Consider the following 72089-nt stretch of genomic DNA (forward strand, 5'->3'; position numbering starts at 1 on the left):
AAGATTTGGCTCAAGGAATTTGATGTGCACGAGCCATCCATGTGAATCTATAAGCATTTTTTGTACATTTAGATTTGGCTCAAGTGCATGAGCCATCCTTGTAAATCAATGAAGTTTTATGTTCAAGAGCCATCTTTGTTAGAAGTTACTCCTTAACTTTTCTCTTCTTGCATAGTAAAACTTCCTCTACTTTGTTGAATTGATGCAAAACCTAGGATCAATTATTGTGATAAAAAAAATCCTATATAGAATATTAGTAATCAGATTCCTAAAACTTCAACAAATCCTTCCTACCAACCCTATAATTCACATAGAATTATGAGCTCAGATAATTGGGATAGCTTCAATTGATTAAAAATGCCACAAGCATGAACTTGATAAGTTACAAATCAGTTAGCAATGAAATTGATAAAATGCCACAAAGGGTTACCTTGATAAGTTAAATCGATCCTCCATTAAACAAGATGGTTAAAGAACCCTCTTAAAGATTAACCACAATAACATAAGGTAAGTCAAACTTATGTTTTATTAATTTGACAAAATTGATGGATTAATGACAACTGAAGAGTGGTGGCATTTATATAGGCATTCACCATACATATTTAAATAAAACTCAAACATTAGAATCCTAATTAAAAAATTTAACATAATCTAGGAAAGTATTAAAATAATAATTAAAATAAGCAACTTAATTAAAACATAAACTCTCATATCTTGAGATAGAAGAGTGTTGTGACTTAGTTCATCATGCTTTTTTTTTACTTGGATTTGATCTTCAATATTTAATTAATTCTTGTGGTAGAAGATGAATTTTTGGATGCTTAGAAAGCTTCCACATTGAAGTGAAAAACTATTCCTCTACCATGAGAAAATCAACAAGAAAATCCAATAGAAAATCTAGGAGAAAATCTAGGAAATAATCCAAGAGAAAATCTAAGAGGAAATATAGGAAAAAATCTACCAAACAATCCAAGAGAAAATATAGGAGAAAATCTAAGGAAACAAAATCTAGGAATTAATCCAACATTATCAATGAGAAAATTAAGGATGAGAATTTGGGTACGAATCTTTTGGCTGAATTAACCTTGAATTCTTGTTGCTTCTTTGCTTGATGATTTGTCATTCCTTTTGAAGTAGAATTCTTATGCATGTAATTTACTAATTTAGTTGAAACTCTATTTAAAAAGGAATCCAGTTTACCTTTAATTTGGTCACTAAAAGGAAGAGAAGTGAGAATTTTCCCTAGAGTAGGATTCTTGTGCAGGTGAGAATTCTTTCCCCTCTATAACTCTTTTTGCGAGTTTCTTTCTTTATAAGATCCATTTTTGGTCCTCTTCTAGCACTATTCTTCTTAGCCACAACCAGGTTTCTCCTTAGCATGGAATAATCTATAAAATTCAAAATAAGAATCTATTTTGGGCATGAACTCTTAATGGGGAAGAGATATCTCGTGCAGGCGAGTCTCTTTCTTCCCTCCTACTTCATCAAGAGCCAAGAGTTTAATTTAGGAGGAGGAGGCCCATTTTTGTGATGAAGTGGAGAAAAGATGATTCAATCAACAGAAAAATAAAGCCCCCAAAGACAGGAAAAGTGATGCCATTGTAAAAGTAAACAATAATGCCACGAGAGAAAAGGAACATGATTCCCTTGGTGGAAGAAAGAAAAGAGACTCTATCTAATCCTAAACTTTCTTTCTCTAGTGGTGTTGTTTCTTTCTTGCAAGAAGCAAAGTCAGTTAAGCCATTACAGGAGAATGTCCCCAATTTGAGAAAAAATCATTTTAAAGATGGGGGTTGATGCGAGAAAAGAAGGGGGGGACAACTCACACTAAGATCCCATGGAAAAGATGAATATAAGCAAATGGTCAAAAAAGTCATTCTAATCATGGACTCTCAAGTATTTCACAAGAGGGAGTCATCTACTCTTATTGGGAGAGTCATAACTGCACACTCATCTCTTTTAAGGCACATTAATCATATAAATAATAAGAGTCCTAATGCTTTTGGACACTTGATTATTCATTCTTACGTAATAGAGCATAACTCTCCTCATGAATAGCTTTCAACTTTAAGTAAATCTCATAAGAATTCAAGAATCCTTATCCTACCAAGTAAGGCGAGGTTTCAAGAGATTTACATCATCAATACTGATATTCTTTATCAATTTAGATTCCTTGTTGTAATAAAAGAAGAAGAAACCTATTATTACAAGTTTTGGTTTGGATTACACTATTGACGCAATACCGGCCGATGACAAACATAAACTAGTGGAAAGCAAGAAGTAGCCTAGTACTGACGAACTTCCAGGACACTAAAGGACACAACTGTGAAGTAACAACACTCCAGGCAACTTTATCCCTGATCAAGTATCAAATAGCAAGGTTCAATCCATAAAATAGAATAAAGAACACTAGAAGGTTCCAAAAATCCAAAGGTTAACGAACCTCATGGCTAAGGAACGACTCAGTCCAAAAATCCTACCCCAAAAAAGAAGCCCAACTGTATTCTGGGTATGGGTACCTATACGGTACACATGTGTCGTCATGCACATACAGGATACTTGACTCCCATGTCCACTAGTGTTCCAAGGCCCCATGATTAACCAATCAAATCGACCTTATACCCTATAGGAAAACCAGAAGCAGGAAAATTCCTCGACACATGGACACAGAGTTCAACGTACGAACAAGGCAACCTGTACATGCACCAAACGTGCGACCCAAACCACACAGTCCACGCACGCGCACACCCATGCGTGCCCATGCAGACCACCCACACTAGCGCACGGAAGCTCCCATGCTTGCAACCCAGTGCGTAGAGGCCCAAGGGGCCAAATGCGTGCACCCCTTATTAACAGGCTTGGAATTGGCCCAGTGCAAGACCCGCGACTCGTGGAGATTAGTTGCTCAAACTCGACTAGCCCGTCCTCTACCTTTTAATTAATTAATGTTTAATTTTTTAAACTATTTTGGGACTACTTTTTAATTCCTCATGTTTTTAATTTAATTCCCATGTGCCTAAATTAAATTTCTCATGTGTTTTACATAGAAATCACATGGAATAAGTCTTATCTTATTTTAATTATTATTTTATTATAAATTCTATCCCTAAAATTTTTTAATTAATTTTTTTTTGTATTTAGATGGAATAGAATAAATACTTTATTATGTAATTATCATATAATTAGACAAAATTTTATTTAGGATATTATTTTATTAATTAAGTCAAGAGTTTTTACTTATATAGATCACCTCTGAAGAGGCTATAAATAAATTTTTACCCATAGGTTGTAAACACATCAATTGCAATTAATTTAAGAGAATTCTAGAAAGTTTAGGCTTATCTTCAATTAGCTTTTAGCTAATTTGTAGCTTCTTCAAGTTCTTTAAGGAGTAAGAATCTTTAAAAGTCTTGATGAGCTAAGGAGCAGGGATCAACTTATCGGTAAGTCCATGGCTTTTTCTTTTCCTTATTTTATTTTCTCTAGTCTTTATTTTTTCATTCTTTTTAGGATTGAAGATTCAATTAGAGGAAGGGGTTTATCTAGATGGTTAAAGTTTCGATATTGCATAATATTGAGTGGGTTATAAGGGTTGATTCGATCCTCCCCATACCCTCCAGCGTCATTTGGTATTAGAGCTTAGGCTCCTAGGACCCAAATCTATCTTTGTTGCTTTTTGGATTTTTTTTCTTCAATTAACAATTCAAATTAATTTTTTGATTTGTTAATTCGCATTGCATCCTGCCTAAATTCATATCTATCTATTCAATTCAAGTGGTTCGTGTTTATTATTAAAAAAATTATACATATAAAAAATACAAAAATATCCAAATCGCACCCCATAAGGCAATTGGCACATTGTTTGCATCTTCCATGATAAAAGTAGAATGGCCGCCTAATTGGTGATTGGAATTCCTTTGAGAAACCAAAGGCAAAGTACCTCACCTAACTGGTGCGAGCGAAAACTTTTGTTTTTATTTTGCACATTATCCATGTTTAATTTTGAATTGGAATTCTATAATCTTTCATCAACGTTGCATGAGTAAACTTGATGGGTCGTAGAACGTAACTGACAAATTAGGGGTAGTATAAATAGATACATTTGCCGATTATATCCATAAGGATTGATTGGATCCCTACGCGTTAGTCTGTATTGTCAATCTTTGTGATCTACATTTCTATTTTTTATTTTACATTTGTTCCATGATAAAATTAAGTTACTAATTGATACTAGTTGCTTAACACATGAAAGACACACCATTCCTTTTTCTACGTGCTTGTTTCTAAGCTTCCATAGAAACCCATATCCTTTAGGGTTCCTTGCTATGTTATAAGGACTAACATGCAAACCTAATTCAAGTGATTCCAATTTGAATGCTCAACTCAATAAACAAATCAATCATTTGAGAGATTATGAGGTAAATACGAGCGAATGTGAGGGAGAGATATTGCTTTCACTAACTCTTGTCTTTGCAGGAACTCTGCAATGTCTCACCAAAGTGCCAACAGCTGACCAGTCACTATGGAAGAAAGTGTCCTAGACATGTTCACCCACTTACGTGTCTAATTATGAAACATGACTGCCCCTATGGATCACCATAAGCGAGGCAAACACCAGAGTCATGCGCATCATCAAATAGTGCAAGATGAAACAAGATCTTGTGTCGATGATGTTGGTGACAGATAGGGAGGTTGTCATGAAGAGGCTGACGGGAATCTCAATGCATTCAAGTTCTAGATACTAGCCTTTCAAGGGAAGAATGACCTTAAAGCCTACCTTGAGTGAGAATAAAAGATCGATCACATTTTCTGTAGCACCCCAAAAACCTTTGTGCTTAATTTCTATTGTGAACCCTTAATTATTTGGGCCCCTGAGGCCATTTGAACTCTTTAAAATTTCATGTTTTAATTTTTGGATGAAATTTAATGTTTGAGTTTCTGTATTTTATTGGTTATTTAGTTTAAATAATTATTAAAATTTATTTTTATAGATTTGTTAAAATTTTATTTTTAAAAAAAATTACTTTAAAAGGTTTTAGAGAGAAAGTGGCAGAAAAAGCTCATGGGAATGACCCCTCGTCCACGTGCGGTAGGCAAGCTAAGGTAGCGTGCACTGCCTCGGGCAGAGGGCCATTGCCAGCCGGGCGGCATTCTACCACCATTTGGGTGGCGTGCCTCCTATTTTTGCACCACTGTCAAGTTGTCATCATCACATCGTCCATCCATCAGTCACGTTCGTCAGTTGTCACATTGTATCAAGTCACTTTTACTTTCCTCTCTCTTCATAAAATTTTGTCACTTGACGCAAATCTAATGGTCCCCATTTTCTATAAATCGGGGCCCTCTTCACCATTTCCTCACAGCTACCACTTCATTCTTCCATACATCAATGAGTTTTAGAGAGATAGAGAGTGAGATAGAGAGAGAAGCAGAAGAAATAGAAGAAAAAAAAAAGACATAGGAAACTCCAAGATTTCAGTAAGGAATTTGGTATTTACTTTTAACATGCTAAGGAGTGTTTTCATATTAAATTAATGAAATTTTTATTGATTGGTTGTATGTTTAATTTTATATGCATGAATAAATTATTACATGTTAGTGCATGTTTATATGAACATATAAAAACTGACTAATTGCATGTCTAACTAAAAGGATTAATTTACATGTAATAAATGTTGATGGTACGAAGATGAAGCAACAAGCATAATGTTATATCTTAAGCATGAGATATGTATCGGTATTGGCATGTATAATTCATAAAATATTTCGATAAGCTTTTAATCTCTGAGGGGTTTCTGTTTCTCCCCCATCTAGTTTGAAAAAAAGTGAGAGGATTGCTCCCTGTGGATGATAGCACACCCTCTACGGACTGATGACGCAATATGATTGTAGGGGTCCCATTTGGCAAAGTACAACTGTGACTATAGTTTACATGTAAGATCACTGTGGTTGGCACGATCATGGTCATAGATCGTGTCATGGTTTGGCAAGCTGTAAATGCATTGTTGGTTTGGCAATCTACAAATTATTGATATAAAATGAAATGAATTGGTCATTCCACATGGGTAGTCAAGAATCCATATTGCCCTCAATAAATGGAAGTTAGAATGACTTCGCGCGAAAGATAAAATAAAATAAAGAGCATGTCATGATTTGTTTGATTTTCTCTACTTCAGCATAATGGATTTGATTGGCATGATATGACTAAGAAATTATAGATTTGATGTTTTCTTTAATAAAGTAAATTATTTTCATAATTAATAAATGGACCATTAACACGATTCCTAATGGTGAGTAATGATGGTACTTTATTTCAGTTTTAATTACCTTTAAAATCTTAGTAATGTTATTTAAATTTGCTTTCCTTACTGAGTATGTGGGACTTACCCCTTTCCATGTCCCCCTCTAGATGAGAAAGATAGTGAGGAGCCGATTGTTGATCTACCCCTTGAAACTTTTGAAGATCGCGTGGATTCGTGAACTGTTATGACTGCATAGTTATCCCACACGCTAATGAGTCCATCTTTTGTATAGCTTTGTAATTAATTTTGTTTCTACCTCAGTATTATATGGAACTCTATTATTTTTTTTAAGGGATTGTAATTATTTTATTCCACTACATACACTTATCTTATATGCACTCATATCTATTTCGATATATGGAACCCTTATGCTTTAATTAGAATTTGGGATGTCACAAATGGTGAGCAGTTATGTGTAATAATCTTTTACAACTGAGGTTGTAGTTAGGAAAACCACTTTAGAATACTTAGGATATGTTTTCTTTCAAAAACTAGACTATCAACTCGTGTCTTCCTTTTCTTTTATAGGAATGACGTAAGGAAGATCTTTGGTAGAGTGAACTGAGAGACTTGAGGCCCAGGATCATCTAACTAGGACGAGTTACCGAGCTCTTCGGAGCCATCCAGGGTCTAACCGCAATTGTAGGCCAAAACTAAGCAAATCATTGCCAACACCCTCCTGCCCCTAACTATCACCCAGGTGAAAGATCTATCTCCCACAATATAGCAGAGTTTAGGAAACTCAACCACCCACTTAGAAGGAGGCCTCGACCCCTTAGTAACCAAAGCTTAGATCCTACAGATGGAGAAGTTTTTCTCTTTCTTAAACTTAACCGAGGAGAAAAAGGTTCCCCTAGTAGCCTTCATTCTAACTGGTGAAGTCGATCATTGATGGCAGCTTAAGAAGGAAGTCTTAAGTACCCCCACCACTTGGGAGATTTTCATGAATGCTTTTTTTGAAACCTTCTTCTTTGTCTATGTCTAGGAAAAGAAGGAGGAGGAATTTTAGGACCTCCATCAAGGAAATTTGATGGTTGCCTAATATCTAGCCTAATTTATCCAACTTTTTAAGTTTGCCCCACTAATGGTCACCCGTGAGAGTCGTAAGGGTAGGAAGTTTTTAAAGGGCCTTTGTGACAATATCTATGACTGGGTCGTGATGCTGAGACCTAGCTCATATGTCGAGGTACTAAAACATGCCGAGTTTATCAAAGATCTTAGTTTGGCCCAACACTAATGCATTGCCTAAATTTGTACTCAACAACGACAACACCAAACCTAACAACCAAGAAAGAAGGCTGCCTGACCCGGTTAGTAGCCATCCTGATAAACGACCCCGCGTTGTTCCTCCCCCTACTTTACCTCCAACTACTGGACACCCTTCTCAACCTACTCAACCATGTCAGCATTGTGGATGCTTGCATGGTGATTAGCCCTGTCGGCTTTTGAACAATGCCTGCTATAAGTGCGGAAGCACTCAACACTTTGTGAAAGACTGCCCCCAGCAACCGAAGGACATTACCAGACCAGAGGCCTAGGGTCGTGCGTACCACCTTGATGAACCCGGTGCCCTCACTACTCCTGCTATTATCCAAGGTATATTTTCAATTTATGACACTTCTGCTCCAGCTCTGATTAACATAGGTGCTACCCACTCTTTTATTTCTTGTTCTTTTGCTTGTAAATTATATATTAGGCCTGAACCTTTAAACGAAGTATTAGTAGTAGAGACTCCCTCTAGAAGTCTTTTAGAGGCTCATTGTATATATAAAAATCATAAAATAAAAGCTTTAGGAGTAGAATTATTAGTGGACCTTATACTCTTGGATTTTTCAGGATTCGATGTTATCTTAGATTTGGATTGGTTAGAGAAGTATAGGGCAATCATTAACTGTGAAAGTAAGATTGTAACTCTACATTCACCAAAAATAAAAAAAATCTTATGAATTTTGGTTTACTATTTTCTAAGATTTGAATAAATATGGATATTTTCTAACTATTTGTAACTTTCTGGATGTCTTTTGGAGGAACTACCTAGTTTACCTCCCCCATGGGATATAGAATTTTCTATTGACCTGCTTCTAAAGACACAACCTATCTTAAAGACTGCTTATCATATGAGTTGCACTGAACTCACTGAACTTGAACACCAGCTCTCCGAGCTCCTTACGTAAAGATTTATTCGCCCTAGTTATTCCCCTTGGGGTGCCTCAGTGTTATTCATGAAGAAGAAGGATGGTTCCTTCTAATTGTATATAATCTATAGAGAGCTCAACTGAGTAACAGTGAAAAGCAAGTATTCTTTACCTCGTATTGATGATCTATTCCATTAGTTGCTAGGTGCTATGGTTTTTTCAAAGATCGATCTCAGATCAAGGTTCTACCAATTGAGAGTAAAGGAAGAAAACATCCTAAAAATGACCTTTTGATGTTGGTACAGTCAGTACGTGTTCAAGGTTATGCATTTTAGACTGACTAATGTCCTTGCTGACTTCATGGATCCTATGAACAAATTTTTTTGGCATGCACTGGATCAATATATCATCGTGTTTATTGATGAGATACTAGTGTGCTCTAAGAGCCATAAAGAACACGCAGCTCACTTATCTAGGGTATTAAAAATCCTCTGTCAGAACCATTTGTATACTAGTTTAGCAAATGCTCTTTTTGGTTGGATCAAGTCTCGTTCCTTGGTCATGTCATATTTGGCAAAGGAGTTTTATAGATCCATCCAAGGTTTAAACTTTGATAAATTGGAACCCGTCAATGAATGTTGATGAGCTACATAGTTTTCTTAGTTTAGTAGGTTATTATCAGCAATTCATTGATGGGTTCTCCAAGATTGCAACTCCGTTGACCCATCTCACCAGGAAAGGTGCACTTTTTGTTTGGATTACGAATATGAAAAAAGTTTTGCAAAATTAAAGTATTGCCATACCTTTGGTCCAGTGTTGATCCTTCTAAAAAATACTAGATAATTTCACGTTTATTGTGATTCATCTCATGTGGGTTTAGGATGTGTTTTGATGCAACCCAATTGGGTAGTTTCTTATGGATCCAGACAATTGAAGTCCTATGAGCGTAACTACCCCACTCATGACCTGGAGTTGGTGGCCATAGTCTCTGCCTCGAAGATATGGTGCCATTATCTGTATCGTCAGACATTTAAAATCTATACTGACCATAAAAGTTTGAAGTATATATTTTTGCAGAGGGAACTGAATATGAGACAGAGAAGTTGGATAGACCTCCTAAAGGATTATGACTCTAAGATTATCTACCACCCCGGTAGAGGTAATGTGGTTGCTGATGCTCTGAGCCAAAAGGAGACTACTATGTTCGCCCAGACAATGGCCTCTAGTTGGAAGCTTGTTGATGCAATACAGGCACTCCACCTTAACCATTATGGCAACGGTGCCTACCTTGCCTAGATCCAAGCTTTGCTTGATCTTTTTATGAAGATTTGGGAAGCTCAATCCACTAACCTAAAGGTAACAAAAAATCTAAGTAAGTTTTCTTCTGATGAATTTCTTGATTTTGGGCTCATAAATGATGGATTGTGTAGATTTTAGGATCGTATTTGGGTCCCTACTGCTGTCAGGATGGATCTTCTCAAGGTTGTTCATGCCTCCAAATTATCCATCCACCCCAGAAGCACCAAGATATACTGGGACCTGAGGCGTGAATATTGGTGGCCTGGAATAAAGAAAGACATTATCAACTATGTCTCCCAATGCCTTATTTACTAGTGAATTAAGGTGGAACATCAGAGACTCGACGGTTTGTTACATGGTCTCTCTATTCCAGAGTGAAAGTGGGAGCATGTGACCATAGACTTTATCACCAGTTTGCCCAGAATATGTTTCAGTCACAATGCAATATGGATCATTATTAATAAATTGACCAAGACTACCGATTTTTTACCAATCAGAACAACAGATTCCACAAGTAGGTTAGCCCGCCTGTATCTCGAGGAGATTGTTTGACTCCATGTCATTCCTTCATCCATTATATCAGACAAAGATCCTCGATTCACCTTCTATTTTTGGGACAATGTTTAAGAAACACTTGGTTCGGGATTATACTTCAGTGTTGTTTATCATCCTCATACTGATGGCCAGTTTCAACGTACCATCTAGACACTCGAAGATATGTTATGCGTTTGTGTCCTCGACTTTGGTGATAACTAATTTGAGTACCTTCCCTTATGTGAATTTGTTATAATAATAGTTACCATTCCAGCATCAGCATGGCTCCGTATGAAGCCCTGTACAGTAGGCCCTGCCGTTCTCCTTCTTGCTGGAACCAAGTTTGGAACCAACCTCACTTAGGACCAGATTATATTCAAGAGACTATTGAGAAAGTCACAATTATCTAAAGGAACCTAGCCATCGCTCAAGATCCCTAGAAAAGCTATGCCTACAATCGTAAAAAACCCCTAGAGTTTGCTATTGGCGATCAAGTTTTCTTTAAGATCTTCCCTTACAAGGGAAAAATGCAGTTCCGTAAGAAGGATAAGTTGAGCCCCCATTATGTGGGACCTTTTTAGATTGTGGAACATGTCGGAACCATGGTGTATTGCCTCACTCTACCCCCAGAGTTTGCGGTTCTACATGATATTTTCCATGTCTCCATGCTCAAAAGGTACTACCCTGACCCTCATCACATCATTCCTCACCAAGAAATGCAGGTTCAAATAGACATAACTTATGAGGAGCTCCCCGTAGAAATTCTTAATTGGACTGATAAAGTTTTACACAACAAAAAGATCTAGATAAAGTTTTACCAGTGGCAATATCACATTCCGAAGGAGGCAGCTTGAGAATTGAAGAGTGAAATGCGAGAGAAGTTTCCAAACTTATTCATGACAAATTTAGGGGACACTATTTTTTAAAGGTGGGGAAAATGTAACACCCCAAAAACCTTCCTGCTTAATTTATATTGTGAACCCCTAATTATTGGGGCCCTTTAGGCCATTTAAACTCTTTAAAATTTCATGTTTTAATTTTTGGATGAAATTTAATTTTTGATTTTCGTATTTTATTGGTTATTTAGTTTAGATAATTATTAACATTTATTTTTTAAAAAAATTAATTAACAAGGTTTCAAGGAAAAAATAAAGGAGAAAACGACGAAACAATCCCATGAAAAATACCCGCGAGAAAGACTCCTACCTGCATGCACGCCTGCGCGCATGTCCCTTCCGTGCGGGTTGTGAGTCGTGCGGTCTGTGCACAGTAGCCCTGCGTGCGGTGGGCTAGTGCATAGTAGACCTGCGTGTAGTAGGCTTTGGTGCATAATAGGTTGGGGCAGCATGTGCTATGTCGGACAATTTGTAACGACCCGTCGCCTTTTAGTAGCAATCCTCTGTCGTTTGGGTGTCATGCCTCTAATTTTTGCACCGCCATCACATCACTGTCGTCACATCCGTCAGTCGTCAAGTCGCATCAAGACATTTTTACTTTTCTCTCTCTTCTCGCCACTTGGTGTAAATCTAACAGTCCCCATTTTTTATAAATAAAGACTCCTCTTCACTATTTCCTCGTTACTCCCACTTCATTCTTCCATCCACCAAAGAGTTTTAGAGAAAGAGAGAGTTAGCTAGAGAGAGAATGGGAAGGAATAGAAGAAAGAAAGACGTAGGAAACTCCAAGGTTTCGGTGAGGAATTTGATATTTACTTTTAACATACTAAGCAGTATTTCTAGATTAAATTAATGAAATTTTAATTAATTGATTGTATGCTTAATTTTATATGCTTTAATAAATTGTTACATGTTAATGCATGTTTATATGAACGTATATAAACTAATTAGCTGCATGTCTAACTAAAAGGATTAATTTGAATGTAAGAAACATTTATTGTATGAAGATGAAGTAACGAGCATAATATTATATTTTAAGCATGAGAATATGTATCGGTATTGGCATGCATAATTCATAAAATATTTTGTTAGGCTTTTTATCTCTAAGGAGTTTCTGTTTCTCCCCTATCTAGTCTGAAAGGACGTGAGAGACCCACTCTTTGTAGATGACGGCTTACCCTCTAATGAGAGTGTGATGCAATATGATTGTAGGGATCACTATTGGCGAAGTACAGCCATGACCATAGTTTACATGTAGGACCATTGTGGTTGGCAAGACCGTGGTCATGGATCGTGTCATGGTTTGGCAAGCCATAAATGTGCTATTGGTTTGGTAAGCCGTAAATTGCTAATATAATATGAAATGAATTGGTCATTCCACATGGGTAGTTGAGAATCCGTATTGACCTCAATAGATGGAAGTCGAAATGACTTCGCACGAAGGATAAAATGAAATAAAGAGCATGTCATGATTTGTTTAATTTTCTCTACTTTCAGCATGATGGATTTGATTGACATGATATGACTATGACCTGATGGATTTGATGTTTTCTATAATAAAGTAAATTTCTGTCATAATTAATAAATGGTCCCTTGACACGATTCCCAATGGTGAGTAATAATGATGCTTTATTTCAGTTTTAATTACCTTGATATCTTAGTGATGTTATTTAAATACTACTTTTCTTAATGAGTGTGTGAAACTCACCCCTTTCCATGTCCCCCTCCAGATGAGGAAGATAGTGAGGAACTGATTATTGATCTACCCCTTGAAGTTTTCGAGGAGCTCGTGGATCCGTGAACTATTATGACTGCATAGTTTTCCTACACTCTAATGAGTCCATCTTTTACAGATGCCTGTAATTAATTTTGTTCCTGCCTTAGTATTATATCGAACTCTATTATTATTTTATAAGGAATTGTAATTAATTTATTCCAGTGCATAAACTTATCTTATATGCACTCGTATATGTTTTTATATATTGCACCCTTATGCTTTAATTAGCATTTGGGATGTCACATTTTCAGCTACTGCAACTATACTGAAGAGAAAAAGCTTAAGTTGGCCACCGTTGAGTTTATTGACTATGCCTCACTATGGTGCGATCAATTAGCCCTTCTTTGAGAACGGGAAAGGGACTTGCCAATTACAACACTTAGAGAATTAAGATCCATTATGAGGAAGTGGTTTGTACCAGCTCATTTCAATAAGAACATGAATTTAAAATTTTCGTAATCCAAGGGTCTATGTCAGTGGAGGAGTACTACAAAGAGATGGAGATAACCATGATTATTAGAGCATGAGTTGATGAAAGGCTTGAAGCCACCTTAGCTTATTTTTTAGAGGGCCTAAATAAGGATATCGCCAATATCCTTGAACTCCAAAACTATGTCCACTTGGATGAAATGGTGCACAAAGCAACCAAGATTAAAAGGCAACTGAAAATTAGAGGAAGTAGTTGGGGTTATGTTAGTAACGCTCCCTAGGGAAATCAAAGAGGGCTCAAAGGGATGTCTTTCTCTGCATATCTTTTAACGAGCACATGATATGACTTTTTGATTTTAAGTTGGTCTTCATAAGTGTCTCTCCTTGACAAAGGTGTTAAGACATGGGTAAGGTTGTCCATTCAAATAAAGTACTGATTCCTTTCATCGGCATGGCAAACATCTCGATCATATTGCCATGGCCTACCTAACAGCAGGTATCCTACTTGTATGGGAACTACATCACACAATATCTTATCTGTGTAGTCACCAATAGAAAATAGAACACATACCTGCTATGTGACATCGACTTTGTTGTCATCCAACCAGTGTAATTTGTAGTGGTTAGGGTGTTGTTCACAAGTCAACCCTACCCAATCCACTAGGACGGTACTAGTAACGTTAACGTAGCTGCCTCTATCAATTATCACACCATAGACCTTTACTTGACCAGGCATCTAGAGTAAAAAATAGTTTCTCTCTAACCGTTGTCTTCAGGCTTAACTTGTATGTTTAGTGCTTGTTGAACCACAAACACATCTCCCTATACTAGTTGAGTTATACTTTCTCATCTTGCATCCGCTAACAACAGATCTTCCTACTCGTTATTGCTTTTGTGGTCATTAACGATATCTCCATCATCTCAGATAATCATGGCATGCTGATTGGGACATTGGGATGCAATATACCCCACTCCTAAGCACTTGAAATACTTAACAATGCTCTAGCGAGTGGTTGGCACCCAAGCCAAATAAAAAGTTTTTTTTCTCGTTCAAGAACAACTCGAGCACCCTGTCAGTTCTATGGTAAATCCTCTATCCTCATTGACCTTAGATGAAAAGTTCATAATCTCTATAGATTCAACGACGAATCCCCTAAAAAGAGGGTGGATGATGTGATACTCGCTAAGGACAAACCTAAACCAGTAGAAGGCAAGAAGTGGGCTAGTACTAACGAACTTTCGAGAAGTGAAAGGAAATAATTACGAAGTAACAGTACTCCAGGATACTGTATCCCCGATCAAGTATTAAACAGCGAGGCCCAATCCACTAAACAGAAGAGATGACACCAAAAGATGCTAGAAACCCGAAGGGTAACGAGCCTCACCGCTAAGGAATGACTCGGTCAAAAAATCCTAGCCCAAAAAGGAAGGCCAACTATAGTCTGGGTATGGATGCCTATAGGGTACACATGTCTCGCCATGCACATACAGGATATTTGGCTCCCATGTCCATCGGTGATGAAAATAAGGAATATACGAGAACATTGATTCAATTCAGATAGTGAGGTTGAAGAAATTCAAGGACGCATTAAACAGGATGATTTAAGGCTTGTGGAATGACATTGACCAAATTCAAGAATGCAACAAGGAAACATGTATCGAGCTTGGGCCAAATAACATAAATAAAAGCTTGGTCATATTAACACAAGTGGAAGTTACACCAGCCCATTCTGAAGTTGAATCAGTTTGCTTGGAAAGGCCATAACTTGAGGATTTGAATTTCTAAATTAGGTGATTAAAAAGCCTGAACTTATCCACACATTTGGGTCCACACATTTGGGGCTACAACTTTCATGAAGAAACCTAGTCCAAATTCGAATTTTATAAGATAGATAATTGGCTTGAAAGTTTCAAAATGAATACTAACTTAGATATGTCAAATCTAGTTATCTTCATTTATTATATTTAAACTTTTGATTTTCTTATTAGATACAAATATATACTTAGTAATATGAAGAGTTGTGACTCCTAAAAGTCTTAAAACTTATCTTAGAGGGTTGTTCTAAGTATAAATAGGTAGTATTCTCTTTTGTAAAGATAGATAAGTTGATATATGAATTTACTTAATTCAAGGTTTCTTAAGAGAGGTTTTTCTCTAGTTCTGATTCTTATTTGAATCAGGGTTCCTACGAGTAAAACTAATTACCTTGTGAGTAGTTTATTCCAAGGTTCTCCTCAAGGGTTGAAGTTGGGCTGTAGACTTATTCCAAAGTTCTCTTTCACGTATTAAACTGGGTTAAGGACTTAGTAAATTTGATTTAGCTTTCCAAGAAGTTGCTTCCAAATGTAAAGATATTGGGTCTTGAGTTTATTATAGCCCTAGTTTGTATCAATTTGGTATCAGAGCTTAGGCTCTAAATCAGGTTATATCCTTTGTATTTCATCTCTTTACTTTTATTTCATTATTTCAAGTCTTTGATTTCATTTCCATCCTCTATATCCATTTGTTATTGTTTAGCATCTAGCATATTACTTTAGTGTCCTTTCATTTTCTATTCATTTCAACTTATTTATCCATTTATTATTGTGTCATCATTTGTTGTTCTCCATCTCCTTGTGATATGTTTTTCTTCTAAAAGTTAGTCCATTTAAGTTTATTTCTGTTATGTTAAATATAAAAAAATAAATTAAAAGAAGGTGAAAAGAAAAGTTAAAAAAAGGAAGATCAAGAGGCAAAAGAAAAAAAAGAGATTGAAAAAAAAAGAGGATTAAAAAAGAAGTTAAAACAAAATTCAGGTTGTTTTCCTAGATTGAAATTTCTTTTAAGTCGTATTTCTTTTTGAGAATACGGGTTTATCTTTTATTTCCATCTACTTTTGTTGAGTTTCATTCATATTATCTTTTATTTCCTTCTAAGTTGGTTTATTCTATTTCTTATTATAATTCAGCACGTTTGTATAAGTTTTAATTCTTTACAATAAATCTTAGCAAGAGAATTGGAGTGGTAAAAGACTGAGTGTGAGTTCATATAGAGAAAAGCCAAAAATTAAACATGAGTAAAATTGAGCGATACCATCATTTGAGTGAAACACGTGAGGGAGTGAAGTGAGGAACTATTCTTTTGCTTTACTAACTTTGTTTTGCAGCTTAATATAAGATGAATGGATAAGCAAATAATCCCCAAAATGAGATAGATAGGTTTCAAACCTTAATGGAACTGATGCAAGCTATGGATAAAATATATGGTGAGATTATTGATCGAATAGAGAGGCTAGAAGTTTTGGTTACAAGGGAGTAGCCACCTAATGCTCCTAGTCCAGCCATGCGTGGTAGGAGATTTCCAAATAGAGTTCAAGAGGGTAATGACTTTAAAGATGATGAATCACGTAGTGATAATGAAGAAAAAGAGGAGGTGCAACTGAGAGCAAGAAATAATAGTAATAGTAGCTTTAGTGGTGTTAAATTAAAGATTCCATCATTTCATGGAAGAATGGTCCTAAAGCTTACTTGGATAGGGAAAAGAATATTGAACTAGTATTTGATTGCAATAACTACACTAAATCCAAGAAGTTACAACTTGGTGTTACTATTTTTGAAGACTATGCTATTACTTGTTGGGATGATACAAAGAAGAAGCGGAGAAGAAATAGGGAAAGACCCATTGAAGAATGGAGAGATTTGAAGTCTATAATGAGAAAAAGATTTATACCAAGCTATTACTATAAAAAATTGTACAATCAACTTCAAAATCTTATGCAAGGTTCCAAGAGTGTTGAGGAGTACTATAAAGAAATGGAAATGGCCATGATTAAAGCAAATGTCGAGGAAGATAGTGAGGCTACAATGGCTAGATTTCTTAATGGTTTGAATAAAGAGATTTCTAATGTGGTCGAAGTACAGCCTCATATGGAGTTAGAAGATTTACTTCACCTTGCTTTGAAGGTTGAGAAGCAATTAAAGAGAAAATGGAACGCAAGTCATTTTTCTTCCAAAACTTCAACATTCAAATCAAACTGGAGGAAAGGTGATAAAGCTTCATCATCCAAGCTAAGGAAGAAGTGAAATAGGTTCCTAAAGCATTTATTTCTAGCAAAGATAAAGGTAAGCTTAACTCTATTACTAATGCAAGAAATATTAAATGTTTCAAATGTCAAGGTTAGGTCATTACAAGCGGGAATGTCCAAATCAAAGAACTATGTTTATGCTTGATGAAGACTATTATTTGGCTAGTGAAGAAGAGAATGAAGGAGAAATGCCATCCTATGAAGATGCAATTGATGAGGAAGACGAAGAATTTACCATGGTAGAAAGTGGAAGGGTTTTTGTAGCAAGAAGAGCTTGGAATATACAAGTCCAATAAGACAAATGCGATCAAAGAGAGAAATTGCTTCATACAAGATATCTTATGAAGGATCACATATGTGATGTGATAATTGATGGTGGCAACGTGACAAAAGTTGCTAGTACTACTCTTGTAGAGAAGTTTGGGCTGTCTATTACAAAACATCCACATCCTTACAAATTGAAGTGGCTCAATGATTGCGGGAATATAAGGGTCACAAAGCAAGTTTTTGTGGCATTCAAAATAGGCAAGTATAAGGATGAATTGCTATTTACTGTAGTGCCTATGCTGCTGGTCATCTTTTGTTGGGACATCCTTGGCAATTTTACCGAAGGGTGATGACAACGCTTTAACACATCACTACACATTTGAGAAAGACAGAAAAAAAATTACTCTTGTACCACTTTTACCAAAAGAAGTTTATGAGGGTGAGCTTAAAAGAATACAAAGTGAGAGAGAAAACAAGGTTGAAGGAAAAAGAGTGAGCGAATGTGAGACATCTAAGAGTAAGCTTTCAAAAAAAAAAGAGTGGAAACAATAATGAAGTAAAAAAGAAAGTGAGTTTAACAAAAGAGGGGCAAAATTCAAATGAGTGTAAAAAGAAATAAGTGAGTTTGTATGCAAAAAGGAATGATATTAAGGGAGCTTGGTTTTCAAGAAAAAGTATATTTATGCTTATGTACAAGGAACTTTATCTAAACACTAACAACCTTAATGTTTCTTTGGCTAGTGTGTTTGTTTCTCATTTGCAAGAATATGAAGATGTCTTTCTGGATGAGATACCTAATGGATTGCCACCCATTAGATGTATTGAGCATCAAATTGATTTCATACCTGGTGCCTCAATTCCAAATCCACCAATCTATAGAAGTAATCCCGAGGAGACAAAGGAGATTCAAAGGCAAGGTGAGGAGTTGTTGGGTAAGGGATTTATTAGAAAAAGTATGAGTTCATGTGTTGTTCTAGTATTGTTGATGCCTAAGAAAGATGGTTCTTGGTGTATATGTGTTGATTGTTGTATGATTAACGACATTACAGTAAAGTATCATCATCTTATTCCTAGGTTAGATGATATGCTTGATGTATGGCTCTACTATTTTTAGCAAAATTGATTTAAAAAGTGGTTATCATCAAATTCGAATGAAAGAGGGCGATGAATGGAAAACTGGTTTTAAAAAAAATATGGATTATATGAATGGTTAGTTATGCCTTTTGGTTTAACTAATGCACCAAGTACTTTCATGAGACTATGAATCATGTTTTGAAAGATTTCATTAGAAAATTTATTGTTGTGTACTTTGATGATATCCTCTTGTATTCTAGAGATTCGAAAGAAGATATAGAACATTTTAGGAGTGTTTTAGTTACCTTGAGAAAAAAGTGGTTGTATGCTAATTTCAATAAGTGTTCTTTCTGTTTGGATCGAATTGTATTTTTAGGTTTTGTTGTGAGTAAGCAAGGTGTTGAAGTTGATGAAGAGAAGGTAAGTGCTATTAAGAGTTGGCCTATTCCTAAATCGGCAAGTGATGTAAGAAGTTTTCATGGTTTGGCTAGTTTTTATAGGCGATTTGTAAAAGACATTAGTACTGTTGCTGCACTACTTACGGAAGTAATAAAAAAGAATTATGTTTTCAAGTGGGACAAGGATCAAGAGCGAGCATTTAATTTGTTAAAAGATAAGCTTTGTTCGACACCTATTCTTGTTTTGCCTAACTTTGCTAATACTTTTAAAATTGAGTGTGATGCTTTAGGTGTTGGTGTTGGGCCTATTTTATGCAAGGAAAAAGACCAATTGCCTACTTTAGTGAAAAGCTCCATTATGCTTCATTGAATTATTCTACCTATGACAAGGAACATTATGCTTTGGTTCGAGTTTTAGAGAATTGGCAGCATTACCTAAGGCCCAAGGAATTTGTCATTCATACTGATCATCAATCATTGAAATTCTTAAAGGGTTAAGGTAAGTTGAATAAGAGGCATGATAAATGGGTTGAGTTCCTTGAAACATTTCCTTATGTGATTAAGTACAAGAAAGGCAAAGAGAATGTTATGGCAGATGCACTTTCAAGAAGGTATGCTTTACTCAATACTTTAGATGCTTGAATGTTTGGTTTTGAGCATGTAAAATCTCTTTACGAAAATTATTCTGATTTTTGTAGCATTTTTAAAACATGTGAGAAAATTGCATTTGGTAATTTCTATAGAATGGATGGGTTTTTGTTTAAAGTGAATAAGTTGTATATACCTATTTATTCTATGCATATGTCGCTTATTAAAGAATCTTATGGGGATTTAATGGGACATTTTGGTATTTTGAAAGAATTAAATACTTTAAAGGAATATTTCTATTGGCCTAAAATGAAGAAAGATGTGCAAAGAACTTATTATTGATGTCTTGAGTGCTAACGAGCAAAATCTAAAGTTTTGCATCAAGGATTGTATACACCTTTACCTGTTTTTAGTGAACCTTGGACTAATATTTTAATGAATTTTTTTTTGGGTTTGCCTAGATCAAGGAAAGGAAAGATTCAATTTTTGTAGTGGTTGATAGGTTTCAAAGATGTCGCATTCATACCTTGTAATAAAATCGATGATGCCACTAACATTGCAAATATGTTCTTTAGGGAAGTAGTATGTTTTCATGACATTCCAAAAATAATTATGAGTGATACGGATGCGAGTTTCTAAATCATTTTTGAAAAATTTTGTGGAGTAAATAAGGAACTAAGTTATTGTTTTCTACTACTTGTCATCAACAAACTGATAGTCAAGCTAAAGTTGTGAATAGAACTCTAGGAACTTTGTTTAGTACTATTGATTAAAAGAATTTGAAGAATTGGGAAGAGTGTATTCCATTTATTGAGTTCGCGTATAATAGAGTTACGCATTCTACTACTAGTTATTCACCATCGGAAGTTGTTTATGGTTTTAATCCTTTAATTCCTTTAGATTTAGTTCCTTTACCATGTAATGAAACAACTAGTTTAGATGGAAGGAAAAAGGCAGATTTGGTGAAGAAGCTACATAAAGATGTGCGCAAGAACATAAAGAAGAGATCCAACAAATTGCAAACCAAGTAAACAAGTAAAGGAGGCGAGTGATATTCGAACCTGGTGATTGGGTTTGGGTACATAGGCGCAATGAAACGTTTCCTATTCAACGAAAATCAAAATTGTATACTAGAGGCGATGGACCATTTCAAGTCCTTGAGAAGATCAATGACAATGTCTGCAAGTTGGATCTTCCTGGTGTGTATAATGTGAGTGCTACTTTTAATGTAGCTGATATTTCTCCTTTTGATATAGATGTTGGAGATTCGTGGACGAATCATCTTAAGGAGGGGGGAATGATACAAATAAGGTAGCATACAAGAACATTGATCCAATTCAGAGAGTGAAGTTGAAGAAATTTAAGGATGTATTAAACGGGATGATTCACGGCTTGTGGAATGACATTGAAAAAATTCAAGAATGCAATAAGGAAGCATGTATTAAGCTTGGGCTGAATAACATAAATCAAAACTTGGTCACGTTAACACAAATGGAAGTTACACTAGCCCATTATGAAGTTGAATCTGTTTGCTTTAAAGGACCATAACTTGGGGTTCTGATGTCCAAATTAGGTGATTTAAAAGCCTAAACTTATCTACACATTTGGGGCTACAATTTTATGAAGAAACTTATTCCAAATTCTGATTTTATAAGATAGATAATTGGCTTAAAAGTTTTAAAACGAATTCTGACTTAGATACATTGGATCTAGTTGTCTTCATTTATTGTATATAGACATTTATTTTTCTTATTAGATAAAAATATGTACTTAGTAATATTAAGAGTTGTGACTCTTAGAAGTCTTAAACTTATCTTGGATGGTTGTTCCAAATATAGATAGGTAGTATTATGTTTTGTAAAGATAGACAAGTTGATATATGAATTTGTTTAATGCAAGGTTTCTTAAGAGAGGTTTTTCTCTTGTTCTGATTCTTTTTTGAATCAGGATTCCTACTAGCAAAGCTAATTACTCTATGAATAGTTTATTATAAGATTCTCTTCAAGGGTTGAATTTGGGTTGCGGACTTATTTCAAAGTTCTCTTTCACGAATTAAATTAGGTTAAGGACTTGGTAAATCTGATTTAGCTTTCCAAGGAGTAGCTTCCAAGCGTAAAGATATCGGGTCTCGAGTTTAATATACCTCTAATTTATATCAAGTGGTGTTCCAAGGCCCTGTGATTAACAAATTGAAGTGACTTTATACCCTGCAGGAAAATTGGAGATAGGCAAATTCCTCGACACGTGGACACGTAGGTCCACGCCTGAATAAGGCAACCCACATGTATGCCAAGTATGCAACCCAACCCACACGGCCACGAGTGCATGCCACACATGCCCACGCAGACCACGTGCACGAGTGGACGACAGCTCCCATGCTCACGACCTAGTCCGCATAGGCCCAAAGGGGAAAACGTGCACGCCCCACTTGGACGGGCCTAAAATTAACCCAGCTTGCCCAGCGTGCAATCCACGGCCCAACCCACGAGTCCACTTTCCGCAGCCCGTGCGGACCAACTGCCCAAATTCGGCTAGCCCATCCTCCACCTTTTAATTAATTAATGTTTTATTTTTTAAAGGCTTTTGGGACCCACTTTTTAATTTCTCATCTTTTTAATTTAATTCCCAGATGTCTAAATTAATTTCCTCATGTGTTTTACATGGAAATCACATGGGATAAATCTTATCTTATTTTAATTATTATTTTGTTATAAATTCTATCCATATAATTATTCAATTAATTTCTTTGTATTTGTATGGGATAGAATAAATATTTTATTTTGTAATTATCTTAGAATTAGATAGAATTTCATCTAAGATATTATTTTATTCAAGAGTTTATACTCATCTAGATTACTTCAAGAAATGCTATAAATAGGCCTTTTCCCATATGTTGTAAATACATTTATTACAACCAATTTGAGAGAGCTCTTGAAAGCTTAAACTTTTTTTCAATTAGCTTTTTTCTGATTTTTAGCTTCTTTAAGTTCTTCGAGGAGCTCGAGCCTTCAGAAGTCTTGTTGAGCCAAGGAGCGGGGATCAACTTATCACTAAGTCCGTAGCATTTTTCCTTTCCTTATTTTATTTTTTCTTGTCTTTATTTTTGCATTCTTTTTAGGATTATAGATTCAATTAGAAAGAGGAGTTTACCTAGGTGGTTAAAGTTTCGATATTACATAACATTGAGTTGGCTATAGGATTTGATTCGATCTTTCCCATAAACTCCCGCATCAACTATTCTTCATCTCATGGTAGAAAATCCTAATTTTTCTCTTAGTTTTTTTTGTGTATTTTCTCCTTGATTTTTGCTTGCATTTTTTCCCTAGATTTTCTCTTAGATTTTCTCTTGTATTTTCTCCTTGATTTTTTACTAAATTTTTCTCCTTGAATTTCTCATAGAAGATGAGTTGTTTTCTATTTCAATTAGGAAGCTTTTAAAGCATCTTCAACTCAACTTCTACCAAAAGAATTAATTAAATATCAAAGACCAAATCAAAGTAAAATAAACCATGGAGTATTAAGCCACAACACCACCACTTTCAAGAGAGAAGATTTTTAATTATACTTGGTTTATGTTTTTTTAATTATTATTTTAGTAGTTTCCTAAATTGACTTGTATTTAGAATTAGTCTAGGATTTTACTTTTTGAGTTCAAGTAAAATTGATTTGGTGAATGCCTATATACACCATTAAATTGTAATGCATCAATTTAAATTAATCAAATTCAAAAATTATTTTGCTTTTAGTTATGCTAATTGTGAGTGTTCTTTAGGAAGGTTCTTCTACCGTTTTGTCGAGTTAGGAATTAGATCTACTTATCGTGATAAGCTTGTGGCATCTTTTCAATTCCAAATTCTTAATTCCCAGTTATCATAGTTCGCTTTCACATTGTTGATTACTGGTTAAGTGGGGGGGTTTACTAAGAGACTTAAGTTTCTGTATGCTGATATTATATGTAGGATTTTGGATTGCATTATTGATATGGGGTTCTACATTATTTGGTATCAAAACTTACACTTTAAATAGATCTTTCTATCTTGCATATTCAATCCTTGCATATTCATCCTTCATAATTAGAAGAAAAACAACATAATTTGCATCCACCCTTTTATTCATACCCATCATATAATACAAACAAAAACAAAGAAAAAAATTATATTCATAATGTTTTTTTTGCACTTTAAGTTTTTTTCTTTCATTTTTTGCTCTATTACATCACTAAGTAGTTACTTGCATCCTAATTATTTAGTATCCTACATAAACACATATCATCTTCATCTGTGTATTTATATTCCATTACATCTAAAATTAGTCTACAATTTTCTCTCTAGGATTCTTTAAAGTGTCTGAAAACCAGTTTGAGTACCTTGATTCAAGAGGAGTCAATTCCAACGCTCAACTTGAGGGACGAAAATTAAGAGAATGAGTAAAACACAATAATGAAACACTTAAGGGAGTGTTATTTTCTAACCTTTCTTTCAGGTTTCTCACAATGTGTTTACTTAACGAACAAACTGAAATAAAGCTCTGCATGGAAAAGTTCTAAAAAATGCTTAAAGAGCTTAATTGGGCGAAAGTAAAACAAAGATCTCCTACCTCATTAAGAGCTAAGAGATTAATTCAGGAGGAAGAGGCCCATTCTTGGGATGATGTGGAGAAAAGACAATCCAATCATGAGGAAAATAAAGTCATAGAAGAAAAAAAAATGATGCCATTAGAGAATAAAATAATAATGTCGCGGGAGAAAAAGAATATGATGATCCCTTAGTGGAAGAAAGAAAAGAGACTCTATTTAACCTTTCTTTGTCTAGTGGCATTGTTTTTTTCTTGTAGGAAGTAGAGTTGACCAAACCACTACATGAAAAAGTCCCAATGCAAGGATGAATCATTTTGAAGAAGGGGGGATGATGCGTGTAAAAGGAGGCAACTGACACTAAGATCCCACAATAAAGATGATTGTAAGTAAATAGTAAAAAAAGTCTTCTCAATCATAGACTCTCGAGTATTTCACATGAAGGAGTCATATACTTTTATTGGAAAAGTCATAACTGGACACTCATCTCTTTTAAGTCACATTGATAATATGTATGATAAGAGTTCTAAAGATTTTATATACTTGATCATTCATTCTTCCACAACTGGACACATCTCTCCTCATGATTGGCTTTCAACTTTAAGTAAATCTCATAAAGATTCAAGAATCCTTATCTTACTAAGAAAGGTTGGGTTTAAAGAGATTTACATCATCAAAACTAAGATTCTTCATCAATTTAGATTCCTTATCATGGAAAGAGAAGAAGAATCCTATTACTATAAGTCATGGCTAGGATTACACTCTTATTCATCTCATGGTAGAAAATCCTAGATTTTCTCTTAAATGTTCTCTTGAATTTTTTTCCTAGATTTTCTCTTGCACTTTTTTCCTAGATTTTCTCCTAGATTTTCTCTTGGTTTTTCTCCTAGATTTTCCCATAGATTCTCTCCTTGATTTTGTCATGGAAGAGGAATTGTCTTCTACTTCAATTTAGAAGCTTTTAAAGCATCTACAACTCAACTTCTCCAACAAAAACTGATTAAATATTAAAGACCAAATCCGAGTCAAGTAAACCATGGAGAATTCGGCCACAACACCATCGCTTATCAAGAGAGAAGATTTTTAATTCTACTTGGTTTATGTCTTATTAATTATTATTTTGATAGTTTTCTAAATTGAATTGTAAATAGAATTATTCTTGGATTTTAATTTTTGAGTTCAAGTAGAACTAGTTCGGGTGACTACCTATATAAAGGCCTCAACCTTAGGTTATCATACATCACTTTAAAATTAATCAAATTCAAGAATTATTTTTCTTTTAATATGTTGATTGTGAGTGGTCTTTAAGGAGGTTCTTCAATTATCTCGTTGAGCTAGGAATTAGATCTATTTATCGAGGTAAGCTTGTGATGTCTTTGTAATTTAGAATTTCTCAATTCCAAGTTACTTTAGTTTTCCTTCACATTATTGATTGTGGATTAAAGAAGGATGGTTTAGTTAGGGATTTAAATTTCTACATGTTGATTTGATATACGTGGTTTTAGATTGCATTGTTGATTATGAGTTCTGCATCATTCGCACCTCCAACTTTAAGGCCTTCTAAGTTTAGCCCAAGACTTCTTTCTTTATGGATCCATGCTTTAACATAAACTTGAAAGTCTTTCTTAACTTTATTGGCCAAAGATCTTATCTTTGCTCCACTTGACATAATGGTACTCCATCCATATAATCATCTGCATCTTGAACAGGATCCATCCTGGGTTTCTCTATATGTGAACTTTGCTCAACTTGAATTCAATTTTGATTTCACTTATTTAGATCTTGCCGTAAGGATCTCCCTCTGAATGGACCTTTCCAGCCTTTATCATTCACGAGGCCTAAATCGTGACTTATTAAGCTCATGAGGTCGTGAGCTCCATCTTGAGTTGTGTCTTGCTCTCCCATAATGTGGTCGAGACCTTTTAAGCTCATATAGCCATGATTTCCTTTATGGTCATGAACTATTAAGCTTATGTAGCCATGATCCCTCATGTGATCGATAGCTTTTATGTTTATATGAGCTTCCTTGTGGCCAATGATTATTTTTGCCACCTTGATCTCTATCAATGCCTTCCTAATCATGTCTATAACTCATTGAAATTTATATGGTTTAAAATAATCCCTAAGCTTGGTTAAACGTCTTAGTAAATTCTTCTTAACAAATGGATTCACAAGATAAAAAGTAAATAACAAATTATTCATAAAGATTAGTGTAGATGATATTTTAATTGTTGAGAGAAGAGATTTTTTCAATCACATTAGGTTATGTGCTGAAATGTTTTATGAAATATTAAGATATGTAATCCTCTAAATTATATCAAGCTATCTAATGAAAATTCTCTTGTCACGTCAAGACATGTGATGTGTTGAGAAATATAATCATTTAAACCACATCACATAATATGCTGAAAGTGTGATTTCGCAAATCACATAAGGCATTCTAATTACTCATATCACATATGATGCACTTAATAAATAGAAGCTGAAATGATATTTTTGAAAAAATAATGATATTTTGGAATATGGATCATATGAAAAGATGTTAAATTTTTTAATTCTTACTTTTAAGAATCTTGTTTGAGTTGGTAAATAATGAATTTTGATTTTTTCTAAGATTCTTGATGTACTTCCTTGTTAACTTTCTTACACTTGATTATCATTTTGAAATTCAAAAAAGTTGAGGAACATGGATAACTAATCACTTATAAAGATTCTTGATTATTATTTTTTTAATAATACAGATTGAAAATAATTATAATAATATGTCATAGACAACTAGGAAGAAGGTCTAATATTAGATATTTGGTACTTGACAATTATGAACTTAAAAAGATAATATATTTCTAGATAATGTATACATGAAATAGACGAATAGAAATATTTGTGTTAATTGATTAATCTTTCTTGATATAAATAGTGGATGGTGAATAATAAATTAACTAAATTGATATATATATATATATATATCTCTCAAATAATGATTGATATTCTTAATGCCAAAAGAAAAATAAGTATATTTGGTCATTATATATCATATAAAATATACACATCCATGTGAGATGCGTATTGGATATCATTGAAAATTGATGATATTTCAACGTGATAAACTTATTGAATATCTTTAAATATTGATGATACTTCAATGATATGTTTATTGAATATCTTTGACAATTGTTAATATTTCAATTCATTGAACTTATTTAATATCTTTGAAGATTGGTAATGATTTTGATAATACCCTTTTTAGCTAATTTTATGTCTTTTTTATCTTATTTATATATCCTTAAGACATCAAAAAGGGAAAAAATATTCCTTTTTAATCTAATATACCTTTTTTATTGAAGGGAAGAAAAAGAGGGGAATCAATCCCTAGTAGCAACGACTCCTCAAGAAGAGAAAAAATCTTCGAGAAAAAATCTTCGCAACAAAAAGTGAATGAATCTTATTCCCTTTGACTCAAAAAACTATTCTCATATCCTTGATTTGAATTTATAGATACTAAATATTTGTTAAATAAGGAAAGTGGTGGTGAGTAGTTTTCATGAGCTTTTTGAGATATTTTGTTGAAGATAGGACAAAAGTTCTTATTTTTACTTGTTCTTTAAAACTAAAAGAATAGGGAATATATAGCAAGGGGAGAATCTTTCAATTTATCTTTGATGCTCCTTTACATGTTATATATATGTTTTTTAAAAATTTTCGTCATCCATAAAAAAGAGAGGAACTATCGAGCTAAGATGATTGATTTTGATGAATGACATAAACTTACTTTTGTATTAATGATGTCGATTGAGTTTTTAAGTTATGAAAAACTATAAGAGCATCAATAAGAGGAGAAATAAATTGAAGTCCAAGAGTAATTATTTTTCACTTACTTACCTTCTATGTAAATTACGTCGCTCAATGTTGATATCTCAATTTTTTATTTTTCACTCATGAATCCCTTTGAAAAGTTTGTTTTTCTTGGAAAACAAATTTTCATTATTTTTTAAAAAGCTAATTTCGCAAAAAAAATATTTTTAAAATATATGTTTTAGAATGAAGATTTTATGTATAAGGAACTTTAAAATACAAGATATTTTAAGAAAATTTTAATTGGTGTCTCACTTGAGATGATTCCTAAAACGCACCAATTAAAATTAGTTTGAGGTGCTTAGGGACGAGCATCAATAGATTATATGCATGTTTTTGAAGAATATGGAGATTACATACTCGATTAGTGCATAAATGAGTGCCATGTGTGAAGTCATGGAGTTATTCCTTACAATAATAGTAAAATTATTATTGTTTTAATGTACTCTCCAAAATAATTATTGAAGGACACTCATAAGCAACAATCATTTATTGTATCTGGTGTAATTTGTACAAAATACATAAAAACTTCCAACAAGATAAACACGAATGTTGATGAATTAACATATTTTTATATTCAAATATAAATAATATATTACTTTCCTATTTTATGAATAAGTTCAAACATAAGTAACATGTCAATAATATCACATACATATGTTCATGCACAATATTACGTAGATATGTAGATTCATGTTTTTTTTTAAAGGTAAGAAATACATTGATACGAAGGAGATACATCTCCCATGGCCCAGAGCAAGGGAAAGTCACATAGAAGATGAAACAAATAATAGTCATGGACATAAAATGCTAAACAGAAACATAAAGAAAAAAAAAGGTAACAACGTTGGGTTTTGTCCAGCCCACGTGGAAATTAATAAAGAAAGAGAAAAAAAAGAAAGGCTGCAATATTTGGGGGAAACAATTTTCTCTCTCTGATGTATGTATATGTATATGCAGAAATTGGAAAAGAAAAAATGGCATTCAGTTTTTCCTCTCACACTCTCTCATGAAAATAGGAAAAAAAAACATAGCATCAAAAATTGGTTCTCTCTAACTCACGCACACAGACCGAGAAGGGGAGAAAGACTTTGTTTTCAGAAAAAGCAAAAAGAAAAGTAAAACAGGTTCAAATTTGGTTCTTCTCTGCGCATGGGCATCGAGGAAAGCAGAAAATAAATGGCTTGTTTAGTTACATGTATAGAAATCGAGATAAAGAAAATTGTTAACAAAGTTCAGTGGTATTTTTTAATCAATTTTTGGAGGACTGTTCTCTAATTTTTTGGTGTGGTCAGTCGAGAGGAATTGAGTTTTGTTAGGGAAGAATTTATATATTTTTTCTAAAATATATGTATTCGATTTATGTGATAGAAGATTTAACTTGGAGTTTGGCTCGTGGTTTTTTCTACCACACTAGAAGATTTTCCACTTAAATCTTGTATCTCGTTATTTTTGTGATTGGTTCTTTATTTACATCGGTATTGATTTATATATTGATTGGTTTAGAATTATAAATTGAAATTTGTGGATTAATTTTGGTGATTGCCTTAATTTACACAAGATTAGAATATTTGGAAGACCCAACAAGTGGTATGAGAGAAAGTTTGATTGGTTTTTTGGTTGATTTATGAATTATGTTAATTTTGTGAATTAAGATAGAGGAATTTACTGGTACAATGATAAAATTATCTTCTTCAATGTATTTAATTTGAAAATTAAATATGAATAATCCTTTTTATTGTAAGAATTTATATAATGCTATTAAGTTAGGAATTGTTAAGCCAATAGGAAAATCATATGACAATTCGGAAAAAATGCATAAAAAGACTATAGGAATTATCCAGATGTTGGTGGATAATAGTATATATGTAACATCCCGCACAAATAGACTCCGAATTTTAGAAGAGATATTAATTAGTAAAATTAATTATACAAAAATTAAATGAAAAATATTACGTCTTGTAAATTATAAATAAAACAAATAAAAATACGTTAATTAAAAAAAGGATTTAAAAATAATTATCATTAAAAATCATAATTTGTAAAATAAATTAATCTAAGAATATTCAGAAAATATTAAAATCAATAATTTAATAAATTCATATTAGCTAGCAAATTTGGAAATTAATTCCATTAGAATTAATTAAGAAGTATTTAAATTAGATAACTAAAATGAATTAGAAAAGGATCTTACAAATAGTTAAAATTCGTGATTTGTAAAATAAATTAAATTAAGAATATTTAGAAAATAATAATTTAATATTTTTAATAAAAAAACTAAATTGGAAAACAAATTGGGAAATTAATTTAAATAAAAAATTAATTAGGAAATATTAAATTTAGTTAATTAGTCAGATAAATATTGTAAAATAAATAATATGTAAACCATAAGAAAATTATTAAAATTAAAAATTATCCCAAAATATGTCAATAATTAATTTTAGAGCTCACAATAAATAAATAAAAATATTTTGGGGCCTTTTCTGAATTAAAATTTAATGTAGGGACCCAAATGAAGAGAAAAATCAATTGTATGGTCAAAATTCAATTAAAGAAAGCCAAAACGCAGTTTTGATGTGTTCGTGCCGACCAACCATGACGTGCCACGCGAAGTCCACGTGTACAAGGGACAGAGGAATGAAAAGGAAATAATTGCTAAGATCTCGCCACGTCCGTGTGTTGGGCCGACCGAACAGACTGGATTGGTCCACACGTGTGAGGGGGCACGTTCAACGGCCTAGATCGTTCGTGTCAGCAATCCAACGGCCCGATTTCCTTCGCGCGCGAAATTCGAATCTTGCCCTTCCCACTTAAACCAATTGTACGGCCTAAACCCATTCCATGAAAATAAATGGCCCAATTTAAATTAAAGACCCCTGCCCCTAGAAAAAAAAAATTAATTTTCTTCTTCTTCTTCCCTCGAAAGAGAAAAATTGCAGAGCTGAGAAGGAGAGCCGCCGTTGAGAGAGAGAAAGAGAAAAGGAGAGGAAATGTGAGGGAGCACCACCGGACCACCACGGGTATCCGAGCAAGCTGTGGTCTCTAGTGGTCATGCGGCATGGGTAAATCGAAAACAGTCCGGGTTCCGTCGGTTTGCGACCGGGTCGCGCACGACCCGACTTCGAAATTTGGTGAGATTCTTCACTCGATAACCAAAATTTATCTTTCATTTTAATTCTTCTAACCGTCTAAGAGCTCTAGGAATTTATAGGTTTTGCAAATCATCAACAAACACGCCAAAATGTAGAGCGACCCCTTAACCCAGTTCTGTTGGTAACATTACCGAACCCGACTCTTCAGAAGCATTTTCCTTTGCATTTGTCTTCGATTTAGCTTAAAATCTTGGATTTAAAAATTGTTCATACATCATAGAACACACACTAAGGTTTTAGAAAAACTAAAATTGACATTTCATGCAAAACAACTGCACGAAGTTCTCGGCTTCATCACTGACTCGAGACACCTGCTTCCTTGTCAGGTTTCGAAGCAACTTTGGGGACCAAAATGGAGCCCCAGATTGATCCATTTTGCAAAGGATTTGTAACTATATGTAGTAGTGATCTCTAAGTTTAATATGCATGTTTTAAAATGAAAAACTAACATCATTTGGGTTGAATTTGAACTAGTTAAACATTCGTTGGTAATCATGCTAAAAAAAAACTGTTAGAACTGCATTTTATCAATTTCCTCACATTTGCATGCTGCTTGATCGATTATCTTGCATGTGTATCTCTGTTTAAGCTTGTGATTGATGATTGATGATTGGTGATAGTTTGATGATTGTTTAAATGTTTTAGAGATAAATTTTCGATAAATGCATGAATAGGTTTATTTAATGGTTTAAATTGAAAATTAAAAAATGACAAAAAGGGTGTCTTAGTAATGATTGAAATTGTAAATCAAGAAATTAATTGTAGTTATTTAGAAAAAATAAATAATTTAACCAACAATAAAAAAATATTTTAAACATTAAGTAGTCAAAATACCAACAATTTAAATCAAAATAAAAAATTTAAAAAGTAGACTAAAACAATAATTTGAATTAATTAATTGAAAAATTTATAGGTTTAAAGAATTGGTTAATTTTTGGGTATATTAGAAATAAATTAATTATTATGTTTGAAGAATTAGGTTCTAGATTAAATAAAATAAAGGACTTTAGATTAGTTAAGCAACAAATTAAAATAGAAAGTTTATGTAACAAAAGAATTTAAGACAAGCCTAATAGGTAAGTTAAGCAAGGAATTATAAAATTTTCAAGATAAAATTTAAACAATAAATTTAACAAATTATAAACCAACCAAGCCTACACCAAAAGTAAAACAAACCTAACTTAAAAAAACTAGGTAAATTGAGATGGAATTTAGATAAAGAAAATGAAAGTAAGGGCAAATTAGTCAAAGTATTATTGTTGAAATTTAGGAAGTTTAATGAAAATAAATTATCACATAAGAGATTTAAATGGAAACTGTAATACTCTGAAAAACCTTTGTACTTAATTTGTAATGTGAACCTCATTTACTCAGGCCCTATGGTCATTTAAATTCTTTAATATTTCATATTTTAAAATTTTAAATGAATATTATATTTTGTATTTCAATTTCGTATTTTATTTTGTTGAATAAGTTTTTGAATTAATTATTTTATTTTATCGTAGGAAAATTATATTTTTATTTATTATTTAAGAAGATTTTAGAGAGAAAACAGAGAAAAAGGCGAAAATCCCGCGGGAATACCCAAGGGAAGGATCCCGCCCACGGGGGCTGCACGCGTCACACTCGTGTGCCCACACGCAGCCAGCACAGGATGTGTGCACTGTGTGCACATCCCATCCACGCGGGGTACGAGGCACGGTCTGCGTGCGCATCCCATCGCGTGTAGACATGCGCAGCTTTGTGCACCCTGTGCCCACGTTGATCACTCAATAGCGCAGTAGGCCTGCGGCTTACGCGCAGTAGGCCTGTAGGCCTGCGTGCGTGCCAGGCTGGGTAACGTGCGCTGCCTCGGGTAGTGCACATCGCCCCCTTAAGCACCGTGCACCATCGGTTGGGTGGCGTGTACCATCAGTTGGGCAGTGCGACGCCGCTGGCTTGGGAGTCTTGCCACCGTCGCTTTGGCGATATATCGTCATTGTTTGGGTGGCGTGCCTCTGGTTTTTGTGCCGCCATCACATTGCATTATCCATATGTCGATCACATCCGCCGATCGTCATATCCCCCCTTTCTCATTGACTTTCTCTCTCTTTACTAGATTTTGCCACTTGGCGCAAATCTAACAGTCCATATTTTTTTATAAATTTGGACCCTTCCTTCACTATTTTCTCATCACTTCCGTTTTCATTCTTCCACCAAAGAGTTTTAGAGAGAGAAAGTGATCTAGAGGGAGAGAGAAACGTGAAGAAGAAGACAAGTGTAGGAAACATCATGGTTTTAGTAAGTAATTTAGTATTTATTTTTAATCATTCCAAGGACCATTTGTAAATTAAAATTAACAAGTTGAAATTAATAATTGCATGATTAAATTTTATGCTTAAACGAAGCAATTTTGTGTATTAATGCACGTTTTATAAACCTATATGACCTTATTATTTACATGTGTAATTTAAATGGTTTAATGCTTAAGATAAATATTGATGTGATACAGTTGATGGTGGAAAAATGATTAAGTGTCATGTATAGATATGGGAAAAATGTATTGGTATTGACATGCATGATTCATAAAGTGCTTCGTTAGATTTTTTATCTTTAGGGAGTTCTGTTTCTCCTCTATCTTGTTTGAAAAGACGTGAAAGGATCACTCTCTGTGGATGACAGCGTACCCACTGACGAAAGTGGTGACGCGATATGATTGTAGTGTTAGTTTGGCAAGCTATAAATTGATGTTATAAATGAAATGAATTAGTTATTCTACGTGAGTAGTCGAGAATCCGTATTGTGCTCTGTAGATGAAAATCAGAATGACTTCGCGCAAAGAATAAATTGAAAGATAGTGCATATCATGATTTGTTTGATTTTTTTCTATTTTTTTGGCATGATTGAGTTTATTGGCATGATATAACTATAATATGACGGATTTGATGTTTTCTTTAATAAAATAAAATTTCATAATAAAAAGCACTTATATGAGTCTTGACGGTTAATAATAACAGTACTTTTAATTACCCTTGAAATCTTATGATGTTATTTAAATATTATTTTTCTTACTGAGTATATAAAACTCACTCCTTTCTATGCCCCCCCAGATGATGAAGATAGTGAGGACTCGATCGCTGACTTACCCCTTGAAGTCTTTGAGAATCCCGTGAATATATAAAATTTTATGAGTGTATGATTTGTCCCACACTAATGAGTCCATTTACAAAATGATAGAAGTGACAATCTTTTGTATTTTGTTATTTTATATTTTTGTTGCCACTTCTAGCCTCAGTTATATTGTAATTGGGAACTCATATATTTTGTAAAAGATTTATAAATATTGTTCCGCTACATATATTTATCTCTTATACATCGTAATATGTTTATGTATTTGGCGCCCTTATGCCATAATTGGTATTTAGGATGTCATAGAAACAATGACTTTAAAAAAAAAAGAAAAAATTATAAAATTCATCAAATAATAAATAAATAAAATAATACCATCTTAAACTTAAATTTTCATAATAAATACAAATCTTGAATGCTCGAATGAATAATATTTAGTTTAATTAGAATGCATGAATTTAAGAGGAAGATAAGATAAACAGAATGATTGAGTTTAAAGTATAAGAAAGACTAAACAAAATAAGGTTTAGTCGATGAGAAATGTGAAGTTTTCGAATAAAACTCAAAAAAGCAAAACAATAATACGAATAAAACATAAGCACAAAGAACATCTCAAAACAAAATTGTAAATATGCATCAGAATAGTATGACTGAAATTTAGCAGTGGGTGAACCCTTCCTATGGATGTATGATAACCTTTCGAGATGTGGTTAGAATATATGTCTTTGTTTGGGTCACCTAGCTAAGTACTGTTATGAGTTGTCCATGCATGATTGTTGTGCCCCTGCCCTATGAGGAAGTGGGGTTCCAGATCTACAAATGGTACTTGTTCTGTTAGACACTGCGTATATGATTAGGATTGTCAATTAAAAATTAGAAAGAAATGTAGGAAAACAAAAAAAACTAAGCACCAAAGCAACTATATAAAAATGTAAAATCTAGGGTTATAGTTTAGATTTATAACGCTATTCTTTGAAATTCATTATTTTCTTAAAAAAGATAAAACTAGTTTTACATCCTTGTGTGATTGCTTGCTGTGGACATACTTAGGGCATTATTATTATGTATACTTATTAAATGCATTGAAATTTGCTCATTCCATTCATATTATCATTTTTTCATATTAGAGAGAATAGATTGTAGTGGCTAAATCAGGATTTCATTTTGCTTCTCTTTAGGTGACTCTATTTTTTTTTTAATTCTACAAGTTATGATACCTCATGAGCTGTAAATTATTATTACACTGTACAAGGGATAAGTAAGTTATGTTTTTGCATTAATTTATGTGTTGCGATCGACTAATTCTCTAAATTAGTCGATGTTTGACAACCATAGTTCCTCAATGGGATTGTGGGTTGTCACAGTATATCATTATATAAACAAAGAAGTGAATGCATAAGTTTTGTAGGATAAATTAGAAAATATGTATAAGAGGAAACATGCTCGGAATAAAACTTTTGACATTAGAAAGCTTGTCAATCTAAAGCTGAGAGATGGACAATTAATTGCAAAATACTTCAGTAAATTTAAAGAGTTGTTAAATGAGTTGAATACATTGAAAATAACTCTAGATGATGAATTACAAGCATTATTGTTGTTGAGTTCCTTACCAAATAGTTGGAAGATTTTGTGGTGTCTCTTAGTAATTCTGCTCCAAGTGGTATTTGGTTTTTATCTGTAGTAATAGATAGTCTATACAATGAAGATAGTAGAAGAAAAAATATGGGTATTGATACCTCACATGTCCTTGTCATAAAGAACATGGGTGGAAGTAAAAGTAGAGATCCTAAAAGACACAATAAAGAAAAATTCAATTGTTATCACTGCAGTAAAGAGGGGCATATAGAAAGAAACTGTAGGGTTTAGAAAAAGGAACATAATAGTGAAAAAAATCAGAAAAAAACAAATGATTAGAACACCACTACAACTGTAGCTGAGACAGTGAAATGAATTGGTATATTTTCATTTGTTGAGGATCATAGTCATGTCACTGATTCTGATATTGAGTGCGTTATTGATTCTGTAATCAAGTCATGCTTCATTTAGGAGAGATGTCTTTACTATGCACAAAGTAGGGAATTTTGGCTGACTGAAGATGGGTAATACTAGCTATGCAAATATTGTGGGTATTTGTGATATTTCTGTGCAGACAGATGTTGGTTACACGTTAACTCTGAAAAAATGAGTGACATGTGCTAGATTAGTGTCTGAATCTGATTTCTACCCATGCGTCGAATTCAGATGGTTGTTATGACTTCTTTGGTGGTAGAAAATGGAAAATTACTAAAGGTTCAATTGAGGTTGCCAAGGGTAGTCTATATTATACACTATACAAGACTCAAGTGAATCCAATTATAGTGCACTGAATGCAGCTAAGGATGATAATTTGCCAGACTTGTGGCATAAGACGCTGGCTCATATGAGTGAGAAAGGGTTACAGATTGTGGCTAAAACGTCTCTTATTTCCTTTGTTAATGGTATGAGTTTACCCTTGTGACAATTATTTGCATGGTAAATAACATAGAATTTCTTTTAGTAGTTCATCTGAAAGAAAAAAGAATGTTCTTGATTTAGTTTACTCTGATGTATATGGTCCAATTGATGTGTAAACTTTATAAGGTAGTAGATATTTTGTTACTTTTATTGTGATTGTGACATCCCAGATGCTAATTAAAACAAATGGGTGTTAGATACAGATTCAAAATAATGAGTGCATAATAAAATTTTATGCAGCGAAATAATTAATACAAATTCCTTAAAAATATGTATATAAGTTCCAATTACATATATATAACTGAGGCCTGAAGTAGCTACAAAATACAAAAAAATAAAACACAAAAGAATACCACTTCTTTCACTATGCTATTAGACTCATCAGAGTGAGGAAACGATCATGCACTCAAATTTTATAGATCCACGGGATCTTCATAGATTTCCAAGGGTAGGTTAGCCTGCAGTTCCTCATTTTCTTTCTTATCAGGGAGGATGGAAAGAGTGAGCTCATATGCTCAGTAAGGAAAATAGTTTTAAATTAACATTGTAAGTTTTTAACGGTGAATTATTTTAATTTAAAACCTTACTATTTGGCCATCTTGTAGACCAATCTTACATTATAAAAATAATTTATTTATTAAGAAAATAATACATTAACATGAACAAATTAAGAATACATCATGCCAGATAATAAAGAAAATCAAATAAATTATGAAATGCTTAGATTTTCGTGTCATACTTTGCAAAGTCACTACAATTTCCATCTTTGAAGGTAGATACAGATTTTCAACTACCCAAGTGGAGTGACTAGATCAAATGCAAATACGACAATTTGCTTAGCCCTATTTTCGGTTTGCCAAACCATGGTACGATCTACGATCACGACCATACCAACTACAGTGGCCCTATCCGATATCTATAATCACGATAGTACTTAGCTAAAGGTGGCCCCTAACAGATATTTACGTTAACACTCTCGTCAGATGGTACATCGTCATCCACTGGGAGGAGTTCCCTTTCGTCTTTCAAGACCAGATTGGGGAGGGGAAACAGATACCCCGAAGGGTTAGGGGAACAGAAACCCCTCTAAGATAAAAAGTCTAACGAGACACTTGATACAATATGCATGTCAATACAAATATATATTTCGTACCATTCATGCTTCATTTTACTTTTTTCTTTTCTTTTTTTTCTTTTTTATTCTTTATTTTTACCAGACAATAATACCAACTTCATATTATATTTTATTATATGCAAATCATCAAGTATCTATAATTCACATAGCATGCTTGAAAACAAGAACAATTCGAATTATTTGAACTATAAATGTTAGGACATACAAGCAGACAAAATCACAATCATCATATTTAATAATTTTATTTTATCTAAAAATATCCCTTAAGATGTCGAAAGAAGTACTAAATTCTTTATCGAAACCTTTATGTTTTCTCGTTCACCGTTCCTTTTTTCTTTTCCTCCTCTCACTAGATTACTCTCTCTCTCCTTTTCTCTCTCTACGTCTAAAAAAATAGAAGAATGGAAGTGTGGAAAAGAATGGGGTGGGAAAGCATATTTATAGAATTTTTAAACCGTTGAATTTGCGCCAAGTGGCAAAATCTGGTGAAGAGGAAAAAAAGATGTTCGGCATGAAAAACGAGAGAAGAGGGCCTCCTCGACCGGCGGTGGCAGCCCGAGGCAACGGCGGGGCATTGCCTGAGGGGGCAGTGCCCCAGCCGGCGCACTGCAGGCGCACAAGCCCCCTACCATGCACGTTTGCGCTGGGCGCTTTGTGCCCACTATGCCCATGCCCCAGGCGCACAGGGCCTATCCGTGCATGCTTGTTGCGCGGATGGTGAACACACAGTGTTTGATGCCTGTCCGCGTGCGAGGTGACGCGCAGACGGCCCCCTTGCATGCGACAAGACGTGTACAGGACCTGTCCGCGTGCCGTGCACGCGGATGGGATGTGCGTGGGTGAGGATGGGACATATGTGCTGTGCGCACGTCCTACGGCTACTGTGCATGCGAGGCAACAGTGCGGGCAGCTTTGCTTCCCCGCAGGAAATCTTCTTGTTTCGCCATTTTTTCGATTTTTCTCAATTTTTTAAAATTAAATTAAATAAAGTTAAATGCAAGTTAAATAATAAAAATAAAAATAAAAATGAAATAAAATTAAATAGAGGCAAAATGATTAAAAATCAACTAGATTTATGAATTACGATAAATAATAGGTAGTGTAATTTAAATGAGTTTAATGCGGCTAAAGGCTCGAACAATTAGGATTTTTCAAATTAATTGAGCACAACGATGGGTGGGGTGTTACATTCCCCCACCTTAAAATAATTTGGTCTGCAAATTTGTTTCGAACAGGCTCGGATACTTCTTCCTCATCTCACTCTCCAACTCCCACGTGGCTTCCTCCAGGGTATGATGCTGCCATCGCACCTTCACCATGGGAATCGTCTTGTTACGCAAGACTTTATCGGTCCTATGTTTGCCTATGTGAGTTGTCTTGCTTATCTTCATTTGGAACAAATCATCTTTCCTTCATGTCATTACATTAATTGACTCCCTTTTTCTGGAATTTGACTTTTGGCTCTTGATGAATTAGGAGATCTTTGATTACTTATGCTTAAGCTCTTTAAGCCTTCTTTGGAACTTTTCCATATAGAGCTTTATATCGGTTCGTTCACTAAGGAAATACATTATGAGAAACCTACAAGAAAGTTTAGATAGTAACACTCCCTCATATGTTTCACTCTTGCGTTTCACTCATCATCTCAATCTTCGTTCCTCAAGTTGAATAATATAATTAGATTCTTTTAAATCAAGGTAATCAAGATTTGTTTAGGATACGTCAAGGAATCATCGAAAAAAAAATTTATAACACAATTCTTAATGCAATAGAAGTTAAACACACGAATGAAGATGTTGTCTTTACATGTGATATTAAGTAACTAGGATGCAATTAGCTACTTAGTGATGTAATAAAACAAAAGCATAATGAAAAAGAAATAAACTTAGAGAGCAAGAAAGGACACTATGGATATAGTATTTTTTTTATTTTTGTTTTTGTTGTATGATACATATGAGTAGATGCAAGGATATCCACGACAAAAATAACCGAATAGAACAATATATAAGGATAGATTATGCAACATAGTATGATCAATCTAAAGTCAGAGTTGTGATACTAAATGATGCTAAACTTAAGATTGACCAATGTGATAAAAAATTCACACATACAATTTAGCAAAAAAAAAAAACTTAATCCCTAAAAAAATATTTCCTACTTAACTAGCAATCAACTTGCGGTTGCAAACTAAAATAATTGGCATAAGTAATAAAAATTGATAAAATGCCATGAGAGTATCTCGATAGGTAGAATCAATTCTTCACTCAATGAGATGGTTGAAGAAACATCTTAAAAAACACTAATAATAGTCAAAATTAAAAGCAAAAGAAACTTGAAATTTTATTTATAAATTGAATTAAAGTGTTTACAACCTAAGCAATAATGTCTTATATAGTCATAGGGCTTACAATCCTAGTAGAAATAAAAAACTAAATCTTAGGAGAACTCTAAATACTACCTTATTTAGGATTCTAATTAAAAATTAAATTAAAGACTCATTATTAAGATGAATTAAAACTCTTCTCTCTTGAAATGGTGGATAAATCCTTTAAGAGTTGTGTCTTGGACTTTGCTCAATTTTGGACTTTAATATTTAATGAATTCTTTATGAGAAATATGCGTTGAAGATGGATTAGGATGTATCTAAATTGAAGTAGGAAAATAACTCATCTTCATGAGAAAATTTGGGGAGATATTCGACTATGAGTAAGAATTCCATCACCTTTAAGCTTTCATATGTAGAACCCAAGATCAACTAGTTTGATAAGAAACTCACATAATTTTATTTAAAGGCATCAAAGGAATCGATCCAATAGAAACCCTCATTTCTTAACCTCCTATCAAGAATGATAAGAACTAAGGCCACTAAAAATGAAATAAATAGAATGGAAAAATGCTACAAGGTCATACCTTGATAAGTAGATTCACTCGCTGCTCAATAAGAAAGATGAAGAAAACCTCTTTTAAATAAGAGTCACAATATTATTGATTTTTAATCTTAAATCCTTACAATGAAGACTTGATAGCCTATTTATAGGGTAAACCATGTGAATAAAAAAAAATAAAAATCTCTTAATTAAAATTGCAATTACATGAGAAATTAATTAAAATTAAAGTCTAAATCCCTAACTAGGTGCAATTACATAGAAATTAATTAAAATTAAAGTTTAAATTCCTAACTAGGTGTGATGTTTGTCGAGTCCACCAAAAAAAAAATCATAATTAACTAATAAAACTGAACCACAGTAGTGGTAAGAAGGATCGAATCCACAGGGAGTCAGAAACTGATTTTCTTCTTTGATCAACAATTGAAAAGTAAACACAAGGGGGTTTTTATAGGATTGATTACGCAAAGAATAAAATTAATAAAATGATGTTGAGCAAAATCTTGACTATAAGTTAAATCTAAGAAGTTGTAAAGAGGATTCCTAATTGATGAGATGACTAACTCCAATAACGTAATTAATCATGGATGCAGGGATAAGTTTTGTTTAAAATATGGTAAACCAAATATAGTTATCGGAAATGTTTTGACAACCAATCCTTCTTTACTTTTAAACTAGTCAAAAAAGGTTCATTGATTGGCTTTTTCACTACTAAGCAGTCCTGGGAACGTCCATAGGATTTAACTTGCTAACGGCCTTAAAAACTAGAAGAACCTGATTCAAGTTGCTGGATTCATCTATGTGAATCGATCAACTAGGTCACTTACCTCCTCAGTGCAGCACTGGTTGCTGCTAAGTACCAGAATCACAAATAATTACGAATTAGAGTGATTCGGCCAGCTATTTGAAGCTTTTAGACGCATTCGACGGGTCTTGTTTAAATAGGTTTAAAGAAATAAATATATGTGGATGCAGGAAGTAAATAAATACTAGGGATTGAACGAAACATGAATCAAATCAATTAGATCTCACAAATACATAACTCGAGTTCATCAAATCTCAACTAGGAAAAAGAAAATAAATCAGTCACTCATGGTGGACTTTTTAACATAAATAAGTTCTTGGCAAGTAAAGGGAAGAAGAGAGAATAAGAAGAAAAAACCTCAGAAGCAACAACAACAGTTGTGTGCGGCATCGGGAAGGAAAAAAGATGATTATGCTTTGATAGCTGCCTCTTTTATAGCTAATAGGAGTTTAGGGTTTCTTTTTCTTTTCTTTCCTTTATTTTTAATCCCATTCCTTGATTTCAGTGTATCCTTATCTTTCCAAAATGACTTTCTCATGACTTTCTGCCCCTGGATCACGGTAGGGAGGATATCTCCTCAGATTTTTAAAAACCCTGCCTTTTTTTAAGCGCACTACAGGTCGATACATAAGCCTCACAAAAGGTTTAATTTTTTGTTATACGTAAGCCTTTTAAATTTAAATGCTACCTTGGCTTTGGCCAAGGCATAGCGGATCATAACTTGGGTCCCATTCTTTTGACTTGGCTACAAGTCATGCCCAAGTGTTAGTTGTATTTTCTTATTTTTGCTGAAGTGGAAGCCTTGGGCAAAGGTTGTGTACGGGGGCCAATGCATGCTGTAGTTGTGGGGTCTTAGCCTCGCCCAATGCCAAGATGGTGATAGATGGTAATTATATAATTTTCGCTCTTGCATCCTGCAATTCTTCCTGGCTTTAGGTTATAACTCGTATCCTGCATCAAAATGGATAAAATAACTTAATCAAACAATAAATAATTTATTTTAGACACACAAAAGTAGGTGAGGGTGTTGTTTTTATACCCTATGAAGGTGCATTTATATAGGAAATTAATTAAAATTAGTGTCTAAATTCCTAACTAGGATACATATGGTCTTCCCCTTTTTCTAGGCCGATTGCTTCCTTTTCGTACCCATTTCCATCACGTGCTTGAAGCAAGTTGATAAGACTATTATGACCTTGGGATAATTAGTTGGGTAGCTTATTTTCTTGGGCATCTTTAGTGGATCCAAGCTCATCTTCCTCATTAATCCAAGCTTGGATGAAGAGTTGGAGAGCTTGTTGTAATCTTCGAGTTTGGCTCCTTGTTATGGGCGCACTTGGCATGTTGATGTCTCTTCCAAGTGACTTAAGGTAATTCATGCTCACATCATTTCCCTCCTCTTCAAGAGGATCGTCATTGAATCTGGACCTTTTTTGAAAAGGAAAGGTCAACAACATTAGAAGTGGTGGAAATACCATACTTACTTGGGAGGTCCATCTTATAGGAATTGTCGTTGATGTGTTTTAAGATCTTGAACGGGCCAACTCTTCTGAGGTTCAATTTTGACTTCCTTTGTTTAGAAAATCTTTCCTTCCTCATATGGACCCATAACCAATCCCCAGGTTGAAATGTAACTTATTTTCTCCCTTTATTGGCTTTGCGGACATATGATTCGTTCTTTCCCTCCAAGTGTTCCCGTACCTTTCTGTGTATAGGTTTGACTAACTATGCTCTTTGTTATCCATCCAGATTAGCAAGTTCCTACAAAGGGAAAGGAGTTAAGTTAAATGGGGTTAGCGTGTTAAGCCCATATACAATCTCGAAAGAAGATGAGCTGGTAGAAGAGTGAATAGTCATATTATAAGCAAACTCCACTAAAGGTAAACACTCTTCCCATGTTTTTAAATTTTTTCCAACTACTGCCTTTAATAGGGCTCCTAGAGTCCTATTAACTACTTCTATCTATCCATCTGTCTGGAGGTGACAGGCAATGAAAAATAACAGTTCAGTTCCCAATTTTTACCACAAGACTCTCCAAAAGTGACTTAGGAACTTGACATCCCTATGACTAACTATGAACCTAGGGACACCATGTAGCCGCACAACATCATTAAAAAATAGATTGGCTATATTTTACTAAACCTATCCACTACAACGAATATACTATCACTTCCTCGCTTAGTCCTTAGTAACTCTAACACAAAATCCATAGACACATCCATCCATAGTGCTGACAGAATGAGTAATAGAGTGTACATTCTGCGTGGTAAGGACCTAGACTTGGCCTGCCTATATGTAATACACTTTTCACACACTCACTCTACATCCCCACGCATGTTAGGCCAGTAGAAATGTTCCTGTAGGATACTTACAGTCTTGTGAGTCCCCCACGGTGTGACTCACGTACTAATAGTTTCTGTTGGGAGCATACATGTACCATAATTTTCAATTTTTAAACAGAAATTCATCATGCCTATTGAACTTTTAGAAGGCACATTTTTCACATGCTACATAAACATTAGCAAATTCACTATCATTAGGATATAATTCCTTAATATACTTGAAACCTAGTTATTTAGAACTAAGAGTTGTAAATATTGCCTTTATCTTTCTTGTACTTGATGATGTAAGGAAAGGTTTCAATGAATTCCAGCCACTTACCATATCGGCGGTTGAGCTTACCCTATCCCTTTAGATGTTTTAATGATTCATGATCTCAAACTCTATAACATCCCAAATATTAATTAAAGCATAAGGGTGCTAGATACAGAAACAGATACGAGTGCATATAAGATTAATGTATGCAGTGGAATAAAACATTACAATCCCTTATAAATAATAATAGAGTTCCATTCTTATAGTACTGAGGCAAAAAACAAAATTAATTACAAGCCTCTACAAAAGATGGACTTATCAAAGTGCAGAACAAAACATGCACTCATAATGGCTCATGGATCCACAAGATCCTCAAAGGCTTCAAGGGGCAGATCAATGATCAGTTCCTCACTATTGTCCTCATCTAAGAGCGACACAGAAAGGGGTGAGTTCTACATACTCAGTAAGAAAAATAATATTTAAATAACATCACTAATATTTTTAAAATAATTTAAAACTTGAATAAAGTATCATAATTACTTACCATTGGGAATCGTGTTAGGGGTCTATTTCAATAATTATGAAAATAATTTACTTTATTAAAGAAAGCATCGAATCAATCATGTCAATCAAAATAATCATACTAAAAATAAAAAAAATCAAATAAAGTATGACGTATTTTTATTTTCATTTTATTCTTTGCGTGAAGTCGTTCGAACTTCCATCTACTGAGGGCAATACGGATTCCTCACTACCCATGTGGAATGACCAATTCATTTCATATTATATCATAAATTTGTGGCTTGCTAAACCAACAACACATTTACGGCTTGCCAAACCATGACAAGTTCTATAACCACGACCTTGCCAACCACAATGGTCCTACATGTATACCATGGTCACGATCCTACTTTATCAAAGGTGACCCCTACAATCATGTCACATCACCATTCTCGTCAAAGGGAACCATCATCCATAGGGAGCAGTCCTCTATCGTCTTTTCAGACAAGAAAAGGGGAGAAATAGAAATCCCTCATAGATAAAAATCCTAATAAATTATATTATTTATAAAACATGCATTTAAATATCGATAAATGTTCTTCATGTTCATGATATAACATCGTGCTTCATCACTTTATCATGTTATTGTACATCATAAACATGCATCAAAATTTACTGTATACATAAAATAATCATCATTGGTAAACATATAAAGAACTAGTTTATATTCATTCATATAAACACATAACAAATATATTAAAGCATATAAAATTAAGCATGCAACCAACCAATTAAAACTCCATTAAATTTATCTAGAAATACTCCTTAGTATGTACACATAAATACAAAATTCTTTATCAAAACCTTTGAGTTATTCTTACGTCTTTTCCTCTTCTAATTCTTCATTTTCTCTCTCTAGTTCTACATTTCTCTTTATCTCTCTATAATTCTTTGGTTGATGGAAGAATAGAGTGGTGAGAAAAATGGTGAAGAGAGGTCCCTATTTATAAAAAATGAGACCATTAGATTTGCGTCAAGTGGTAAAATCTTGTGAGGAGAGAGGAAAGGAAAAGGTGACTTGATGCGACATGATGACTGACAACGCAACTGACGTGACAACAACGACATGACGACAGTGCAAAAACTAGAGGCATGCTGCCCAACCAGCGCGCACTGCCTGAGGCAGCGGTCGCAACCCTAGCCTACCATGCATGCTAGTCGAGGGCTTGTGCACGCAGGCACACTCGTCTACGCACAATCTTATGAGTACAGACTGCGCATCTCGCACCCCGAGCAGATGGGACGTGCATGCAAGCGAAGATTTGATTCTTGTAATTTTCTTTAGGATGAGTAACTAAACTCTTCTGTTGGGTGGGATCTTTGACGAAATTCTAAGGGATACTTTGTGATTTCCTCATTTAATCTATGGAAGTCTTTTTCTCCAATTCTTATGTGTTATCTTGTGGCTTAATGCATAAATAGATTGATCACCTATTCATTGATTTATGATAAATGATTGAATTGAGAGATTGATTATTCATTATAATGTCAAGTTAGCATAATAGATTGAATATGAGTAGAGATACTTGGCATAATTTATGTATTTGATGATTGAATGTTAAGATTCATACTAATCCATAGAGATATGTGTGTTATTATTAAGTAGGTAAGGTAATTGATCTCCAGAAAAATATTACTACATGATTGAATGAAATTGGGTGAAAATTTCTTGTTATAGATTAAATTAAAGAAATTTATAGTTACATTAGGGTAGATTCTGAGATCTTAACCGTCATTATATCTTAATTGTTAATTAGTTTTAATTCATTGCTTTCTTCGTTAAGCATTAGTTTATATTCATTCTCTTAGTCGTTAGCCAAATAATATTAATTAGTTTTGATTCTAGTATTTGTTATATGTGTCTTCATGGGACAATATCTAAATTTACTACTATAGTACGTGTTCGAACTAGTGCACTTGTTAGGTGAGTTCACATCACAACAAGCTCTTGACACCATTGTCGGGGAATAATACTAATAATATAAGAATTGGCTGATTTTTTTTTTTTTTAATTTGGTATTTTTACTTTGTGTGTTTTGTTTTTGCTAGTTATTTGCAGTAGATTCTATAGTGCATGACCAGAAGTAGTGAAAAACTATTGATTTTTATTCCAGAAATCGAAAGAACTTGTCGTAGACTGAGAGCACACACAAGAAGTAGATGACACCTGTCTCGTGTCAAAAATCCATTGAGAAGAGGAACAATAGTGGCTAACTTACAAGAGGAGCGAAGCGAGCGCACAATGATGGAATATGCTATTCCATCTCTTTTTGAAATTGAGCCAAATGTCACATAACCAACTGTAGTAGCTAACAACTTTGAGATTAAGCCAACCATCATCCAGATTATTTAGTAGAGTGTACAATTTTCTGGGTTCCTAGCTGAAGATCCTAATGAGCACATTGCTAATTTTTTGGAGATTTGTGAAACTTTTAAGCACAATAGAGTGAGAAATGATGCAATCAGGTTGAGGCTCTTCTCTTTCTCATTGAAGGAAAGAGCTAAAGCTTGGTTGAATTCGTTATAGGCTTATTCCATCACTATTTGGGAGGACATGGCTCAACACTTTCTAGCCAAGTACTTTTCCCCTTTAAAGACTGCTAGGTTGAGGAATGATATCACAACATTTGCACAATTAAAGGAGAATCATTGTATGAGTTTTGGGATGACTATAGGGATCTACTAAGGAGAGTTCTTTACCATGGTCTACCTATGTGGCTTCAAGTGCAGACATTCTACAATGGTGTCACTACCAACATCAAGAGCATGATTGATTTAGCAACTGGAGGAACATTGAATAACAAGACACTAGAGGTGGGCCATAAGTTGATTGAGGAGATGGTGAACAATAGTTACCAATCGGAGAAGGAGAGATCTTCATCAAGAAAGAATGCTTGTTTGCATAGGGTTGATAATTATACAGCTATATATGCACAAATTGAGGCCTTAACTAAGAAGATAGACAACATGAGTATGGCGATAACACAAGTTATGTGAGTTTAGAATTCTGAAGTTCAACAAGGGCGTCCCTCTCAACAAGCTTGTGACATCCCAAATACTAAATATAGCATAAGGGAGCCAAATAAAAAAACAGATTACGAGTGCATTAAAATAAATTAAATGCAGCAGAATAAATTTTATAAATCCCTTATAAAATAAACTTTGAGTTCTAAATTTTACATCACTAAGGCCAAAAGTTTGGGAAAAATAATATACAAGCCTCTTCTACAAATTGGACTAATAAGCGTGCGGAACAAAAACATGCACTCGTAATATCTCAGGAATCCATGGGATCCTCGAAGGTTTCGATTGGCAAATTGACGAATGGATCATCACTATCATCTTCATCAGGGCATATGGAAAGAGTGAGTTCTAGAAACTTAGTAAGGAAAATAGTAATTAAACAACATTACTAAGATTTTAAAGGTGCTTAAGAAATATACCGTTAACCACTTACGATTTAAGATCATTGCATGTGAGTTCATTTTAATGATAAAGAAAATATTTTTATTTTGTTTAGAAAATTGTTAACATTAAAACATTCATATCAACCATGCATAGAAAAGAGAAAATCAAACAAATATAAATCATGTCATGATTTCGTGTTTCATCTTTTACCTATTCTTCGTGCAAAGCTGTTCTGACCTATATCTACTGAGGGTAATATGGATTTCTGAGTATCACTGTGGAATGACAAAATTCTTTTCATCTCAGCACATTTACGACTTGCTAATCCACAACACATTTACGGCTTGCCAAACCATGACATGCTCTGCGATCATAGCCATGCCAACCACAATAGTCCTACATCTAAACTATATCCATAGTCGTACGTCACCACAGTGGCCCTATAATCATATTGCATAACCATCTCATCACATGGTACGCCATCATCCAAAGGAAATGGTCCTCTCACATCGTTTCAGACAATTTGGAGAATAAACAGAACCCCTCAAAGATAATAGCCTAACGGATTATATCATTGTAAATGTCATGCATAAACATTACGGTGTTGACCTACATGTTTGTTTTTATAATATATTCATGCATCTTAATGCAAATATCATGATATTTTATGCATTACTAATATTCCATCATAGCCATATCATTCAACAATTTAATTTACAACTCAAAAATCTATTAAAACATGTAATTACTATTTCACATCAATCATGCAATACTTTAAATTATTTTTTTTAGAAATGCTCCTCAAAATATATATGAAAATACCAAGATTTTCCTTACCGAAATTTTGAAGAGTTCCTATGTTCTTTTTTCATTTCCTTCTTTTTCTAGTTCTCTCTCTCTTTCTCTCTCTCCCTCTCTTAGAAATCCGTAAGGAATTAAAATGAAGAGGAAGTGTGAAGAAATACTAGGGAGATGACCCCTATTTATAAAGAAAATGAGCCGTTAGATTTTTGCCAAGTGGTGCAAATTTGTGAGGAGAAAGGGAAGAAAGTTGACCGACGCAATGCGGCAACTGACAGACAGCCAACGCAACGCGACGATTGACGGACAGTTGACGCGATGTGGTGATTGACGGAGAGCCAACGCGATGCGATGCAACATCTCAGGACAAAGACCGAGCGCACACCTACGAAGGGACGGTGCACTCCTCCCAAAGGGCGACGGTGCCCGCTACCCAAAGTACTGTGCGCATAGGTTCATCTACAGAGGTGCATGGAGCCGTACACCACCTGCGTGCATTTTGACCTCGTGCAGACTGTGCGCCTCGCATACTGCATGGATGGTACGAGTGCACAGGCATACGTCTAGCTGGCCACAGGTGCGCGTGCATGTGCACGACACGCGGGGACTTTTGTAGGTGGGGATGTTTCCTGTGGTTTCCACAGGATTTTCTCTACCGTTTTTCCTCCATTTTTCTTAAAAATCAAAATTTACTTACAAAATCATGTAAATAAAATGATTTTAAGTAAATTCCATAACATATGTGGAAATTAAAACATTAATTTAAATAGTTATAGCCTTAGGGTCTGAATAAATAGGAGTTTTATATAAGTACGAAGGTGTCAGGTTGTTATATTTCCCCCCACCTTTAAAACATTTAGTCCTCCAAATTTGGTACAAACAACTATAAAAATTTGTTTTGAATTTCTTTTTCTAACTCCCACGTCGCTTCCTCCAGATTGTGGTGCTGTTGGTGCACCTTGACCATCAAAATCCTCTTGTTGCATAGGACCTTCTCTGTCATGTCGAGAATTTCAGTTGGGAATTTCTCATAATCCTATGTGCTTGAAGATGAGTTTCTTGGTGCAGAATAATATGAGAAAGATCATGGTGGTACCTTTTTGAGCTTGAAAACATGGAAAACATTGTGGGAACCCATGAACTTTAGTTATAGAGTAAGGCGGTACACCATGGGTCAACACGTCCAAAATTTTAAAAGGTCCCACAAATCGAGGACTAATTTCCTGCCTTTCTTTCCAAACCACATTTTACCTTTATACGAAAAAACTTTGAGGAAGACACAATCACCTAGAGTAAACTTCAATGGTCTCATACAGTTGTCTACATAACTCTTCTGATGACTTTGAATAGTGGTATGGTTTTGGTGAATAACAACAACCTTGTCAATGGTCTCCTAGATAAGTCAGTGTCAATTTGTCTATAATGACCCATATTGTATAGCTACCAAAGCTGGTCCTAGGTAAACCGGTGATGAAATCCATAGTCATGTGCTCCCATTTCCATTCTAGGATAGGGAGGCCTTGTAATAGACTGCTAGGTCTTTGAAGTTCTGCCTTGATTCTTTGACAAGTAAGGCACTGAGAGACAGACTCAACAATATCCTTCTTCATTCTAGGCTACCAATACTGGCATCTTAGGTGATTGTATATCTTGTTGCTCATAGGATGGATAAACAGTTTGGATGTATTGGCTGCCTTCAGAATATCCATCCTAATCATTGTAGGTACCCAAACACGATCACAAAACAGTACAAATCATCACCAGTGATTCTGAAATAAAGAAACTCGTCAGATGTAAACTTGCCAAGGTTCTGCGAAAGCTTGGGATCGGTTGATTGAGCCTCTAAAATCCACATTAGGAGGTTAGCCAAGGCTCGAATTTAGGCAAGATAAGAACAATTGCCATAATAATTCAGATAAAGTGACTATATTGGATCAATCAATTTCTAGCTGCAAGTCATAAGCTAGGCCAACATAACAGATTCCTTTTGACTTAATGCATCAGCGACCACGTTTCCCTTACTAAGGTGGTAAAGGATCTTGCAGTCATAGTCCTTCAATAGATCAATCCAACATCTCTTCCTCATGCTTAGTTCCCTCTAAGAGAACAAGTATTTCAAGCTCTTGTGATCCATGAAAATCTCAAAGGTCTGGCCATACAAGTAGTGACAACATATTTTCAAGGTGAAGACAATGACTGCCAGCTCCTGGTCATGAGTGGGGTAGTTATGCTCATGAAGTTTCAGTTACCTAGAGCCATAAGCAACTGCCCGATCATGCTGCATGAGTACGCATCCCAAACCCACATGAGATGCATCATGGAAAACTTAAAACTATCTAGTACTGTCAAGGAGGATCAATACTAGGGCAGTACGAGATTCTACAGCAGAAGGATCCAACCGGGAGGGTACATACTTCAACCAATGCTGTCACTATCTGATTAGCCTTCGTAGCAATTCTGCCTTCTTCTGGAAAATCTGTTTCAACACAACAAAATTGTTCTCACAATGATCATCCTAAACAAAGACTATATCCTTCCTAGTAAGATGAGTTAAGAGGGCCGCAATCATGGAGAAACTCTTAATGAAAGGCCGATAATAGTTGGCCAATCCCAAAAAATTACAAACTTTAGCAATATTGGTCGGTTGGCTCCAATTGATAATAATCTCGACCTCGGAGGGATCGACAAAAACTCCTTCACCAGAAATCACATGACCGAGGAAGGAAATCTGGTGTAATAAAGAAAAACACTTACTTAACTATGCATACATATGGTCCCGATGGAGGGTTTCCAACACACGGAACAAATGATCTGTATATTCTTCAAGATTGTTATAATACACTAAGATGTCATCAATAAAAATAATAATGTATTGATCCAATACATGTTTGAAGACTCGGTTCATCGATTTCACAAATACAGCAGAGGCATTGGTCAATTCAAAGGGTATGACCTGAAATTCAAATGGACTGTACCTACACCAGAATGCTATTTTAGGAATATCCTCCTCTTTCACCCTCAACTGATGATAACCCAATCTGTGACATCCCAAATGCTAATTAAGGCATAAGGATGCTAAATATAGAAATAGATTACAAGTACATGATAAATAATTGAATTCAGCGGAGCAAATTATTACAAATCCCTTACCAAAATATATGAGTTTCAATTACACATATATAACTGAGGCTAGAAGTGGCAATAAAATACAAAATATCAAAATAGAAAAAGGACCACTTCTATCAGTATGCAAACGGACTCATCAAAGTGCAGGACAAGTCATGCACTCAAGGTTTATGGATCCACGGGATCCTCATAGACTTCAAGGGGTAGGTCAGCGATCGGTTCCTCACTATTTTCCTCATTTGGGGAGGGCATGGAAAAGTTAAGTTCTATATACTCAGTAAGGAAAACAGTATTTAAATAACATCGCAAAATTTTAAAGTGGATAATTATATCATCAACACTTACCATCAGGGGTCACCTCAGGGTCCTTTCTTATTTTATGAATACAATTTATTTATTAAAGAAAACATCAGATTCATTATGTCATAGTCACATCAATCAATCAATCATGTTGATATTAGAGAAAATCAAATAAATTATGAAATGCTCAGATTTTCATGTCATGCTTCACGAAATCGTTCCGACTTCCATCTACTGAAGGCAGATACAGATTTTTGACTACCCATGTGGAATGAACAGATCATATATATATTGATAATTTGCTCACGGTACATTTTCAGCTTGCCAAACCATGACACAATTTATTATCACGGTCATGCCAACCATAATGGCCCTATTAGATAATCTATAGCCACGACAGTACTTAGGCAAAGGTGACCTCTAATAGATAATTCATGTCACCACTCTCATCAGAGGGTACACTGTCATCCACAGGGAGCAGTCCTCTCAAGTTTTTCCAGACCAGATAGGGAAGGGAAAAACAGAAATCCCTCAGAGATTAAAAGCCTAACGAGACACTTGATGCATTATGCATGTCAATATAGATACATATTTTTTATACCATTTCATGCTCAATCTCCTTTTCATATTTCAAAATATTATTACTAAATTCATATCATTTAAATCAGATGCAAATCATCAAATGCCTATATAATCTTATAACATGCTTTGTCAAGTAAAATTCACTTCATTTGAACAATTAAACATAAAATATACAAATCATAAATTTCAAGCTTCATATTTTTAATTTCTAGAAATGCTCTTTAAGATGTCCAAGAAAATACTAAATTCTTTACCGAAACCTTTAAGTTTTCCTACACCTTTCTTCTTCTTCTTCTCCTCTCATTCTCTCTCTAGATCACTCCCTATCTCTCTAAGTTCTTGGAAAATGAAAAAATGAAATAGAAGTGATGAGAAAATTGGAATGGAAGGGTCCTTATTTATAAAGAATGGGGACCATTAAATTTATACCAATTGGTGAAATCTGGTCAGGGGAGAGAAAGTTGAGTGATGTGACGCCATGCGACAGCAGCACAAAAAATACAGGAAGACCCTCCCAATCAGTGATGACACACCACCCAAGGCAGTTAAGGCACATCTCCTAAGGCGGTGCATAATGTTCAAGGGGCAACAACATGCCTCCCTAAGTTGGTCGCGACTACAGGTGTAGCCTGCAAGTGCATTGACCTATCCTACTGTGCACATGGCCTACAATGCATAGGGCACTGCAAGTAGGCCTACTGTGCGTAGGGTGCTGCACACAAGTGTATCGTGCGTAAGGTGTTGTGCGCAGGCCTACTGTGCAGATGACGTGCGCATAGGGCGCACGACGTCACGCTAGTTGGCATGCAATGGGATGTGCAGAGATTGGCTTGTCTGCACACGATGGGACACCCACACAGACACACCTCGTGCCTCGCGCTAACAAGACATGCGCACTGTGCTGGCTGTGCACACACACACACCCGTGACTTGCGATGCCCATGCGTGCGAGTTTTCCCACAAGATTTCGCCCCTTTTTTCCATCTTTACTCCTAAAAATTATTTTTAAACAAATATAACAAAATAATAAAATTGATAAAATAATAAAATCATAAAATATAATTTTTCAAAATAAAATTAAAACTATGAATTTAAATTTACGAAATACGATATAAAAATTCGAAGGTAATTTAAAGAGTTCAAACGGCCTTAGGGCCCGAATAAATAGGAGTTTCTAAATACAAATTTAGCGCAAAGGTTAACAAAGTCTTACACAATCTGAGGTGATCTTGGAGAAGATCGAAGCACCTTACAACTGATCAAAGAGATCACCAATACGGGGCTGTGGGTATTTACTTTTCATGGTCACCTGAGTGAGCTCATGGTAGTTTATGCTCAATCTAAGATAACCGTCTTTTTCCTTCACGAACAGTACAGGGGAACCCCATGGGGAATGACTGGGGCGAATGAATCTTTTTCTTTAGAGCTCAGAAATTTGGCGTTCTAATTCAGCAAGTTCAAAACAACCCATATGGTATGCAAGCTTCGAGATGGGCTAGGTCCCTGGAAGTAAGTCAATGGAAAATTCTATCTCCCGAGGGGGAGGTAGCCTTGGCAATTCCTCTGGAAAGACGTCCGAAAAGTTGCAAACCTTGGGGATTATAAAACCTGATGGGTCAGTGTTCATGTTCCTGTTCACCACAAGGTTAGAAAAAGTAAGTAAAATATATATGTAAATTTCTTAGTTACAAACTTTCTTTGTAAAACTAGTTTTTATTTTACTTTGTTTTAGGTGATCGAATTGTTATAACTTTACTTTCACAGTTAATAATTACCCTATATTTTTCTAACCAATCCATTCTTGAAATTATGTTGAATTTTGAGAAATCTAAGAGTATAAGGTCTAAAAGTAGTTCTATTCTTGAAGCTTTTAACTTACGGTTCTTATATATATAATGAGCTTCTAAAAGTCAACTAGAGAGTGTCTCTACCACTAATGTTTCTTTTAATGGCTCTAGTTTAATGTCTAGATTACAAGCAAAAGAATAAGATATAAAGGAATAGGTTGCACCTGTATCAATTAAGGCACGAGCTATGGTATTGTGAATTGAGAGCATACCCTGAATGATGGCAGGAGTGGTAGGGGCACCAGGCTCGTTAAGGTGGTAGACATGTCCTTGGACAACTGGTCAGGCAATGTAATTGGGCCTCTGGAGCTAGTCCTTCACAGAAGGTTGGGTGCTCCTGCACTTGTAGCAGGAGTTATTCAGATACTGATAAGGTTGATCACCATGGAAGCGTTTTTAGTTCTTGCATGGTTGGGAAGGCTGAGTAAGGTTTCTAGTGGGTGAAGGCAAGGCAGGAGTAGGGGTGACACAGGGTCTTTTATCAGGGTGACCATTGCTTAGGTCAGGCAACCTTCTCTTCTGCTACTACTGCTAGGTGCAGATACGAGTGATGCATTGGTGTAGGACCGAGATGAGATCTTTGGCCAACTAGACATGTTCAAGCACCTCTGCGTATGAGCTAGATCTCAGCATTGCCACTCGATCATAAATGTCCGTATGGAGACCCTTTAAAAATTTTCGGGCCTTTCAACTTTCTAGGATTACTAACAAAGGGGCAGATCGAGACAACTGGGTGAACCGAGCTGCATATTGGCTAACAATCATGTTCCCTCTGCGGAGGTCTTAAAATTCCTCCTCCATCTTCACTCGGACATACAGAGGAAAGAAATTTTCAAAGGAGGCATCAATAAAAACTTTTCAGGTGGTAGGGGAGGGCAGGACATCTTTCTAGAGTCACCACCAATGTTCAGCTTTATTAGTCAACATGAAGGAAGCAAGGGGAACCTTCTGCTCTTCTGTTAGGTCCAAGATAGAGAAGAGTTTCTCAACTTACAGAATCCAAGCTTCTGTGACCAAAGGTTCAGGTCCACCATCAATACGGGGAGGGTTCAATCTCCTGAATTCAATAATGGTATGTGTAAAACCCCACCTATCGTTGTGCTTAATTAATTTGGAAAACCCTAATTGTTCGGGTCATTTGCCGCATTAAACTCATTTAAATTACACTGCGTGTTATTTATCATAATTCATAAATCTTGTTGATTTTTAATTATTTTGCTTTTATTTAATTTTACTTAATTTAAATTTTTATTATTTAATTTGCATTTAACTTTATTTAATTTAATTATAGAAAATTAGAAAAATTTGAAAAAACAACGAAACGGGAAGAAATCTTGTAGGAAAAATCTCGCAGGGAAGCAAAATTGTTGTGCACCGTGCTCGCACGCATGCACACACGTCCCTTCCGCTAGCATGGTGCGCGGACAGGTCCTGCACATATCTTGTTGCGCACAGGCGGGCTGTCCGCCCGTCACCTCGCTGTAGACAGGCACCGCACATTGTGTGCACGCTGTCTGCGCAGCAAGCCTGGGGCTTATACGTAGCAGGCCTTTACGCATGACACGAGGCCTGTGTGCCTGTAGGCTAGCCTGCAACGCGTCGGCTAGGGCATTGTCACCTTGGGTAGTGCACCACTATCACCTCGGGTGGCGCACCATCACCGCCAGTGGAGGAGGCCCTCCTCCCTCGTTTTTCATGTTGAACATCTTTTTTTCCTCTCTCTTCACTGGATTTTGCCACTTGATGCAAATCTGACAGTTCTAAAAGTCTATAAATAGGCCTTGCCACCCCATTCTTCCCACACTTTCATCTTTCATTTTTCTAAAGTTAGAGAGAGAAAATAAGAGAGAGTAATCTAATAAGAGAAGGAGGAAAAGAAAAGAGAAACAATGAAGGAGAAAATATCAAAGTTTCAGTAAAAAATTTTGTATTTCTTTCGACATCTTAAGGGATATTTTTAGATCAAATAAAATTATTAAACATGATAATTGTGATTTTGCCTACTTGTATGCCTTTGTGTTTATAGTTTAGATAAGTCAAATTGTTCTATTTTCAAGCATGCCATGTAAATTATAGACACTTGATGATTTGTATGTACTAAAATATAATATGAAATAGGTATTATTGCCTGGTAAAAAAAAAGAATAAAAAAAAAAGAGAAAAGTGGAATGAAACATGAATGGTTTGAAATATATATCTGTATTGACATGCATATTGCATCAACTGTCTTGTCAAACTTTTAATATCTGAGGGGTATTTGTTCTCCTAGCCCTTCGAGGTATCTAGTTCCCCCTCCCTCATTTGGTTTGGAAAGACTTAAGAGGACCGCTCCTAATAGATGGCAGCGTACCCTTTAACGAGAGTAGCAATGTGAATATTTGTTAGGGGTCACCCTTGGCGAAGTACTATCATAACTATAGATATTTGATAGGGAAACTATGGCTTGTACGACCGTAGTCATAGATCGTACCATGGTTTTGCAGTCGAAAATGGGCTTGAGCAAATTATCGTATCTGTATCTGATCTGATCATTCCACTTGGGTAGTTGAAAATCTGTATATGCCTTCAGAGATGGAAGTTGTAATAACTTTGCGAAGCATGACACAAACATCTGAGTATTTTATGATTTATTTAATTTTCTCTATTATTTGGCATTATATATATTTGATTGTTCATATTAATGTACTATTTTCTTAATAAATAAATTATTTTCATAATGTAAGGTCAGTCTACGAGGTGGCTAAATGGTAAGCTTTTAAGTTAAAATCATTCACCTTTAAAACCTTACAATGTTAATTTAATACTATTTTCCTTACTGAGAATATATAACTCACTCTTTCCATGCCCCCTCCCTCCCCCCCTTTAGATGAGGAAAAGAATGAGGAACTGCAGGCTGACCTACCCTTAGAAGTCTATGAGGATCTCGTGGATCCACAAAATTTGAATGCATGATTGTTTCCGTACTCTAATGAGTCTAATAGCATAGTGAAAGAAGTGGAATTCTTTTGTGTTTTTGTTTTTTGTATTTTATAACCACTTCAAACCTCAGTTATATGTATGTAATTGGAACTCACACATATTTGTAAGAAATTTTTATTAATTGTTCCGCTGCATAAAATTTTATCATGCACTCGTTATTCTAAATCTGTATCTAACACCCATTTGTCTTAATTAGCATTTGAGATATCACAGTATGAGAGATGGAGCGGTCAGCAGGGCGATAATCTTGGGCCAGGGGGTGCTAGTAGTGGTTGGCTTGGTTATGTCCTACAGTGGCTGTCAGGCCTTGGATTGCTCGGAATAGTTTAGTGAATTCAGCCCTGGTCAGTGTGTCCTGGGCCTCGATTCTTTCGGTTCCCTCTACTGATGTTTCCCTCAAATCATCAGCCATATAGAAAAGGAAGGAAAAAAATGAATTGGTTAACTAATTTCAAGAAAGAGGAAATCTTTTAAGTTTTCTAGAGTTGTTTCCTAGACAATAACCTTAGTGTAAAGAATTCTTTTGTGCATAACTACTTTGATACCATTTGTGATATCCCAAATACTAAATGTAGCATAAGGGAGCCAAATAAGAAACATATTATGAATGCATTTAAATAAATTAAATGCAGCGGAATAGATTTTACAAATGCCTTACAAAATAAAATTTGAGTTCCAAATTTTACATCACTGAGGCCAAATGTTTGGCAAAAATAATATTCAGGCTTCTTCTACAAATTAGACTCATCAGAGTTTGGAACAAAAACATCCACTTGTAACACCTCAGGGATCCACAATCATCAAAGGCTTCGATCAACAAATCAACGAGAGGATCATCACTATCATCCTCATGGGGGGAATGGAAAGGGTGAGTTCTATAAACTCAGTAAGGAAAATAGTATTGAAATAACATTACTAAGATTTTAAAGGTAACTAAACTTTAAAGAAATATATTGCTAACTGTTTTCCATCAAAGATCGTTGCATGTGAGTTCATTTCAATGATAAAGAAAATATTTTTATTTTGTTTAGAAAATTGTTAGCATCAAGACATTCATATCAATTATGCATAGAATAAAGAAAATCAAACAAATATAAATCATGTCATGACTTCTTGTTTCATCTTTTACCTATTCTTCGTGCGAGGTCATTCCAGCCTACATCTACTGAGGGCAATACGGATTTTCGACTACCATTGTGGAATAACAAAGTTCTTTTCATCTCAACACATTTACGGCTTGCTAAACCACAGTATATTTACGACGTGCCAAACCACGACACACTCTATGACCACAGTTGTGCCAACCATAGTGGTCCTACATCTAAACTGTAACCATGGTCGTACGTCACTCTCGTCAGAGGGTACATCGTCATCCACAAGGAGCAGTCCTCTCATATCTTTTCAGGCCAGGTGGGGGAAAGACAGAACCCCTCAGAGATAATAGCCTAACAGATTATATAATTGTAAATACCATGCATAAACATTACGATGTTAACGTACATGTCCATTTTCATAATACATTCATGCATCTTAATGCAAATATCATGATATTTCATGCATCATTAATATTCCATCATAGCCATATCATTCAACAATTTAATTTACAACTCAAAAATATATTAAAACATGCAATTACTATTTCACAATCATGCAATATTTCAAATTAATTTTTCTTGAAATGCTCCTTAGAATGTATGTGAAAAAAACAAGATTTCTCTTACTGAAAGCTTAAATAGTTCCTATGTTGTTCTTCATTCCTTTCATACTTTCTCTAATTCTCTCTTTATCTCTCTCTCTCTAAAAAATCTTAAGAAAGTAAAATTAAGAGGAAGTGTGAAGAAATGGTGGTGAGAGGGCCCATATTTATAGAGAAAATAATTCATTGGATTTCTGCCAAGTGGCATGAATTCGTGAGGAGAGAGGGAGGAATCGTTGATCAACGCAATGTAACAACTGACAGACGTTACTGATGGATGGCTGACGAGACGACGACGATGTGACAGCTCAACACAAAGATCGAGAGCACACTGACAAAGGGACAACGCATGCCCAAGGCATACCGCGTGAAGTGTGACCACATGCAGACTGCCCAACTCGAGTGTATGTACGCAGCACGCGATGACCCGCACTTGCTGGAATTTTTCTCGCAGTTTCTATAAGATTTTCTTCGCTATTTTTCCTCCACGTTTCCTGAAAAACAAAATTTAGTTATGAAGTCACATAAATAAAATGATTTAAGGTAAATTCCAAAAAATATGTAGAAATTAAAACATCAATTTAAATAGTTAATTGCCTTAAGACCTGAATAAATAGGAGTTTTACACAACCATATTTAAGTACGAAGGTGCCGAGGTGTTATAAAGCTGAACAAGTGAAATATATTAGAAATGCTCCAAGACAACAAAGAAATCCTTATTCTAATACTTATAATCCTGGATGGAGGAATCACCCTAATTTTTCGTGGGGCAACCAAAATAATAAAAGGCTTGCTACCCCACCAGCTCAGTCTCCCCATTTAATAAAGGCAAAATATAGAGGATATGCTGCCAAATTCATGACAGCAACGGACACTAGACTGTAAAGTAATGAAGCCTCCATCAAAAGTCTAGAGAACCAAATTGGGCAATTGGAAAAGTTAATTTCCAATCATGCCCAAGGAATTTTGCCAAGTAACACAAAGACCAATCTAAGGGAGCATGTGAATGCGATAGCATTGAGGAGTGGAAAGCAGTTAGTGGAGGTGGAACCAAGGAAGACAAGCATATGAGAGTAACCCAAATAAGGAGAAAGAAGAAAAAAAGGAAAGAGATCAAAAGAAGAAGCTACTCAATCGAGGAGGAGAACACTTTAACATTCTATTCCCGAAAAGATTGAAGCAACAATAAAAGGAAAGCAAGTTGGTAAGTTTTTGGATAATTTTAAATAGTTGCATATTAACATTCCTTTGGTTGAAACTTTAAAATAGATGCCTAGGTACACAAAGTTCCTAAAGGAGATTCTCTCAAATAAGAAGAAGTTGGAAGACGTGGCCATGGTGATGCTTAACGAAGAATGTTCAGCTATTCTACAAAACATGATGCCACAAAAGTTGAAGGATACAGGTAAGTTTACTATTCCATGTGACTTAAGTGATCTTTCAATTGAAAAAAACATTTTGTGATTTACGAGCTAGCATTAATTTGATGCCATATGATGTTTATAAGAATCTAGGATTGGGAGAACCTAAGCCTACTAGGATTACTTTGCAATTAGTATATAGGTCTGTCAAAATTCCAATTAGAATAATAGAAAATGTGCCAGTTAAGGTTGATAAGTTTATATTTTCAGTAGACTTTGTGATCTTAGATATGGAAGAGGATTTTGAGATACCAATTATCTTAGGAAGATCATTTCTAGCAACTACTAGACCTTAAATGATGTTCATGATGGTAAATTAACTCTTAGGGTATTTGATGAGGAAATTACTTTTTATATGTTTGAATCCATGAAATACGTACATACTGTAGATGTTAATTTGTCAACATTCTTGTTTATCTTGTTGGATTTTTTTATGCATTTGGTGCAAATTACACCAGATATAATAAATGATTGTTGCTTATGAGTGTGCTTTAGTAGTTATTTTAGAGAGTATATAAAAATAACAATAATTTCACTATTATTGTAAAAGGATAACTCTATAACTTCATATATGACACTCATTTCCGCAGTAGTCGAGTATGTAATCTCCACATTCTTAAAAAACATGCATCTAATATACTAATATCGTCCCTTAGCACCTCAGACTAATTTTAATTGATGTATTTTAGGAATCATTCCCAGTGACACACCAATTAAAATTTTCTTAAAATATCTTATATTTTGAAATTCCTTACACAATCTCCTTTCCGAAACATATATTTTAGAAATATTTTTTTACCAAATTATCTTTTTAAAAAATAGTGATAATTTGTTTTTCAAGAAAAACAAACTTTTCCAAGGAACTCATGAGTGAAAAATAAAAAATTGAACTATCAACATTGAGTTACGTAATGTAAGAAGTAAAAAATAAATAAATCATTCTTGGCCTTCATTCTTATTGATGCTCTTGTAGTCTTTCATAATCTATTTCACTTTTTTGAGTTACAACATGTTTGTGAAATCAAAAACTCAATTGATATCATTGATACAAAAGTAAGTTTATGCCATTCATCAAAATCAATTATCTTAGTTCGACAGTTCCTCTCTTTCCTATGGAGGACGAAATTTAATTTTCAAAGCACATATATATTACATGTAAAGGAGCATCAAAGATAAATTGAAGGGTTATTCTCTTACTATGTGCTCCCTATTCTTTTAGTTTTAAAAGACAAGTAAACAATAAGAACTTTTTTCCTATAGTCAACAAATATATCAAAAACGTCATGAAAATTACTCACTACAACTTTCCTTATTTAACCAAAATGTAATATCCATAAATTCAAACCAAGGAGATGAGAATGATTTTTTGAGTGAAAGGGAATAAGATTCATTCACTTTTTGTTACAAAGATTTTTTCTCAAAGATTTTTCTCTCCTAAAGAGTCGTTGCTTATTATGGATTGATCCCTCCCCCCTTTTTTCTTGCCTTTAATGAAAATAGTATATTGGATTAATAAGGAATCTTTTCTCTTTTCTGATATCTTAAGGATAACTAAAAAAGATTTCTTCGCCAAAACGGGTGTTATCAAAGTCACTATCAATCTTCAAAGATATTAAACAAATGTAATAGATTAAAATATCAATAATTTTCAAAGATATTCAATAAATATATTACATTGAAATATATGGCATCATGTTCCCAGCTTCCTGAGAACAGTTGCCAACCAATTGATCCAAACACATGCAGCCAGAAACTTTCATTCATACACAACGAACTATATACAAATAAACATCTCTTTGGTTGAAATTCTAACTATAAAATTCCATTACATGAGATAGTTTAGCCACACAAATTTAAATATATAAATTTATTGTAGCTTTTACCGAATAATTTAAACCCAAAGTTAGGAGACTCTTCCTACACCGTTACTGGCTACTGACCCTATTAGGGTACCCTAACCTGAAAAAAATCTGAATTGGGGTGAGTTCCAGGTAACTCAGTAAGAAATGCAGTACTATTAGGCCACAATAATGTTTTAAAATCTTTTTAATGCATTTCAGTGAAGACTCTTTACAAAATGTAATGTGATCTTTTATGAAAACAATTTTATTCAATAAGTAATAATCAATCAATCAATCAATCAATCAATCCCTATCCTACAATCCCTACTCTACAATCAATACCATACAATCCCCAACACCATACCAATTCTCATCTCCAATCCCCAAAATCCCATTGCAAACGCACATTCCATCAATCACATGTAAGCTCTATACACGCACCTAGAGTGACATTGATACAATGACTTCAAATCTTCTTCTTTATTAAGTCTTTTATATTCATTCATATCTTTAATTAAGTTTACATTGTCAAACCCATGCACATGGCTGTTCACACCTATTTTTAAGGAGGAAATCTAGACATTGACCAAAGCCACGAGTGGGGGTTGTCAATCAAATAATAATGAATGCAATCACTTAATCTCTTCAGTTGCCATACATGAATCCAATGGTTCAGTTCTTCATTCTGGAAACACTAAATATTGGTTCCAACCTAGAACCCAAATATCAACACCTACACTCTGATTAAGTCTAAAACAATAAAATCTCCAAAGAAATTAGACAAATTATATTTTACCAGATTACTTGGTTGATTTAAGTTTTATTAGAAACTTAAATCATCTTCCTTTTTAGACATAACCCTTAAGATATCCTATACTTAATCTGTGTAACTCTACTTTGTTTCCCCCATTGTGCTTCTCTTGTTCTCTCCACCCTCACTACTTTTTCTCTGAATCATAACCTAATCCTTCTACCATTTTTCCTTTTTACAATTCATGCATTCCAATACAACCCATTTTAATTATCTTAAAAATAATGAAATTTCCGATTCAATCAATCAATAAACAAGATAAATATAGCATAAATAAAATAAATAGAAATAACAAACATACCTTTTCAATTAAGCCTAAATTCTTCTAGGTGACCTTAATCTATTTATTTTATTTCCACATTATTATATTTTTAACTTATCTATTTTCTATTTCAATTTCCTATTTTGGTTTTCCTAATTTTATTTATCTATTTACTTAATTATATTCTTATTTTCTGTTCTTATTTATTTTCCTAATTTTATTGGTTTCTATTAACTTCTTATTTTTAAGATTATTTACTAAATTATTTACTTAATTAATTATTTACAATTTATCATTATAAATAATAAATTAGTTCCTATTTTGGGTTGGTATGTTGTTTGTTTGACTTTTGGATCCAAATAATTATTAACTCTGATCTACTTTAGTTGTTTTTGGGTCAAAAGCCTAATAAGACAACCAATTTCGTTAATTTCCAGCTACTTCTAATTTATTCCTATTTCATTTTGTTTTTAATTTGTGTAACATTTTAATTAATTTTTATTTTCTTTCCCATCCTTTAATCTGCCCAAAATTCTTCATTTCTAACCCATTTAAAGAAACTTGGCCAACCAGCATTTAATTTCCCTTATAATCCTTCATATGGTTCACCAAGGATTTTAACTCCTTTTCTCTTTTTTGTATATATTTTTAATCTATTAATTATTTCCTTCTAATTTGGCCCAATCACAACTTGGATTCCATTTTAAGGTCATTTTTGTTCTACCCAGCCAAGCCCATTGGAGACTTACTGGGCTTGTTCTCACTCGGGCTACTAGAACTTTTGGGATCTTGGCTTAACAGGTTGTCAACTTGACCCATTACCTTCTCTAAGCAAATCATCTTCTTCCTCCTGATGCTTGGGACATCTATGAACCCTAACACTCTGTTTGGATCGTAGTAAATGATATGATTTTAATATATGGTATTCTACGGGTGTAAGAAAATCATGTTTGTTTCAACTTCCAATGGTAACAAATGGTATCTTACTGGTAAATTTGGGATAAATTTTAAAACCACTGAATCGGTGGTATGTGAATGGCAAGTTACTTTTTTTTCCTTTATACCCCTATATAATATACTTAATTCTATTTTTATCCTCACAATTTATTATTTATTTTATTAAATATAAAAATTAATTTGTAATTATTATTTATTTAAATACAAATATAATTATATTGACAAATAATTTAATTTTTTTTACTATATACTTCTTATATACCACTTACTATTACATAAATAGGTAGGGATATATTAGTAATTTAACTGAAAATACAATCATACCATCCTATCATCCAAACAAAAATATGTCATTAATGTACATTAATATACAATCATCCAAACATAAAAAAATTTTGTCATCCTCATCCTATGTCATTGCCATCCAATTACTGCTATTACCATACACTAATTAACCATCACTAAAATTTATCCAAACAGGGTGTAAATCGCTCATTGTTTCACCAGATTTCAATCTTATCTCACAACATCGTCATATACATAATGCATTACAGATTTTTCAATGTCATCATTCTAAAATATTCTCAAAATAACTAATCTCCACACAATATCATATCATATAATCAATCAAAGCATCCAAATCACTACATTATTTCAAATATGGTGATTTAAAGTAATAAACTACTTTTATCAAAATTTCAAACATAAAAGAAGCACGCTCGGATCGGAGGGCATCATCCCCATCCAAAACAAGCTCGACTCCATGCTTGACACTTCCCGCACCACGCACAACACTTGATTGTGTCATATAGCCCCTTGTTGTCGTGCACAGATTTCTTTCTCTGATCGCATGTCACACCCCTTTCTTCTCTCAGTTCCTCAGGCTCACGCACACACTGTGCGGCAGTTGGTCAATCCTTCGCACGCGTCCCTCTTTTTTTTTTCTTCTTCTCCTTCCACGTGGCTAACAAATCTCTCTCCCTCCTTCGCAACCAATGGGTCACATAGCACCGTGAAACCCTTGACCGACTGATGCTCACTCCTCCTTACGCAGTAAAGTCTCATCGTCTCTCTCCTCTACCATATCTCTATTCCCTCTCGCAACTCCAACGACACTTGGGCTCCCCTTACGGTTAGGGTTCTCCTTCCTTCTCTATAAGAGTTGAAAAATGAATCTCTTATAGGAGCTTCAGGGAACCAACGGATCTACAAAGTAAGATCTGGGTCGTTCATCCTTGGACCCTGCCACCTATTCACACGCATGGCCAAATGGCATGGCCCGCCTTGGCAACTCACTTGCTGAGGTGTTCAGTACTTCTTAAAATTTTATTTAGGCCCTTTTTTGAATATCTAATTCATTTTGATCCTTTTTAATTACAAAAGGCCCTAAAATTTTAGTTTCCTTTCATTTAAGTCCCTAAAGATTTATTTTTATATTTTAATCAAGTTTATTTTTATTTTTAGTTTCTTTTTAATTTATCTTAGTATTTCTAATTTATTCTTTTGATTTTAATAAATTAAATAACACTTTGAAAATTCGGGATATTACAAAATGACATCAATATTTAAGTTTATCACATTGAAGTATCATCAGTTTTCAATGACATTCAATAAGCATAGCACATGGATGTGTATATTGTATATGATATGTAATGACCAAATATACTTATTTTGCTTTTTGCATAAAGAATACCAATCATTATTCAAGAAATATATATCAGTGTAGTTAATTTATTATTTCACCAACCATTATTTGTATCAATAAAGGTTAATCAGTTAACACGAATATTTATATTCGTCTATTTCATATGTACATTATCTACAAATATATCATTTTTTTAAGTTCATAATTGTCAAGTACTAAATATCAAATATTAGCCCTTCTCCCTAGTTGTCTATCACACATATTATCATAATTATTTTCGATCTATTTTATTTAAAATATAATAATCAAGAATCTCTAAAGTGATTAGTTATCCATGTTCCTCAACTTTCTTGAATTTAAAAATAATAATCAAGTGTAAGAAAGTTAACAAGGAAGTCCATCAAGAATCTTATAAAGGAATCAAAATTCATTATTCACCAACTCAAACAAGATTCTTAAAAGTAAGAATTCAAAAAATTAACATTTTTTCGAAAATTTCACTCCAACTTCTATTTATTAAGTGCATTAGACGTGATATGAGTTATCAAAATGTTTGGTGTGATTTGTGGAATCACACTTCCAGCATATTATGTCATATAGTTTAAATGATTGCACTTCTCAAAAGATCGCATGTAAACACCATTGTACTTAATTTCTATTTGGAAAACTCTATTTATTCGGGCCTTACGGCCACATTGAACTTGTTTATTCTATTTCGTAATTTATTTTCGTGATTCGTTAATTTTACTGATTTTTATTTTATTTTATTTTATCCAAATTTATTTTGATTTAATTATTTAATCATCATTTTTTTAAAAATAAAAAATAAATGATTTTTAAAAAAACAAAAAATGGGAGAAAATCCTGCGAAAAAGGGCTGCCTACGTAGGCACACGCCCCATCCACGCACGCGACGCGAGGTCAATCCTACACACGTCACTTCCAGTGTGTACAGGTGTTGAACACTATGTGTACGTCATCTGCGTAGTAGGCTTGTACGGATAGGCCCCTGCACACCTAGGGCCCGCACGAAGGCTAGCTCTTGCACGCATGAAAAGGTAGCCCATACAGCCTACAAGCCAGCCCTATAACGTGCCGGGTGGGTAAGGCCATTGTCACCTTAGGCAGTATGCTGCCGCCAACCTTGGGTGGTGTGCTGCCGCTCCTGGCATTGCTGCTTGTGGAGGAGGTCTTCCTCCTCTGTTTTTTGTGCCGAGCATTTTTTTTCTCTCTTCACTGGATTTCGCCCTTGGCACAAATCCAACGGTTCCCATTTTCTATAAATAAGGGCCCTTCCTTCTCATTTTCTCCACACTTCCATTCTTTCATCTTTTAAGAATTAGAGAGAGAAAGAGAGAAAAAGTGATATAGAGAGAGAAAAAGAGGAAGAAAAAAAGAACAATGTAGAAAAAATTATCAAGGTTTCGGTAAGTAATTTTGTATTTCTTTAAGCGTCTTAAGGGGTATTTTTAGACAAAAAGAAAAGATTAAGTTGATAATTATGTGATTTTGCGTGCTTTGTATGCTTTATGTTTTGTAGGCTTAATAAGTTGAATTGTTCTTGATTTCAAGCATGCTATGTGAGTGATAGACATTTGATAATTTGCATGTAATTATAATAATATGAAACCGATAAGGTATCTGAAAAATTAAAAAAAAAAACAAAAAAAAGAAAAGAAAAGTGGAATGAAGCATGAATGGTCTGAAGTATATATATGTATTGACATGCATAATGCATCAAGTATCTTGTTAGGCTTTTTATCTCTAAGGAGTATCTATTTTTTTCCTCCCCTATCTAGTCTAGAAAGATGTAAGAGAACCGTTCCCTATGGATGACGGTATACCCTCTGACAAGAGTGGTGACGCAAATATCTATTAGGGGTCACATTTGGCTAAGTACTATCGTAACCATAGAATATCTGATAGGATCACTATGGTGGGTATGATTGTGGTCATAGATCATACCATGGTTTGGCAAGCCAGAAATGTGCCTAAGCAAATTGCCGTTATTTGCATCTGATCTGCTCATTCCACATGGGTAGTCAGAAATCTGTATCTACCTTCAGAGATGGAAGTTATAACGACTTCGCGAAGCATGACATGAAAATCTGAGTATTTCATGATTTATTTGATTTTCTCAATTATCTGTTATGCTCTATGTTTATCTTCATTATATTAACATGATGTTTTCTCTAATAAATAAATTATATTCATAAGGTAAGATAGGTCTACGAAGTAACCAAATGGTAAGTGTTTATGTCAAAATAGTTCATCTCTAAAACCTTACAATGTTATTTAAATATTATTTTTCTTACTGAGCATATGGAAATCACTCTTTCCATCCTCCCCCAAGATGAAGAAGAGAATGAGGAACGGTCAGCTGACCTACCCATTAAAGTTTATGAGGATCCTATGGATCCCCAAAATTTGAGTGCATGATCGTCCCCGCATTCTGATGAGTTCAATAGTATAATGACATAACTGGCCCTCTTTTGTATTTTGACATTGTATTTTGCCACTACTTCTGGCCTTAGTTATATACGTGTAATTGGAACTCATATATTTGTAAGGAATTTGTATTAATTTGCTTCGCTGCATAAAATTTATCATGCACTCGTAATCTATTTTTGTATATGACACCCATATGTCTTAATTAGCATTGGGATATCACATCGCATATCTTGATGTGACAAAAGAATTTTCATCCTGTAGCTTGATGTAATTCAGCAAATCAATATCTTAATACATCAAAAAAAAATTCAGCACATAACCTAATGTGATTGAAAAACATCTTCTCTTAACAATTAAAATATTATCTCTATTAATCTTTATAAATAATCTATTATCTACTTTTTCTCTTGTAAATCCCTTTGTAAAGAAGAATTTACTAACACATTTAACCAAGCTCAGGGGTTATTTTAAACCATATAAGATTTCAGTGAGTTTATAGACATGATTAAGAAGGCATCGGTAGAGATCAAGGTGCACAAATCATCATAGGCCGCATAGAAGATCAAGGAAACATAAAAGCTAACAACCACATGAGTGATCATGGCTATTTAAGGTTAATAGTTCATGGCCACAAGGAAAATCATGGCTATATGAGCTTAAAAGGTCTTGACCACATTAAGGGAAAATAAGACACAACTCAAGATGGAGAAAACTGTCATGACCACCCTTCTATTTTAGGGTGTGTCCAAAACACACTTAACACATCCTCATGCACTCAAAAATAGAACGGTTATGCATGTGCACACAGAAGCCTAGCATCATGTAGGTGTTTTCAGAATGAATTACATTGATAATGATCAATACACACTTATTAAAATTATTTCTCAAAATACATGGGCAAAATAACACTTAAGACACAATAGCATATTCATAAAACACTTGCACTTTATATATGAAAGTACGTATAAAACACTAATGAAACACTTGAAAACTATATATGCTATTTGATCACAATATCCACTTACCTTGGGTCCTATACAACCTTGATTTAGGAAGAGTCCCCTCTTACATAAGCTCTAATCACTCCACTTAATCCAGCAAAGCTTTTTCAATTTAAATTTCTCTGTTGATGCAAGCAGAGTCTCCCCTTATGAAAACCTTAATTTCCTATTTTCAAATTGGCAAAGTCTCCCCTTAGTTTTTCTCAATTTTCTACCAAAATTTCGGTAGAGTATCCCCTTAAGAACATTGATAATTTTTAATCCAAAAATACTCTCTTCATATGGAAATTACATTTATAGGAAAAAGAGGTTTAAACAGGCTTACCTTGTATCACTTGCAACCTTAACTCTAGTAGAGTTCTGGCTTTATTTAGAGCCTCTCTCTCCCAAAAATTTGGCAAAGTTTCGAGATATTTTTGAGCTACTTCTAACCTCAAAAATATCCCTCACAACATTTAGAAACAAACCTTAAAATTTCAAGAGAAACAGAATACAATTGATGAAGAAAACTTACCTTAAGCTTGTGGGTTCCATTGTGTTATGAGCTTTCTCTCTCTTTTTATCTCTTTTCTTTTTGTTTCTTCCTTCTTTCTTCCTTTCACTCCCTTCTCTCATAATTTGGGCAGATTTTTCTTAGGAAAAAACTCTAAAATTCCCTCATTTTTCTTGGGTAGGCACCCTTTTTCTCTCTTTTTCTTTTATTCTCTCTCTCTTCTTTCTATCTCTAACTTTTCTCTCCTTCATTGCAGAATGCATTTCCCATCTCCCCACCCTTATTTATAGGGGAGGGAAGCCCAAAGGGTCAGCCAAGAGGGGTTTGGGTGGAAAATGGTGAGGTTGCCTCCTTAATTCCTTAAGTTTATCCATTTTTCTCTATTTTCCCTCTTCCTTCACCTTTAAGTAATTCTAGGATATTCCATACTTAGCCTAGTTTCAGAGCTTCCACACCAGAGCTTCCACATCCTTAGGCTAACTTAAATCCATAAGGCCCAAAACTGCACTCAATGCAGATGCCTTCACTTTAAATAGCCATAACTCCCTCGATTCTTATGAGTTTTTGGCCCATTTTAACTTCACTTGCTCATCATGGGTTCAGCTACTTACCAACCAACTTGGGCTCAAAACAACCACATTTGGCACATCTAAGGTCCACATAAGTCCCAAAAGGTCTAAACTGCACTCAAAGTTAGGCCCATGCCCATATGCTTATTTCAAAACTCCATAACTTGCTCAATTCTTAATTTGTTTTGGGAAAACTTATGCTTTAAGTGTTCTTTGAGCAAGCGGATATCACATGGATTTGGTTTGGGCGTCATTCAAGTCCATTTGGCCCACTTCTGGCCCAACAAAGCCCAAAAGGTCAAAACTATCTTTTATGTGCATGCCTCTCGGATTTGGCCTTGTTTCTCCCCAAGTTTCTTCTATGAAAATTTTTCTTTTTCCACCCACTTCTTCCTTAATTTCTTGGCTATTCCTCAATCAAATTTGAGTCTCAAATTCTGTATATTTTGGTTTCGGTATACAAATCAACCCAAAAGGGCCACTTAGAACTTCTCAAGGAATTTCCTCCATCACATGAGGGATTTCTCTCTTGATTCTTCACCCGATTGTTTTATTATGTTCCCAAAGTATTTTTTTGCCTTTTATGATACTATTTTAGCCTTGAGAAGAATTTCTGGATCTTAAAAACTTGGTTTCCTCTATTGAGGAAAAAACTCTTCTTAAGGGGATTCCGACTCTCTAAAGCTCATCATTTTCATTCTGTTTGGCTTAACATCTTGTATGTGAACTTAAATTATGATTCTAATCACATGCATACACACAATCATATATATCACATACTCGAGACAAGCTTAGGGGAGAGTCGAGTCATCACATCTCCTCCCTCCCCTTAAAATTAATTTCGTTCTCCAAATTTATATTTACCAAGATTCCTCAAATAGATGCGGGTACTTGGCCTTCATCTCCTCCTCTTGCTCCCAAGTGGCTTCCTCTATTGATTGATATTGCCATAGAACTTTTACACGGGGGAATCACCT

At 34.5% G+C, this 72089-nt stretch overlaps 1 protein-coding gene and 1 long non-coding RNA gene across 3 annotated transcripts; both read left to right on the forward strand.

The window, feature by feature from the left end:
• Window positions 1-17519: 17519 nt before the first annotated feature.
• Window positions 17520-22825, forward strand: LOC148253384 (uncharacterized). Its single transcript, XM_088223349.1, has 8 exons — window positions 17520-17690; window positions 17784-18049; window positions 18445-18620; window positions 19154-19382; window positions 19466-19668; window positions 20664-20790; window positions 20850-21074; window positions 22741-22825. The coding sequence occupies exons 1-8, from the start codon at window positions 17520-17522 to the stop codon at window positions 22823-22825; spliced, it is 1482 nt and encodes a 493-aa protein (XP_088079475.1).
• An 8219-nt stretch (window positions 22826-31044) lies between these two features.
• LOC148253385 (uncharacterized) lies at window positions 31045-34700 on the forward strand. 2 transcript variants are annotated; one of them, XR_015812807.1, is made up of 3 exons: window positions 31045-31319; window positions 31400-31461; window positions 34430-34700. It is a non-coding gene; the product is annotated as an uncharacterized LOC148253385 (long non-coding RNA). The 2 variants fall into 2 exon arrangements; XR_015812808.1 differs by lacking the exon at window positions 34430-34700 and adding an exon at window positions 31667-31895.
• The last annotated feature ends 37389 nt before the right edge of the window (window positions 34701-72089 follow it).

Source organism: Carica papaya, chromosome 6 (assembly GCF_054855325.1).
Source record: "Carica papaya isolate Zhongbai chromosome 6, ASM5485532v1, whole genome shotgun sequence".
In the NCBI taxonomy this organism is placed as follows: domain Eukaryota; kingdom Viridiplantae; phylum Streptophyta; class Magnoliopsida; order Brassicales; family Caricaceae; genus Carica; species Carica papaya.

Excerpts from the sequence above, each read along its gene's own strand:
- LOC148253384 (XM_088223349.1), top strand. The coding sequence starts at position 17,520 with ATGTCAAGGTTAGGTCATTACAAGCGGGAATGTCCAAATCAAAGAACT. Across the intron at positions 20,791-20,849 it reads TCCAACAAATTGCAAACCAA|GCGCAATGAAACGTTTCCTA; the intron begins GTAAACAAGTAA and ends TTGGGTACATAG. Across the intron at positions 21,075-22,740 it reads GGGGGAATGATACAAATAAG|CTTCTTTAAGTTCTTCGAGG; the intron begins GTAGCATACAAG and ends TCTGATTTTTAG.